Source organism: Durio zibethinus, chromosome 13, assembly GCF_047325235.1.
Source record: "Durio zibethinus cultivar Kanyao isolate XHJ-2024 chromosome 13, ASM4732523v1, whole genome shotgun sequence".
NCBI lineage: Eukaryota > Viridiplantae > Streptophyta > Magnoliopsida > Malvales > Malvaceae > Durio > Durio zibethinus.
This window is the reverse complement of record NC_143174.1, coordinates 2,222,404-2,283,486: the sequence shown is the minus strand read 5'-3', so window position 1 is coordinate 2,283,486 and position 61,083 is coordinate 2,222,404. Positions and strand designations below refer to the sequence as shown.

Below are 61,083 nucleotides of genomic sequence, written 5' to 3'. Positions count from 1 at the left end.
TTTTTTTTATTGGAACCTGCTCATTCTCAAACCCCATAAACGTTATGGTGACCGATGTCAACTAATCTTTATTAATTCTTTTTTTTTATGCAACTTTAATACATGACATCGGTTGAACTCTCATTATCAAATAAGATTCTTTTAACTACATAGTTATACACTAAAGCTATGATTACTATAACATCATCATATAGGTGTTGGATTCCTTCAAGATCTTTCGAGTTAAATGAGATCAGCTCATCTCTTCAGTTTTTTTTTTCTTTTTGTTGAAGTACCTACCACCATAACCATGCTTAGGTTAAACTTCTTCTTAACAGAAATGAAACTGCCCACAATGATGACATTAATCACCCCAGCAATTAGCTTATTATTATCAATTTAAACCTTTTCTTAAATCGACTCATCTCCTTAAGCTTCCCTTCTTTCATGTTCTGCTCTTCTCTCTCCATCCTAGATTGGCCTTCTTTGATTTTACCTATAATTCATTCTAAGTTGGTTTTATTTTCTCTATCCCACAAATCTCTCCAGCTAACCTCTTTTTAGTAGTGCTTCAATTTCATTTTTTAGGTCAACGCAATCTTCAACGTTATGACCTATATCTCTATGAAAAGTATATCTTTTGGTATGGTCCCTAGTCGTGTTTTATCTCAATAGTTTCGGTCATATGAGGTTGGGGTTCCTTTCAATTTACATCAAAATCCTTTCTCAGGATGTATTCATTGCAGTGTAGTTTCTTTTTCCACTAGAGCTTATAGCATTATCTCGTCTCCCTCTTGGTGGAGGATCATAAAAATCCTTGCCTTTCTTACTATCAAGAAGGAAGATGCAACTATCTCATTTCAATCACTAAAGAGAGGGGATAAGCTTCTTTCACTTCGATTAGTTTTCATTGTAGCTTCAGTGTTTATGTATTTCTCGACTACAAGTAAGGCGTCGATTGGGGTTTTAGGTGGTTCTAGCGACAAAGTTAACTTCATGTAATATTCTTTGTCATGGAGTCCATTGGTCAAGGTGGCGACATGGGTTGTCTGTTTCAGGTCTTTAACCTGAAGAGCTTTTGCATTAAAATGCATGGCATAACTCTTCTAAGTTTCATTCCATCTTTGGTGGATTGACATTAAACTTAAAGTTATCTTCTTCGCTTTTCGACTACTCATAAACTAGACAGGAAAAAGTGACTGAACTCTTTGAACATCATGATTAATTTCGATTCCAGGCTGTTATACCAGGATCAAGTTATGCCCTTCAGTATAGTAGCTAGGCTTTTGCACATCAGAGCCTCGTTTGTCCCCTGTATCATTATGTTAGTTTTATAAAGTTTCAAATGATTAAAAGGATCAAAAGTACTATCGTAGGTTTTCAAGGTCGACATTTAAACCCTTTCGGAGGCATGGCTTTATCAATCTCTTCAGTGAAGGGTGAGGTCTCTAGGAACTTAAGTTTATCCTCAAAAGTTGCAGCTTTAATTTTTAGTTCTTTTTCTATAGCTTGCATCAAAGTTTCTAAATCTCTGTTCAGTTGGGGTTTGGGGTTTGTTTGTTTGGATTTTTAGGTCATAGCTTGTGTTGAATTGTGGCTAGGGTAATGGTAGGCTGGGGTTGTGTGCTTCTTTTCTTTGAAAGCCAATGAGGCTTTCACCTCTTTATAGCTCGGTTATATGACAGTAGCTCATCGGCTTGGGGTGATTAAGTTAGGCACATTTAAAACCTAAGTTAGGGTTATGGTTTATAACATCTGCTTGAGAGTTTGTATCTGTTTGATCAGAGCTTGAAATTATTCCATAGTTGGACCCGTCTGTGGTTAGGCCGGTTGAACGGAATGCTGACTATAATGGGTTTCTATTCTAGTCGGGACAGTCGTCTCTCCCTTTTCTAAAGTTTTCTTCCTTGGTGGCATTGCTTTATACTCAGCTAATGAAAAAAAAAAATCCCCTACCTAGCATGCAAAATGTTTGTGTAGAACTCCAACCTTAGGGCATTCCTAGAAGGGCAAAAAAAAAAGGTGGTTAAAGGCAAAGTCAGTGTGTTTTCCCTACATTATTCAAATCGAAAAAGAAGTAAAAATAAGAAGAATGGAATAGAATGGTGCCTGAACTTTCATATTTATAGATAAACAATGAAAGAGCATTAGGAACAATAAAGATAGTACCATGGCATTGAGCATGTTAGACAAACCTAACATGTTAAGTCGACACAAATGATAGAAATGCCTCTAATTGTCTGTTGAAGATTTCATGAAAAAAAAAAAAATCATTATACCCTTTTGATCATCAGATGCCCCAAACACATCCTCCAAAGATTGTTGGTGACTATCAAATGATTCTAGGAAATGTTGAAATATGAGAAAAAAATTGTATGAAATAATATAATCAACCGAAATTACTAGGTAGTTCAAAACGGCAGAACATTAAACGCAAAACAGATACTTAGAGTGCCATGCAATAACAGATAAGATTGTAGTCGGGAGTGACCGAAGAGAGTGGTGAAACAGACTCAGCTTTTTCGAGGGAGTGGCAATGGCAACGGCTACAGCAGCATCAACCCTCTCACGGTCAAAGCTTTGGAGGAACCCAAAATGAGATAACAACAGTAACAGAAAGAAACAGGGTCTTCGTGGTTTTTGCCCAAAAGAAAGCTAAAAAGACTCGAAAGGTAAAACAAATTGTTTCATATCTCGAAATTTGGTTTCTTTTTTATTTTTATTAATTAGTAAGCTGATTGGGTGGTTGTCAATGGTGGGTTGCAGATAATATTGAAGGAGGATGTGGAATACCTGGGAAAGAAAGGGTAGTTTTTGGATGTGAAAGCTGGGTATTTCAGGAGTTATCTTTTGCCTATCGGCAAGGCCCAGTTTATCACTCCTGTTTTACTTAAGTAATTTATAACCTAAATCTCTGTTCTTTCTTGTTTTTTTTTTTTTTTTGATTGCTTTAAGAAGAAACATATTGTGTTACTAGGAGAAAATGTACCTTATTTATGATCTGGAAAAGAATTTATGGGTTTTGTTTTTCTTTTTCTAGGGAAATGAGAATGGAGGAAAGAATTGAAGCAGAGAAGCAACGGGTAATTTAGTGGCACATGTACATTTTTTTTTAACGATTTTGAATTTTCGATGTTTGCAGATACCATTTTTGTCATCTCTTTTTCTGGTTGTTTTTTGGCCTGTAATCCCATTAGGCCACTGCACATTTTAATGATTTGAGGCTGAATGCAAGTTTTCAAATGTCAAAATAGAATCTACCCTGATTGAAGTGACACTTGTTTTAGATGTCTGTGTTTATGTTAGTGTGTTTGCTCTTATGGTACGGAGTAAATCTGATAGTATTTCTTTATGTTGTTGAATGCTCAGTTTAATCGAACGAACAAAATATAATGATTGTTTTGCTATGGTGTTTTATGGCTATTTCTCTGCTTGCTATTTGTAGCTTTAGTAGAACTTATTCTGTTCATGTCTGTGCACTGAATTATTTTTTTTTCTTTTTTACTATAGGTAAAAGAAGAGGCACAACAACTAGCTCTAATATTTGAAACTGTTGGAGCTTTTAAGGTGAAGGGGAAAGGTGGAAAAGGAAAGCTAATTTTTGGAAGGTGAGTAGGATCCAACTTCACAGTTAACAGTTAATATGTTAGTGGTTTTGCTTATCATATTTGCTTTCTGACATTCACTTGTTTCTGTCAGTGTTACTGCTCAAGATCTTGTAGACATTATCAAGGCACAGCTTCAAAGATACCGTCATAAATCTTTGTGGGATTTAGATGTAAAAATTTGTTAACTTCTTTTACTAACAGGCATTGCAACTCTGCAACTTATTCAGTAAATTAATTTCATTGAATAAAAGTTCAAGCCTCGATGTCAACTCTGCCTTAATTTATGTACATGCATCGTTATCATTTTTAATGCAATTTAAGTATATGCCCAACCATCATTCTTAAAGCAAACTGCATTCGCAGTTAGAAGTTAGCAAACAAATGAAGCTGACAGACTGCTATAAAAGTTGGTTTGGTTCAGTTGATAGATTTGACGTCATGAATCATTTGCATTTTGTTAAAGATTTGTGGTCTCCTATAAATTTCAGTGTTAAACCCTCAATAATTATGTTAAAGTTAGTTTCTGCATGTATTTATAGCTAGATGGACAGCCGCCAAGTGGAGATTCCCATATTCATTTATTTAAACGGGTATATTGGAAATCTTAGGCAATTAGACAAGAACATTCCTTATTGGAAATCTCTACTCAGTCCAGATATTTTGGAACTCTAGTAAATAGTAACTTAAGAACTGTGAGATAAAAATTCAGATTACAAGAAGCATTCCTCCTTACAAATTTTCCTTATGTATCAATCTGATTGCTTAGTTTTTAACCTTTTTTGTTGATCTGTAGGGATGTGGACAAAAGAATTGTTTCTCTTCCAGAGACAGGAGAACATATATTGCAGAGCTGAAGCTCCACCCTGAAGTTACTGCCCGAGTGAGACTGAATGTTTATGCTAACCGAGGACAAGTCCCTTTGGTACACCTCCTCTCTGAATGGGAAACTTTTTTAGTCACTTGCATCAGTCTAAGGTATGTGAGCATCTGATCATAAAATTCTTCTGTAAAAGTAGGAGTAACTTTTTCTTGCTGCTTGTCAATAAACGGTCTTGAATTGATCTTATGAAGAGCATCCTTTACATTGGTCTATTAGAACATTTCTGTTTGATACCTTTTCTCTGGCAAGTAGTTTAGGACTGAGAATTTAAAGAAGATAAACTTTTTGTTCTTAAATGTTTACAGAGAAGCCAAAATTACCCAAGAAATAAAAAAGAAACAAAACAATATTATTATATCAGTTGAGAGAACCCAGCCTTAAAATCTTTACAAGTAGTGGAATATAGAAAGAGAACACACATCTCTTCTCAGTACAATGTCTACATAACTAGACGGTTCAGCAATCATTTCATTGTGTTTCGTGACGATAGGTTTTTATGATTCCAAATGGAGTCAAAGTTTCATTATGATTAAATACTTTGTTCTTTGATTGCAGGAGGTGCATGATGCTGGCAAGTTCATAAAGGTGCATGTTGGAGAATAGCAATGTGTAATTGTGTAGGCATGTATTAGCTTTACTAACCATAGCGGAGCAGTTTTATATTTGTTTTTCCGGTTTTTCATTATTCTCTTGTATAATGTATTGAGCCATTGAAAATTGTTTTTATATTGGTTAATTTTATCTGGAAACAGCTTTTCTCTGCAGCTCTCATGTGCTGTATGTTGCCAAACTTTCTCTCATTTTTATTGATGCAGATGCTTCTGCTTGTATGCTTATGCAAATATATCAGAGTAGTGGCCACTAAGGCTCAAGTGGTAAGGGTGAGGCAAGATTCGAGTAAGGACATATCAAATCAAGTGATATAGCGAGGATAAAAGGCATTTGATGAAGGATTCCATTTGTTATAGAACTGTAACACCTAGAAAACAAGAAAAAGAAAAAAATATATATGTTACTTTTAACAATGTTGCTGCCCAGGATCGAACTGGGGACCTTCAGTGTGTAAGACTGACGTGATAACCACTACACCACAGCAACGGGTTAGAACGCAATCTTTTATGATCATACATTATCGAATTTCAATGTAACAAAACTTTGTTTGTACATCTTTTCTTCATATATTTGCATTTGAACATTTTGGAATCTGTCATAGTCTCATATGAGAGATCATCTTCGCATTTATAAAAAAATAAGGGGAAACTGAGATTGATCACGATTAGTTTCTCAATGTTGAAAAGACTAGTTCCTATGCAAAATTTTAACTTGAATTAAGTGATTATTAATTACATGCCATTATCTGCATGGTAAGCATATAGATATATTTACTTTGTCCTCCACACATGCTTTTCATTTGGTAACTAACGTGACCTTGAAGAAACCTAACTAAACCAAAAATCTGTATGAAGAAGCACATTAGGTAGGCAACATCTCACCAAAAGAGATAGACTAACCACACAAAAAATTTATGGTGAAGAAAACCTAATTGAATCTAACACATGAATAAACAATGTATTCTTATTATTAATTATATGTAAAGTAACTAAATGTAACTAATTGATTTGTGGTCTATTTAGGAGTATAATTGGAGAGTTGTCACTATGCCGGGGATTAAGTTTTATGATTGGACTTTGACCGATCGTTTTGGACTCTATCCAAGTTTATGAAAATTTGAATAAGTCCCAAGTGATTGGTTAGATAGAAGTTTGTTTAGGGTTATTAATGTTAATAAGCGAATAGCCGGCAAAAACCAAAATCATACCAATTGGCTTAGTTGTGACAGTCAGCAAACACCTTGGAGCGTCGGTCCCTTTCATGAAAAACAATGACTTGACCACAAGAAAACAGAGAAGCAGAGAAGCTGAAAGCCAAGAGATTCCGATAGCCATCCAGCTGTGAAATTGGAGGCAACGCCACTTCAAGATCTATATCAACTGTCCACATATCACTTGGTTAGATAATATTGGAACCCACTCACCCAAAAAAAAAAAACAAGTACATCATAAATACCTTTATTATATCTTCATACTCCACTGTCATTGGCTACTGTAGGTGTAGCTTTTAGCCTATTACAAGCCAATTCCAAGGTGGGGATTGAACTTCTAATTAATTTCAATCTCATAACCAAAATATTAACAAATTAGTAATTAAGCTACCCATCTTGATTTGGAATTTATATTCATATATTTTCGATTCCATTATTCGACCAAATATTTTAAATTAAACAAATTTTATTTCAAGTAATTAGATTCAAGATTGGTTTCAAAATTTTGAGTGGCTGAAAAATTTTGGATAAGAATTTCCTGCTTAAGATGTAAATATATAAAATGAAGGAAAAAGACTTGGAAAAGGATATAGTATTGATGTTGTGACATTTTCTCTACACAAAGCTAATTTGGGTACCTTTGAGTAGTTGAATAGGCAATGGAGAGAGAGAACCTTTTTAATAAAACCAAGCAAAGTAAAGCATAAATATTTAAATTGGAGTGTTAATAGCACTTTATATTAAGAGCATATAAAATATAATAAGATGAGAATATTGGGAGGTTACATGACAAGGCAACTACATGTGCAAATGTCAATGATGATTTTACACACTATCTCTCTCTTTGTATTTGGACATCTCACGCAAGTGCCCACATGCTTTGGCTTACCAACATTCACCAAAACGTGCACATAACAAACTCCATTTACACACAAGTGAGTGTGAGTGAGTAAATTAAGTCACCCCATTTCCTTCTTTCTTATATTTCAATGATTAGTCATGTTTACCCATCTCATGCCCATTACAATTTTTACATCTATCTAGGACATCGAATTTAAATTAAATCATTTTGAGTTGAAAAAAATTAAATTTTTTATTCTATGTTGCATGAAGTTTATTTTTTTTTTTAATTTAGAGCATTTATGAAGTATTTATGAGTAAATTCTAGGAATTCACGTATTAAAAAAACTGAAAAAAGAGTGACAATAAGACGGACAAAATTTACATGAAATTGTTTAAGTGAAGTTTGTAAAGTTTTTTCTTAAAAATGATTTAATAAAAACTTTAATAAAAAATCAAAACTAATAAATTGATAGAATATAATATGAAGATCAATAATATATAAAAATATTACTAAAAATATTATTTATAATTCAAATTTAATTGATACTTAATTAACGGTAAAAATTTTATTAATATTAAAAATATCTATTTAAAAATATATATCAAAATTTATTAAATTTTTTTTAAATTTTAGCATACTTAATTTATGTAAAGAAAATTTTTAATTTTAATTTTTTGTTTTAATTTTTATTTAATTATTTCTTATAAAAAAAATTACGAATTTTACCTAACGAATTTCATTTAAATCCTTCCCTAATAATGCCAAAACTGAGTTAGTAGTGTTAATTCGTATCTTCTTCATAGGGAATATCAATTGGATGATTGGCAATTTGGTTAAGTGACTTGCAAACTAAGGGATATTACGGTTGGTTAATTAGGTGTAACGGGTAGGCTTAGGCCTGTGAGCTAAAAGCTAGACTGACCATTAAAAAAAATAGCCTATATATAAAATAATCAACGCAAAAAACAAAATGTAGAGATACAGATGGATACATATGGCTTGGGCAGTTACCAACTCAGCTTTGCTATCCATATATTCTTTGTCATTTAATGAAGCAGAACTGTAATGCGAGAGAGTGAAGAAAAGAAAAAACAAAAAACAAATTTAAAAGAGTATTTAAAAAAAAAAAAAAGACAGCTTTAAGAAAAAAAAATTGTAAGTATTTAATTTTTAAAATTTAAATTTATTAAATATTAAATTTTAAAATTATTAAATGAACTAATTTAATTAAATTTTGAATTTAAAATTAAAAAAATATTTTAAACTTTATTAATGTAACAATAAAAACCTGAAGGAAATAGAACCTAATCCACGACTTTTGGTTGTGGTGGTGCTGCTGCCGATGCCATATTTATTGTGTGTATATATCTCATTTTTAGTGTTGCACATCGCTCTCTTCTCACTTGGAAAATAACGAATAAAAGAGAAATAAAATTAATGAAATTTTAAAGGGAGAGAAAAATTAAAAATACCCATAAAAGAAAAAAAAAAAAAAAGAAGATGCCCCTATCACTCACTTTTCGTGAATGAAAGGCAACCATGAAAACTAACCACTTACTCAAAGTATTCAACTTCAACAAGTAGATCATCAAAAATCAGAACTCTAAAAAAAAAAGAACTCAAAAGAATTACTATAATAATTGGTAATTGTAAATGATATCGAATTGAAACGATACTAATTGTAATTCACATTGATCCATGATTTTCTTTTTGGTTTAGTAATGGCAATCTACCAAAGCTGGTGTGGAGAAAACAATAGCTTGTTGGGGTGCTCCGAATTGGAACTTGGAGTCCCTGAGATCATCTTCTGGTGCAGGAAGATTAAGATCCAAAGATAGAATATTTCTAGGCTTGATGTCATCACCATTGCTGGAGTCAATTGTAGTGCTAGAAGTATCAACACTCATGGCAGCTTGATTACTAACAGCAGCTGCGGCTGCGGCTGCCGCTGCTGCTGCTGCTGCTGCTGCTGCTGCTGCTGCTGCCGCCCTGTGCCGTCTCATGTGACCTCCAAGGGCTTGACCAGAAGTGAATTCGGAGCCACAGATTGAACATTCGTGAATCTTACCCTTGTTCCCATGACAAGCCTTGTTGTTACTTACTTGTAAAGCAATTACAGGACTTTCTTTGCTGAATTGTGCTTCTTCAACATCATGATCTTTAACGGCCAAAACAAGTGGTTTTTTCTCTTCTGCCATGGCCGCCTTGGGCTTCTTGTGGCTTGCCCTGTGCCCTCCTAGTGCTTGGAATGAAGGGAAACAACGGTTACAAGTTTTACACTCGTAGACATAAAATCCAGCCTTGTTTGTTGTTGTAGCTATCTCAGAGAACTTTCGAGCACCAAACTTTTCAATCTTGAATTTCTCTTCAACACTCCTTTTTGGACCATCACTTTGTGCTAACATTATTAGGCAATTAGCCATGTCCTCTTCTTCCTCAGTGCTCTCATAAATCTCACCAGACGTCACCGGAGAGGAAACTGAGTTATATTCCTCCGCCACTCCACCACCACCACCACCATCGCTATTGCCACCATAATCACAAGCACTTGACAAGCTAGAAGTTACCGTGACACCAAACGGGGAAGATGACCTTTGCCGCTTCGTACGCTTGCCTTTCATGATCAAGGCTTGATGATCATTACAGCCCACAAATTCCTCTTGAACTTGCATATCAACCCCTCCCCCAAAACCAAAAGCCAGCCAACAATAGAGTAGAAGAGTTACAAAAAAAAAAAAATTGTACTAAAAGAAACAAGCAACTGACCTAACAAAGGAAATGAGTAACAGCTGGAGAGAAAAGAAATGAAGGAAGCAAAGATAGAGAGAGCAAAGGATTTCTTATATATAGTGAATAACGGTGGTTGGTGTTTACATATACAGTGAAAATTTTTGTACTAAGTTTTTTTTTTTTTTTTTAGTCAAAACTCAACAAAAGGCAGCCTCCCGTGAATAGTTACTACTATCAGTTTGCTCTATATATTCCGGTGGACAAATTTTAGATAAAGTTTTATGGGCGAAGTTTATGAAAGTTTTTATTAAAAATGAGTATATAAAAAATTTAAATTAATAGATTGATAGAGTTTGATGTGAAGATTAATAATATGAAAAAAATATATTATTTATAATTTAAATTTATTTAATATTTATTTAACGATAAAAATTTTGTAAATATTTTTATTAAAAATATAAATATATCAAAAAAATTTCAAATTTTTTTAATTTTTACACACATAATCTATATAATAAGATTTTTTAATTTTTATTTTAATTTATTAATTTTTAATAACGAACTTCATGAATTTCACTAATGAAACTTTATGTAAGTTTTTTCCTATACCACCAATCTTTTTTCTTTTCATTTCCTACTTTCAAAGATGTTAATATTAGTAGAAAGAAAACTTTTGCTTTCACTATTTTTAATTAAGTCTACACCATTAAACAAATAATCAAAATCATTTCCCCTAATCCTTCTTTTATTTGCTAATTTAGGGATTCCTCTTTGTCACCATGAAATTGTGGAGATTTACATTTAATTTATGAGGTATTGTCTATTTTGACTTAAAAATCTCATGAATTTATCTCACAAAAAATACCTCACAAATTTAAATTACAATAGAGTCTCATGATATGGGATTGAGGTATCATAAACCTTCTTTGTTAAAGTTTGATGTCCTCATTAAGTCCAACACAAAATATATAGATTCATCAAATCACATCAAACGTTGAAAAAACCTAATACAAAGTATACACATATCACAAGATCATACCAAGCGTTAAGATTTTAGAGGTAGCTCCCACCATGTAGCATTTAGCTCTTACAAGATTCTAAAGATGATTCTCATGGTATAGCACTTAACTCTTATTTGATTGATAATTGCTTTAATATCATTTGTGGAGACTCACACACAACTTATGAGATATTATCCATTTTAACTTGAAAATCTTATGATTTTATACTATAAAAAGTACCTCACAGATTTAAGTTACCATAAAATCTCTCGAGATTAAAATGTCACAAAAATTATATTTATTTTATCCTTACGTTAATTGTTTTTATGCAGAACAATTCATTCCACTTTTTTTCATAAATTTCATTAATTAGAAAGAATTGTTTGGTTTGAGAAATTGATTTTGAATAATTTGGTTTAGAATTTGACAACCATTTAGGACATTAACTTGTATTAAGCATTTATGAACTAAATCTTGCTAGTATCTTAGGGAGGAGAAGATAGGTGTAGGTAAAGATTAGAGTTGAGAATTAGGTGGAAGCCGAAAGGGGCAAAATTAGAGTTGGGACAGTTCAATTGAGTTGGTGTCAACGTTAAGAGTCAGTTTCACACACTCACTTTCTCACACACAATGTGGCGGCCAAAAAAAAAAAATCCCTATTAAAAGTAAAGGGGGAATTGTACATTAAAATCATGCAGTACTACTGTTATTCACTCTATTTCTTCTTAAAGCAAAGTAGCACCACAAAATTAAGTTCTTCAGAGATTCCGATTACTTTCAAGCAAACCCACCCTCCACCCAATTGCTTTTGTTCTTTTTTTTTTAGGATTATTATGATTTTGATCAAATTAAATATATATATGGTTTTTTTTTTTTTTTTCTGTTTGTCTGTCTCTGTCATGGAAAGCATGTGGGAATAGGCTGTAGTTAGGGGCACCCCTCAATGGCCATTTCCCAGTCCAACAAGAAAAAGAAAGGGACACAACTCAACTGCAAAGGTTCCTTGTCAAGTGGGCTTTTGTTGAACAGAGGATGTTTATTTCACAAGTCATAAAGTATGTTAACACAGGGGTTCTGTGACTATTTTTTCGTTTTTCTTTTTCATGCTCTTAATTTCAAGCTATAACCTTTGATTATGGTAATTTTTCCCAATCTTCGTGATTTAACAAAAGGGTTATTGAATTAATAGCTGACAAGTCAATCCAGGCATGCTAAACAATTAAAATACCAACTTCATTAACTAATGAGTTGTTAGAATAATTTTAAAATTCAACGTCTCAAATTCGAACCCCAAACATAATCATAATCTAAAACACAAAAAAAGAAAAAAATCAACTTCATTTAATGAAATTTAAATGGTGGAATGCTTAAGTTTCAATTTATGAGTTTGCCAAACTAGCCACGTTAGTGCAGCAGCATCATTGCAAAATGCCAGCAATGTGAAATTCATGAAGTCATTGAGCACCAATTTTCTGCAAAAGAAAAAAAAATTCATTTAATTCATGACAAATTTTCATTTCAATGCTTCAATTTCAAGGAAGGGCCTCAATTTGTTGCTTTCATAAATATTTTCTTCCAAATACAATCCCATTTAACAGCAAAGAGACAAAAAAAATGATAAAGCAAGGTTGAGTGTACTTAGCTAGCTAGTTGGCTAATCTAAAAAGATTCTCAAATGACAATGATTAACCGTACATTAATTATTTACAAATTCTTTTGATTAATGGCAAATAGGTTAGCTACATGCATTGTTTCCAAAGAACCTCCTTGTCAAAAGATTCATGCATCAGTAACCACACATTGAAACCATAATCAAATACGACTAAGTTTTGAATTTTTTGTTTTAGAATCGATTTTAATATAATATATTAATTTTCTCTTTATTAAATTTTTTTTTTTTAGTTTTGGAGTATCAACTTATTGATTTTTCTTTTTTTACTTATTTTCTCCTTATTTGATTGAATTCATTATTGTTTATTGGCAGCTGATCTACAGAAAAATTTAATGAATCCTTTTAGAAGCAATTGGAATGCTATAATTGTAATTGTCTAGATGATTTTTTTTCCTTTAATTATTGGAAATGAAATCCTAATTAGAAAGCCTCTAAATCACAAAAAAAAAAAAAAAAAATCATGTTTTCAAAACCTCATTTGGAATTACTCGTTCATCACTTTGATACTTCAAAATCTTATTTCGATGCTAAAGATTAGAGTGGTCCTCACATATTATTCCTTGCTAAAATATTAGATATATTCAGCAAAATGGTAGAGCTGCTTAACAAATAAATTATTAAAGCAAACCTCCACCAAATACTCTTTCTGTAATTTCCGACAAACTGTTTAGTTATGTCTCACCATGTTTCTAAAGCAGTAGTTAGAAGGAATTTAATCTTTTTTTTTTTTCGGTTACGGAATAAGAATCCAAAAATTTATCAATAAATCACGTAATTGGTTCTTAAAGAATATGAGGCAACCACTTTGAAAACATTAGTAAAACGACCACCATTTGGTTCCTAATCAAAATCAAGTTGTCTCCAAACCAATTATTTTAGTTGACAATTGCAGTGTGCAACAATCGCTTAGGTTTGTAAGTTCCATGATGCGTCTTCTCTTTCATGACATGATTGCGAAAATTCAAAAGATGTTATGGGTCAAGATCGATTGTTTGTGTTTTTGTTAATTGATTTTTTGGGAAATTTTCAAATTAATTATTTGCTAGATGTCAATGGTTCCATTTTAATTTTGTGAACTTTTAATTTTAGAGGTGTATCTATTTTCATTTTCAACCAAACTTAAAGATTAATTAATTTATTTAATTAGAGTTAATTTTGGTGAGGATGCTTATGGTTAAAGATGCTATCAATATTTCTAAAAAAAAATATGTAGGCAAGTTATTAATGTCATAGTCTTTTGGATTATTTTTACGTCGAAGATAAAAAAAAATATTGTATTACAAGTATTGAAATTTAAATTTTAAATTTATTAAATATTATTTTTTTTAAAATAATTATACGAATCAACTGAATTAAATTTAAATTCTTTGTTTGGATCATGATGCTACAGTAATCATGTTGCTAGGTTTTTGACAAATGCTTAATTGCAATTGCTTAATTTGTCGTGTTTTTCGTTTTTGTATAACAATATAATGATGAAATATATTGAGCATCCCCTTAAATCAGGTTTTCTTCCCTAATGTTTAGGTAGATATGTAAAAAAAGATTGGTAATTGCAAATCTTGAGCATCCTTTTTTTTTTCCTCTGTCGGTGGCAATTCGAATCAATTATTCTGATCAAGTCAATATTTGTATCAATGGTACATATCATATCAAGATAAAACTTGGTGAAATTTTTTATTAAAAATAAATAAATAAAAATTTTAATAAAACAATTTTAATTGATAGATTAATAAAGTTTGATATAAAGATCAATAATATATAAAATTATATGTATTAAACATATTATTTATAATTTAAATTTGATCGATACTTATTTAACGATAAAAATTTTATCAAAATTTTTACTAAAAATATTATTTAATAAATATATAAAAATATATTAAATTTTTTTAAAATTTTACATAATTTATGTGACGACATCTTTCAATTTATTAATTTTAATTTTTACTTTTAATCTTTATTTATTTATTTTTTATAAAAAAATTTTACGAATTTCACCTATAAAACTTCGTATAACTCTTTGCCATCGTATCAACAATTCTTGTCCATTGGAATCTTGTGATGAAAGGGATGAAATTCATGGAATGTCCTCTTCATCCATAGAAAAAGAGTTAAATTTATAGAACTAGATATATATTAAATCTCGGGTTAGAGGAGATTAAGTCATAATAGATATTGAAGGTCAGGTCCTACAGCTAGACCAGATTTTCTAGAATCATAATTAAATTACCTTGAAAATAGCCTTTGCACATGGCCTAATTTTATTTCCACCTACATATATATGATGTGTCATAGCTCTCTAAAACAATTAATTGTCCCTTCACAAGTATGGTACCAAAAAATTTACCCAAAGGTAAAATCTACCTTTTTTTTTTTTTTTTGACAATAAGGATATTTGTCAAACGGTGTCCAAAATCAGAAAAAAAAATATTAAAATGATATAATATATTGTTAATATTTTTAATATTAATCTTTCAGATGATTTTGAATATATCAAACAATATTAGTAATTTTATCTTTTTTAAAAAATTTATATTTAATATATTATCGGTAAATCAGATAATATTATTTCATTAATATAAATATCAACTCTTAAAATAAATATATAAAAATTAATATTTTTTAAAAATTTTATTAACGATGAGATAAAATCATATAATTCACTGACAGTATATATAATTTATATATTGACGATATATTAAATATAAATTCTTTACAAATAAATTATGAATTATCATCATTTAATTTATTGATAATATATAAAATATATATATTGATAATATATCAAATATAAACTCTTATCGAACACTTAAACATTTAACACAATAGTTATAGAATGTATGTCATTTTGTTTAGTTAGAAAGTGGAGTTTAAACCTTAGTTGTCCAGTGAAATAAAAGAAGAAATGTACAGGATATGTATAAAGATGTAGGATCTGAAGAGTGGGGCAACGAGAGCTGATTCTTGGCGTAAGAAATTAATGTTGTTAGTTATGTGAGACACGAAAGGTTAGGTATGCAAAAGGCAGAGCCGCAACTTTTGCTGTTTTATGGCTGCTGTTAACGTTATAAAGCCTCTGAAGAGGGGGCTGTAAGGGAAAGGGAAAGTGAATTTGGAAAGAATAGGACATGATGACTAAACTAATTAATTCTAGGTCACATGTAAGAAAAGCAAGCAAAATTGTAGCCCTAGAAAAAGTCAAAAGCTTATTTCTGGATCTCATTTAACATGTGATAAAGTCAAGTTATATGAAGCCAACTTATAGTTTAATTCTGTCACTATTCAAACAAGGGATAACAAATTACACTTTGAGTTGTAAGAAAAATAATTGACTTTTCATTTTTTTTTATTCATTTCATAATTGTCTTGTATAAAAATTAGGTATAATTTCTATTGTTCTTCACAAATTTATTGGTGTTTTATATAAGATATTTTAGACCATTAATTCACAATATTATTGAATATAGTAGTATGTGTTAAGCATCCAATCTTTTTTTTTTTTAAATAAATCGAGACATTTAATTTGAATATAAAATCATAAAATTTCAAAAGTTAACAAATATGAGATAACAATATAGATCCAATATTAATAATTGAAATAAGTATGAACAAATCCAGATTTAATAGGACTTGATACCATTCGATATTAAGTTGAACATTTAATATAAAATCAATTAATAATGTAGATGAAGGAACTTAATTTAAATATAAAATTACTAAAATTAAATCCAAAACTTAATAATAATGATGACTTTTCGTGCTATTTATTAGAAAAATAAGTAGTTTATTTTGGGATTGTCTTGTAATACATGAGAAACTCATTGATCATATGATTATGAATAAAGTACTAAAGTAAAATTTTAATGAGATTGAGTATTTGATGATGGATTAATAGTGACTCTAAATATATCAGTGTTTTACCAGGAAATGACCATAGTCAGGTTCATCTCATCCATTGAATATGGGCAATTACAATATTCTTTAGCCAAATTCAATACATTTCTGAAGTTGTATGAAAAATTGGAGTGTTTTCCAGTCTTGGGTGATCTGATTTGAGATCAGATGGGGCCTGCTGGCTACTGCTGTCATCAGTTGGAGAGTAACACTCTACAGACACTACTAAACTACACTCAACTAGTGAACTTAATACTCACTCCACTCACCCATTTCTTGTTGGGGGAGAACTGAAAGGGAGAGGGGATGATGAGGAAGAGGCTGTGCCACAAACACGTCATGGGTCATGAGTCAGGAGAGAGCATGTAACATGTTAGTTGCAATTAATTCCTGCAAGTTGCAGCTCCACCTCAAATTAATATGATATGATTGTACTAACAAACAAAAACAAACAGATATAAAAGTGTTTTTGTTTTATGTGTTTCTTGGCTGTCAGTGAACAACAAACAAAGCTGGCTGGCTGGCTGAAGGTTTTCAGTATATTATTATCTTTTCTTGGTTGTCAGTGAACCAACTGCCTGCCTTTGGAATTGGAACTGTTAAGAACAACATAAAGAAAATCCTTTTAGTCAAATGTACCTAAAAGTCAGATTGGCATTTATGTCTAGCCAAATTGGTGGATCACCAAAACCCCTCAAAACTAGCGGAGAAGAAAGAAAAAAAAAGGTTAGTTATGCCAATTTTAATATGTACAGTGGATCTTGTTTTTATAAAATTCTACAACAAATTTGGGATATCTTTAAGTAAAACTCAAAAGCTGAGCAGAGATTAAACCAAGTGTAATAAAGCATTAATCAAAGCTCATTTTAGCTATAGGAAAGAAAAAGATACCTGCAGGTCCATATATGTCTGATGTCATTTGAAATTTTCCATTTTCCATTGCTATCTACTTTGATCTGTTTTATAAACTTCAGCCAAAAGCATTCCAAAATCTACTTAATGTCGGGTTAGGGTATTGTGCAAGGCACCTTTTCTTCTCATCTAACACTATATATTATAATAGTGTAGTTCAAGTCAGACCATTGAAACATCCAATTCTAATGTATCATTTGATGTATGTATTTACTGATAGTTCACACACCATTTATGTTAGAAATCATCTTGGTTTGGGGATAGGGACGTTTGAGGCGTGGGAGGAGTAAGGTTCTAGCCTCTTGCTACGCTTTTTTGGATTGGATCAACCCACTAATTGCATGATCTGTAATTATGTATCTGTAATTCAAGCATCTGGTGAATCTGAGAATATGAAACCATGTCAATCATTTGGGGCCAAAATTGAACACTATATCATCATTTGTCAAGACCTGCTAATTTCATAACTTAGTTATAAATGGCCAATGCTATAGTGTCAGACTCTTTCAACCGAATGAGTTCATAGAAATAGACTGCGTTCTTACCACCCGAGCATTTGGTGGTGCAATAGTAGATGTATGAGTCAGGTTCGAATCTCCTTTTCGAAATTTAAAAAAAAAAAAAAAAAAACAGAGTATAAACCTTAAGCTAGATGTTTTACCAAATATGTTACTACTTCTAATAGAATTTCGGTCAGTCGCTAAAAATATAGTGGAAATCCCATCGGATGGTAGCTCAAGTGGTAAAGAGAGTGTGCTCCTCCTTTTATTGATTGGGTTTGAATCCATTGAGAGATTGTGAGAGTAATTTTTTGTATATTCGTCAGAATTGTCATAAAAAAAATCTACTTAGATTGATCTAAAAAAAATGTACTGAGCAGAATTCAAAAACCCTTTCTTACAAAATCAAAAGAAAAAGTATAATCGAAAACTCTAGCATTGTCTTGTCTTAATCAAAATTAAAAGGCCAATTAATAGGTATTAATAAATGGAACATGAATCCAGATACCTACACCATGTTACAAGCAAAATAAAACTAACGAATGAGATAAAAGAATAAGGTTCGGTTTAACAATTTATTTTTGTGAATGATTTATAAATTCATATAAATCTTTTATAAAATTTACGATCTATCTTAACTTTAAAATAAATAAGCTTCTCTTCATCCTAAACACTTTCTACCAAAAAAAAAGTAAGGTTTTTGCATGCCAAACATACCCTATAAAAATTGTGAGTTAATCTTCGACTCTCTCATGTAGAAATTAAGATATTGGTAGCTTAGTGATAGAATCAATGATGACTTTTAGCAGCAGATATGAACCACTTTGGAAGTTGTAACTAATGGCTCAAGCAAGAAGAAAAATGAGGAAAGCGGTAGCCATCAAAATCAAATATTGTATGCTATACCTTCAGCGACAATGACTTTAGGCCAACTAAATCCCTGAATCTAGGCTCACACTAGTCTTTCACACTCTCACTTGTTTCTACTTGTATCTCACAATTGCCTCGTGATTTAACTCTCAATCAACCATTAAAATTAAGCAAAGCTAACAATCCTTAACTCAAATATTAATTGCTACTGTATACTTACTCCAGCGGCCTTCAAATGATTTGTTGTGTATTTGTTGTTCCAATCAAAATCTCACACGATTGAAGCGTGTTTTTTGTTTTAGAAAATTATCTCATATACTATAGTTTATCAATCGAAGTTTTTAAAATTTTGTTTACAAAATTAGAAGATTAGCATATACCAGATATCTTTTTTTTTTTTTTTTGTATATTTCATATTATTTTTTCATGATTTTTCATTTTTATGTTGTTAGTGATCTTGATAATTGGCAAGCAATCATTTTTCTTAAATAATTTCTGCTTTGTCTTGTTCACCTAATGTTTGAGGCAATGCTCAAGAAATTTATAGGTTGTTGGCTTCTAATAATAAGAATGATAACATAGGCATAGCACTCCCACATACTCAGAATCTAAAACACAAATATATATATATATATATATATATGCATAGCTTTTCTCATGCTGGTTTGGTAAATGACATAGCCCATGGTATATAATTAGTCACAAATCAAACAATTGTAATCAAATAATATTATAGTCATCGATGAGCAGTTGACTCAGTGATATTAAAACCTATTTCAAAAATGAAAATCTCGAATTCAAAATTCAATTATAATTCAAATTTTTTTTAAAAAAAAAAGGAATGTTACAGTTGCATTTTTGTTTTTCACCCCCTTAAAATTTCTGGTTAATTTGAGGTGGCCTACCTATTGATACTCTTTGTTCCTTAATTTCAACCTAATTATTAGAGTACTGGGTTTTCTTCTCAGTTCATGATTTTTAATGAATGATTGAGTGACCAACTTACTCATTTTGCAAGTAAACTGTCATAATAAACCTTTTTATATGGGATAACAACACTTTATTCAAACGGGATCGATAATTTTGATTTAAAAGTTTTGAATTCGAATTTTAAAATTAAAAAAAAAATTAAAGGTTTATAGATGGAACAGAGTTGACAAGTTGATATATATTTGATTTGCTTAACATAGTTGACAAGTTGAATAGAAAAGTTTTTGTTATAGTCATACATACATGTTTAAAAAGGACATAAAAAAAAAAAAGTAATGGCTTTTATATATAGCATAGATAGAATTAAAGTACTAATCGATATAATAAAAGTATAATATTATTAGAAAATTATTATTTTGGGAGCTTAATTAATTTATTGTAAAAAAAATGCAAATGAGCAACGAAACAGATGTTACATTTAACATAATCTTTTCAACTAGTATTTGGTCAACTAAGAATAACAGTTACTTGTTGCACTTTGTGAAGAAGATTACTATTTAAAGGCAGAATGGTCGCCAATGCCGTTTAACGTTTTAGTGACGAAATTAAAGATATTTTCAAATATTTTTGGATGTATACATAATATATGTATTAATTTGTAATTATTGTTACTGAAAAGGGAATAAGTCAAAATTCATGTATATTTTATCCTTTTTACATCTATTTTCTCAAAATTTATTAAACGGTTGACACTTCTGCTTCTTTTCTTTTTCTTTTTTTTTGCAAAAAAAAAAAAAATCAATTCAAACAAGGGAAATTTTAATCGGCTATAATATGTTTTCTTCTATAAAATATTCTTATACTTAATTCATCTCATGTCAAATGTATTATTAAGATAATTTGTCATTTTTAAAAGAAAATAAATGAGGTTATTTAAGCAAGACCATTGTCCTTTTTTTTTTTTTTTGGGCATAGCAAGCCCCCCAAAGGCCGAAGGGATATATACCAAGGCCCAAGGAGGCTACCATGAAAGATTTTACTCATGGGGAGAGTGAGACATTACTGCCTGGGGCAAGGCATCAGAATTTCCTATAACCACCACCATGAAGTTTTTTCATAAGCTCAGAAAACCAAGTTCTACACACTCACAAACCATGGAAGGTTTTTATTTCATAGCGAATAATGACAGACAAAGATCAAGGTCTAAAAACTTGCTGTCTGCACAATCTCATATTACATCCTTGAAAAGTAACATGTTGGATCTTATAAGAGAAGTTGGCAAAAGTAAGCAGCAAATAATAGCACAAGACCAAACTGCTGAAATCAAAAGATTTATATCGGAGTCAAGCCAACAACACCTGCACATACATTACCAAAACAAGTACACATGAGAGGATGTTTTGAATTCAATAATAATGTTTGACATGAAGAAGATATGTTATGCTGGAAAGAATATTCGAGAAGCATGACAAAGAATGTAAGAATTTAGTGCCACAACAAGAGAACATCCAAACACCCAAACACCCAACTGATAGCTGGGGCAAAGACATGAGGGCAAATTACTGAGTATTGGTCTCCAATTAGAGGTTAAGGCACTAAAATGGCAGTTTGGTACACTGCAGAATGACTAAATTATGTTGAAAAGAAAGCAGATAGATACATATACCACATTCGTTGCCAAGCCATAGACATACAAGTATTTCAAACAGTCCAAGAGTCCGAGATGGCTTACTAGTCCTTCTAGCAGTTGTCTTACAACCCTTAAGAGATTGCAATTATATCAAAATCTTAAACGATCTGTCCTTGTGCTAACCATGGCCTTCTAAACCTCCCCTCCCTCAAAAAATATATAAATCAATAAATTGAATTGCAGATCCACCTATCTAAAGGATCTAGGATACAACAGATCTCATGTTGTTAGGTTTTGAGAAAGGTTTGAACCAAAAGCAAAATTGCTCCCTCAAGCAACATCAAGGCTTGAACTGAGCCAATGAAGCTTAAATCACAAAATAAAAATAAAGGCCATGAGAAACTGTTATAACAAGCTGCAGAATCCTTAAAGTTATTAATGACTTTTTGCTTAGCTAAAATAATCAAAGGAAAAATCAAGTAAAAGATAATTATGCTCAAAACATAGATACAAGAAAAAAGAAATTACAGATGAGTCAGGAATTAGTATTAAATTCTTGTCTTCTCTGGGATCATATATGCATATAGATAAAAGTACATGTACACATACCACATGCCAATCTTCCTCCTGCATTGCCAGTGGTGAGACTAAGTTCATGTCCACCTGCAGATGCATAGCCAAATAGAAAAATATAAGAAAAATGAAAGTAAGAATCAAATAAGGAAAACCGAAATATGCCCATGACTAATTATATTAGCTATGATGAAGCATAAACATTAAAATAAAAAGAATTTTATTCCACAGCCAAATTCCACCCTCCTAACAACATAAATAGCCACTACAAGTCTCCCTTCTCAAACTATAATAAAGTAAGAATTCACAACTTAGAGGGAAGTTTCCCTGCAAGGAAAAGGTGAGAATTAATTGCAAGCCTAATAATTACCCTTTCCAAGATCATCCTCAAGCTCATGAACCACAAATGCTCTTCCAATGACTGCATTGGGGCCGCTTAGTGGTATCTGCATATAAGAGTCAAAATTTAGCAACTGAAAAGGAAGCAGGACCAAGAGCTGTCTCACACTAAAAAGGAAAACACTTGCACACAGCTTATCAGAAAGAAGCATAGGTTTTGAACAGCACCTGCTTGTCTACAATTGTTGCCTCTGCCATTCCTGTGTCAGCCAAACATTAAGTAGTGAATACATTTAATATTGGCGCACAGAATAATTAAAAAAAAAAAAAAGTGGAATGCATTACCATCAGCATTAGCCAATATGTTTCCCAGGTCACCCGCATGGCGTACTTCGTCCTCAGGAGCACCATGTGTCATTTTGTTAGGATTGAAATGTGCTCCTATCATTTAAAATTTTAAAAATAAAAATTTATATATACATAAATTGAAACAAGATAAGAACCTAGGGCATGCGATTCAAAATGCAATAAGTTCTACCTGTTGACATGCATCCATTTGTTGTGTCACCATACTCATGCTACACATAAAACAAAAAAGAAAGATTAAAACCATACATTTCAAAGACCTTTTCTGTGCTTAAATCCACTGAAAATGAGCTAAAGCCGAAAACACTCACCAGGTGGAACCCATGAGGCCCTGGAGTAAGACCGGTAACACGAACATTCACAGTTGTAGGACCTATATACGGTAGAAATAAGTAAGCATTCCCAGATGATAGCAACAAATGATTGCCAATAAGATAAGAGAAATAAACCCTCAATTTGTTTATTTAACTCTTGAATTTTCAGTGGCTCGTACAGTTGAGTTTCCTTATTAAACAACAAAGTAAGAACATGTTGAGTTTCACAATGCCTTTATTTCCTAAAATTTGTTGCAGGATAGACATTCGTTTCAACTTTAACTTGAACATAAAAGAATAGAATACAACACCCATGAAACAATCAATATCAATATCAGCTTGAAAAACCAGAAGAAAATCGTGCTAGCACTAAAAATCTGGAATTGGGAACCGTAAGAAAATTTTGAAGCAGAACTAAGCACACCCTAACCATAACTTTGTCCAACCTCAAAGAATCAAACTTGGAGATGAATTCATGTAACCCAAAAAAACAAAATGTACTCTTTTGCTTCTTCTCTCAAACAAACAAAGAAGTCCCAACAAAGAAACAAAATTTCCCCACTAAAAGCAACAAACCCAAAAACCCAAATCACAAAATGCATTAGAAAAGTACATAGAAAGATAAAAAGAGAGAAAAAAAATACCATCATCTTCTTGAGTCAAAGTGACAACGCCTTCAACTTTGGAATCACCTTTAAGCACAGCCACTGCTTTCTTGGCAGCGAAAAGAGAAAATGGCTTCTTGGGGACAGTGGCAGCAATGGAGAGGGATTGACGAGGGAGCTTGAGAGAGACACCACGAAATGAGGAGTGAAGAACTGGTGGGTTAGAAGGGTTAGTTGGGGGTGGAGAAAGGAGAGTGTGGTGTGATGGGATTGTCGTGAGAATTGCGTGGGCTGCCATGGCTGCTATTGCCGCAGCTTGCATCGAGTCAGCGAGGATTCTGAGGGGGATCAGGTGAGCTGAGGTTGTAGTGGCTGCTGTGGCCCGTTGGTTTTAGCTAGAATGTACTGTATTGTCTTATATAAAGGTTCTATCTGGGTCTGCTATGGGAGCTGTGGCTAAAAACTATAGTAAAAAGTGAAATCCTACAATTTTTACTCTTCGGATCAAATAGTGAATGTGGTTTTCATTTTTAGGCACCTGCGAGTAATTTACAAGAAATAATGTTAAAAAAATAAAATATAATGTTCTAAAGGGTAATATATTTTTTATTTTTTATTTGTATTTATAATTTTATTTATACTTCAATAAACTTTTTTATTTATAAAAAGTTTAAATAAGGAAATATGTTAAGCCTTCCCAAACTCTTGCAAATCATCCATTAATGAAAATGATTTTCAGAAAGAATCAAATTTAACTTTTATACCAATATCTATTGGTTTAAATGATAAAAAGCTCAATTTTTTTAACATAAAATTTTGATTTTAAGTTTCGAAAAATAAGCATAAAAGAATTTATTTATTTTATGAGATCTAACTCAACTTGATTCTAGATTAATCAAGATTCAAAATGATTATCGCACATTAAAATAGTCAAGACCAAAAAAATTTAATTTTTATAAATAAAATATTTAATTTTTATCAATTTAATTATTTTTTCTATATATCTCAATTTGCAATGGCTAAATACAAGAACTCGAATCCTTGAATTACGATGCGATCAACAACAGTTTTCCACTTAATATTAAACTAATTTACCATGTCTGTGAAAGATGGGAAATGGGAAAAATATCAAAAAAATTGCTCTTAGGATTGAATTGTTTGGATTATGTAAATGTAATTATGATTACTATCTCATGATATAAGATATATAACTAGTAGTATTTTTTTTATAAATATTCAATTTTTAATATATTATTATGATTATATTTAGCTTAATTTTATAAGAATAGAGTGAATATTTGACTAAAAATTCTAAAATTAAGCTAATCTATGAAGGAAGCAACATTTTCATGCCTCCATTTGTGAGGCAAACAGGGGGATTCCAAGAGTCTTGAGAAATAATTATTTGAGTGACCAAGAAAATGAGGACGGGGCATCGCAGCTCCAGAGTCCATCTGAATTTAATTTCCTCTAATATTCCTACTACGGATTAATCACGGAAAGAAGGTAAATAAGAAGTATGAATACTTTCACTACTCTCTTCTGGTATAATGAAGGAGCAATGCCTGGAATAAGTAGATTTTACAGACCATATTTGGCACCTGAATGTGCTCATTGTCTACTCTGTCAGCTGTTGCCAAGAACCAAACCAGTTTCAGAGTATATGTTATTACATGGCAGATATGAGAATCATGGAGAATTCATTTTCCTTTTTTCAACTATGGATGGTGCATTTTTCCGTCAGCTAGTCCATGGGATAGTTTAATATAAGGCACAGATTCGTGCCTTGTTATTTTGGGCAATGTGTGAAGGTTTGTCATTTTATGATTACAAATTCAGTTGCTTGAACAGTTCCTGGTTTCCAATTTCTTCTTCTTTTTTTTTTTTTTCAAGTTGCAAATAATTATATCTAAATGAAAAATCCCCAATGACAGGCAAAAAAACCATAAATTAAAGTTAGAATAATTTTCCAATTTTGTGCTTCATTTAGATTGTTTATTCAAAAAAAAGTACAATAAATTATACCCTACAGATCATTCACTAAAAAAAATCATGGTCTGAAGTTATTAGTTCAGTTTGCGGCAACCAGTCATTGGTGCACATATTAGTACAAATTTCAGTCTTTCAAGTAGGATCTAAAAGCCACAGATCATTAGTACTTGTCAGAAAAGAAAGAGAATTGTTCATAACATGCTAGCACTTAAGCAACTCAATTCATTGATGACTTTCAGGCATTGTTAGCATGTTTAGATCGAGACAGACTAGAAAGATTAAGGTGTAATAAACTCAAATCCTTGGTTTAGAAGAGCCCCAGTCACCCATAACTTCAGGTTTGGCAAGTTCATGGGCTGCTCACAATCTCTGACCTGTTAGAGCTATAACAGATTATCAGTTGCATTATGAAAAGCAACAGGAAATAAGTTGAATAGCCTGGAAAAGGAACATAATGGGATAAAAATAAGAAAAGGGTCACTTACATTTAGAGTAAATGTTAATGCAAATCTCTCAGAAACAGTGGCCAGATTGGAATTTTGAACTTTGAAGTTGGTTAGGGACTCAAGGGCCTTGTAAAGTGATACTGCAACCCCTTCACCTCTGTTGCACAACAATCTAATATAAAACTCTCTTTCTTCCACTTGAAACATATTCAACTGCAAAGCCACATGCACAGCTGTAAGAACTTGGAGATGTTTAATTTACATTTTGGAAGTACCCCTTTTTTATGTAAGCTTCGTTTAATTTCTATGGAAGAAAGGCTTATATTTATTGATCTTTACCTCCAAAATCTTCTTGCAAATAGGATGGCTCTTCCGTGCAACTCTAATCTTCACAGGGTTATCAATTGATTCTTGGTACCTATCAGACACTGCAAAAGATGCTTCGAGACCAGCAATCTCAGCTTTTAGCCTCTTAGCCTGCATTTGCAGGTCTTGCACATAAAATACAGCATCTCCAATTATGGAAGCTTTATCCATCTGCAGGCATAAGAAGTGTAATTGTAATCCATTTAAGCTTGCAGAATTGGATGCAACTGAAAATTGAGGAAGTGACCTACTCTTGATGCCAAAAAGGGTCAAGAATTATCTGATGAAATCATGACACTGATATAAGATATACCTTAGTTATGTTAGGAACCAGGGAACGCAATGCATAGAGCTTCTCCTTCATCCGACCCCTCCTCCTCCGCTCTGAAACCAAAGTTCTTGACCGATCAACCTTTGCTTTCTTTGTTGCTGTTGCTGTTGTTGCTGTGGTTGTGATTGTGGTTCCGGAAGAATTCTCCTCCTCATCATTATCTTCCTCTCCGATCTTTATTACTTCTCCATCAAAACTTGGCAATGCATTGAAAATATAATTAGGATCCGCTGCCATGGTGCTTGTAGCATCTAAGCCAAAAGCATCATCCCCAGATGTTGAACTAATCTGCTTATCAACAAAACAACCATTGGTAAGATCATAATCGAAACCAGCGACAGCATCTTCATTTTCAACACGAATTAGATCGATGAACTGATCAAAGTTAGGATCATCAATGAAGTCATGTAGCTCAAAGTGGTTAGGGAGCTCCAGAGGGTAATTTCTCGTTGCATCCATTGGTTAGTACGCACTGCCTGGCTATGAGTGGCGTAGCTGTAATGACTTATAAAATAGAATCTGGACGTCCTTCACGTCATTTCTTGGTGTAAAAGGAATCCAATGGAGAATCTGACGCTGCAAGTGATGATATTTCATTATGCTAATTACTAATTAATGAGGTGGTGACATTGTCAACCACGCCATGGCCTTAGAATTTGTCAAGATAAATATATCTATATATATAGTTGATTTTAATTTCTATAGTCGATGTTGACTTGGGGATTATAAGTCCAATAGGATGGGTTTTGGGTAAAAAGAAAGAAAAACAAGGAACACTGATCTGACTTCAAATTTTAATTTCTTCAAAATATTAATCTCCCTTACCTCTTGGAATCACTATAACTTCAAAGAAATGGGTCGGAATATGAAGATAAATGGATCCTCTAGGCTCCATTAGCCAGAGTTGAAGACTTCAGGCTACTGAATTAAAGAAATCAATAAAACAAAGATGTCTGACATGAAAATGCAGTGGACATCTATCAGTTTAGTGAATCAATTAGCAAGTTAAGCTTGAAAAGTTCTGGTTTGGACCTGTCATTAGCTGAGGTGAAAGTTAATCATCAATTTAACCATCAACATTATTTTCATCGATTGAGTCTTTATTAAATAAAAATTGATTAATCATCAACACTTATTTTCATTCAATCGATGATTCAATTGAATTTATATTTTGAGTAGATAGACAATTGATTTTAAGGACATAATTCATTTGTGGGTATAAATGGAATCAAGTCATCGTTTAGAACATAAAAAAATCTTATTTTAAATAATATACTGGATTAAATAAGTAGAATTATTTATCCATCAAGAGAAACAACAAAATTAGTAGCCGTCACATCTGTCTTTTGTAATCCAAAAACGGTGGATAGTGTGGGCAGTTGGTTATCAACTTATCATCATTAACTTAAGATAAAGATTTACATGACATTTCCATCAGTAGTTTAGCACAAAATCTGATGCAACGATTGAAACTATAAATACATTAAAAATGAAACAACTGATCATTTAATTATGTATATAATTGTTATTTATTGGTTACCCTTTTCATGCAATTTTCAACCTGAGGAATTCGATGGGGCTACACGTGGGCGAACGTGCCCCTACTTGAACTTGAGATGCTCCCATCTTGTTGGAACATGAATAAATTAATGAAACAACCTCGGGTTTCCACGGGCTTAACTTATGTCTTGAACAATTTTCGGGCTGGACTATGTTGGTCATCACAACTCGAACCCAACCAAATTTGTGTTCGACGTTTGGGGCCTTGGTCCGATGATGCAGGTCCAGTCATGGCCTACTTGGTCAGGCCTATGAGTTTTCTAAAGTATCCCATAGGATTGAGTTGAGCTTGACATTTTGCCCCACCAAAGTTTACTTTGGGCTAGGTAATGTTGATTTTAAGCTGAACCCAAATGCTAGATGGGTTTAGCCCAAAATGGTAAGCTAACACCTAAAAGGATCTCCACCTGCATCCTTTATTTGGATATATGATCATTTCTTGTATTCCCTTGAGAAGCCATTGCCAATTGGAAAAATGGGTATCCACTTATCTTAATATCCATGGCATTTTACCTGCACCTATTATAAACATGAAAAAACACTAGTGGTATCATGCTAATGGAAAATCAATTCATAGTGATGCTTAAATTTTTTTTTCAAAAAAAGTATATATTTAAGAAATTTGGAGGCCATTGTATAATTTTTCCAAAAATATCACTAATTTACTTCATTATCATAATATTTTTTTTACAAGGAAAGGGATAAAGAAGAAAATTATAGATTTAAGAATTTGAATTTCAAATATTTCAATGTTATTTTTAAAAAGTGATTGAATAAACTAATTAAATTAAATTTCGAATTTATTATCTTTAAATCTTTTTAAATCTCTAATTTATGTGGTTCATGAGACATTTATGAGGAAGAAATAACAACAAAAAAAAAAAACAACAAAAATATAATATAAATGACAAAACCAAACCCCAAAAAGAAGACAAGAGGATAAATTGATTGGAAATTACTTTATAAAGACCTGAAAATTGGACCAATTGAGTGGGAAAGAATTTAACAAATTACTATATATATATCAGCAACATGAACAGTATCTAATCGTTGCATTTTTTTTTTTTGGTTGTTTTTGGAAAGAAGAAATCATCATCATCATCATCATCATCATCATCATCATTCATGATCAATTCTTTCTGGTTAAGATTAAACAAAACATGCTATTGGATCTTTGTTCCACCACTTGTCTTTGTTAGTAAGTATTATTATTAATTGTTTGTTTCTTGTAGTAGTTTCATTAAGAACCACCACCGCCCTTTCATTTCAAACCTTTGAGATTTTTGAGTGGGGGAGTCTTCAACCTTTATATCATGAACATGATCGTTACTACTTCTTCAATGGAGTTTGGTACGTCTATATCTTTGCAATGTTTGTTTCACTTTCAATGATCCACAATAATATACTCTTTATTTTCATTAACTTTTTTTAAAAATAGCAAGAGTCATATGCTCCGCAATGAATTTTTCGCATCAAAAAGCTCGTGAATTTTATTACAAAATCAATGATCCAATATACCTAGACAGGATTAATACGAGAGTCCGACATAGTTTCATAACAATCAAATTCTTTTAAGAATTAATTTCTTAAGAAATATGAGTAATTCGTTGAAATAAAATCGAATTTTAGATATAACTTTTTGTTTCACATTGAAATGATATTTTTGCTTTTTTGGAGTTGAATTGACCCTTAATAATTAAAGATTAAATTGGAATATTATTAGTTCATTGATTGAAACTAAATTAGATCCAACTTGTCCGATTGACATAGTTATATTTTTTTATATAAAAAAAGTTGATCATAAAATTGCAAGCAAATCAAGAGAAGATGTTGACAATGTTCACTCAAAGACTTTCAAAGTTTTGGATAACAATAATTCAAGATACCCGAGTCATTGTAAAGAAATTACCCAACTACATAGAGTCTTTTAGGGAACACATTAACCATTAAAATTTGAGATTTCTATTTAAATGGAAGTCTAGAATTCAATTTATTTTTTTAAGAATAAAAAGTAGGAGATTAATACAATGAAATTTTAATTTTTAATTATATAATTCAAAATTATAGTGTGTTAGCTAGATTGTCTTAATAACAAAAAAAAAAATCTTTAAATTTTGAGATTTTGGATTCAAAATTTAATTTTAAATTAAATTTTTTTAATTATGTGTTGGTTTATTTAATTAAATACAATTTCATTAAAAAAAACTCTAATATTAAAGGTAATAATAATTTAAATCGAATCAAATTTAATTTGATATTTCAGATAATATATAGTATTATAAATTTTTAAAATTTGATGAATAATTTTTTTTAATCGATTCGATTCTATTCAAATTTTATTGAATTGAATTGATTTATTTGTTTTAAAATTTTTATTTTTTATATATTATTTTAATAAAAATTTTAATATATTTAAATAAGTTATATATAAAATAATTATTTTCATTTTATACAAATTTAAAAAATATATAAAATTAATACAAATATATAATTCGATTTAATTTTTTTTATTTTTAACATTTCAATATAAAATTTAATTTAAACTTAATATATATTTAATATTTAAATTTAATTCAAATTAAATAAAAAAAAATCTATACTAAATCAAATATTATAATTTTGAACTGATTTTCGATTTTTTATGTTTTTATCACCCTTGATCTAATATATATACTGGCCATGCCATTCCCCAATCAAATTCATCGGTCAAAGAAAGATTTTACTAGAACCAATACTAGTACTACTACTGCTAGTATATAAATACACAACCTTGTCGGTATCCTGGAATGTCAGAATCTTGGTTGTTACACACGCAACTCAAACGTGTCGCCGCACGAAAACCAGATGGAATTCGGGACGAAATTACGGGACACATCCAGACGCGACACGACACAACAAGAAACAAACAGATCAGAGATTAAAGGCTTTGAATTATTCATGGTTGGTACAGACATTCGGATCCCATTGGAGCTCACCAACCCACAACACTTCAATTATTTTTCAACCCCAATCGGTTTCACCGTCAATCAACGATTTTTTTTCTTCAAGATTAAAAACATTTAAATGTTTCGTCGTCAATCATTTTCACAGTGTTGTCAGCTTTAATCACCCTTCCTATACGCCACATAATTTTGACGTGGATCATCATATTATTTCCACTGCACACATCATTGAGTTACGATTGTTGTTCTCATTCACTTTTTTTTTTATTCATTTGGATTTTGAGATTGTTAATTTAATTATATCAATCACGTGAATGATTGATATAATGTTATATTTTTAATTTTAATAATTTAAAATATCAAAAGAATTAAAAGTATAGATATTAAAAAAAAAAAGTACTAATAAATGTTGCATTGTTTCCAGATGCCTAGAAAAACGTTGAAGATAAGATAAGGGACTTCAGAGTTTATCCATTCATAAATAGCAAACTGACAAAGACAAAGGAATATAATATTAATATTGATCTGTGAAGAAAAGATAATTAAATTTTTGGTTTAGCTCATCAGTCAAGCCAGTGAATTGATAAGCACATTTTTTATGTTTGATCAATTGGATAAGTTTCGTTTTATTTTAATTTTAAATTTAAATTTAAATTTTATTAATAATTATTTATTAAAATTATATCAAATATATTATTTATAATTATTTATTTTAAATTATTAAATATGATATATTTTGTTTTTTATATGATAGATTAATAATTTAACAACTTAATTTTCTGAAAAAAAAAAAAGATTTTTCATGAATATTTTATTGATAAGTTTTTTTTGTTTTTTCAGTTTGCATGCAAAGATAAGCATTGGAGCTTGGCAACCTATAGAAATCACACACATGGACGGTCTGGATAATACAAAAATTTCATAATTGTTCTGATCGCTGTAGTCAAAAACGTCCAGATCAGTCAGGATATGTATGTCAGTGTGGGGCTCCCAATTTGAACATGTGCCCCGCCTGCACCGATTCTTCAACAGCAGAGGACTACCTCTAGCTGTCATGGCTATACTTGTGATTTTTTTTTTTATAAAAAAAATATAAGTATTAAAATTTTAATTTTAATTTATTAAATATTAATTTTTTAAAATAATTACAAAAATTAATTAAATAATTTTTAAGTTTGAATTTTCTTTTATTTTTTTAAAAAATAGATGCTTAAAATATCTATCGGCAAAATTCATATTGATTCAACGCGATTTTTTCTGTAGATCTGGAGCTGATATGAACACAAATTAAGTCATACCGACTTAATTTCTTTTTTACTTAATTTATTTTTACACTAAACTAAGCAAAATTCAACACTGAAACATCAATTTTTTTGAACTTTAGGTGTTATTGGTTCCTTGGTCGACTCGTTTTAAGCAACCCAAAGTCAATAAGTGGAAACTGTGCAAAGAAATTTCTAACAAATTTTCTCTTATATTAAATTAATTATTGAGAAGATAATTGGACTAACTTATTTTCCCTAAATTCTGCGTCACGATTTAAAGTTTTTAAAGTCAAAATTCATTTGTATGTGTAAACAACTATTTTATTATTTTTATATATTTTTGCTTCATTCTTTTCTTTTTTCTTTTCTTTTTTTTTTTCTTTTCTGACATCATTTTTGCCAGTAGTCTACAATCGTATTACCAATAGCTCTAATAGTCACTGGTCATTACCCTGACAATCACAGGTACTCACCCTGAGAACTATTCTAACTTTAGGCAGTTATAGTTTAGTAAAATCTAAAAAAATTTAAGATTTTAATTTTGATCTAACTTTATAAATAGATCATAAATGATCAAAAAAAAAAAAGATGCCATAAAAAAAACCCTGTAAAAAAAAAAACCAAATCAAAAAAATCTTTAGAACCATAAATGATAAAAAAAAAAAGGATGCCATAAAAAAAAAACCCTGCAAAAAAAATTAAAAGCCCAAATCAAAAAAATCTTTCTATCAAATTAAAAAAAAAAAGCAAGAATATCAAAACAACAAAAATCAAGAAAAAAAAAAAAATAGCCTCTAGTAACTAAGAACTACAATACCAAAAACAAAAAAAAATGTTTTGTCCAAAATTTTAAGCTTGATTTACGCAATTCAAGGTCATTTCTCCCAAAATTAAGCTTAAATATGTGTTTAGGAAATTAATGGGAATGTATGAGTGTTTTTCTAAGCTTTTCTAGCAGTAAGCACGATGGCATGCGAACGTCGACAACAAGGAGCACAACAGCTATCACGGTGGATGGCGACCGACCTCGAGAACTATTGAGGAAAAAGGGAAAAAAATTGTCTGACGTTTTGGCATTTTTTTTAGAACAAGAAGAGTAAAAAATGAACTGAAAAAATAGGTTTATATATAAGCAAATTGGGGATCAAAATGATGTCGTTTAATAATCTAAGATCCATGCATCGACCCAGTAACCTGACACCCTTAGCTGTTGACTTGTTCAATTGAATTATTGACCGGTCCAAACCGCAACTAATTGACTCACATAGACTGATGTTGATTAGATCGTTAACTGTCCGATTCAGAAAAAAAATTTTGATATTTTAAATTATTTTTTAATATTATTTTTATTTTTTAAAATTTTATTATTAGTATTTATGCATATTAAAATGCTTAAATTTACTAGAATAAATTTTTATTATTTTTATAATATTAATAAAGAATAAAATAAATAAATAATGAAATACATAGTTAAAATTTTTTATAAATTTGTTAAAATTTGGAATAAACTTTATAAAGTAATGATAAAAAAAATTAATAATTAATGACTATGATACCTAAACTTTGGTATTTTTTTAAAATTAAAAATAAAAATTAGTAAAAACAAATAAAATTAGTAAAAATGTGAGAAAAGAAAATTTTTATCCTATTCAAAGTTATTCCAAATAGTGATACTTACAAAATTTATAAATGAAAAAAATTTTAAATACTACCAATGTATTTGAATATTTATAAAAAATTTCTTTCTTTTTTTTGCTATAAAGTAATAAGTAAAAATTAACTAATTTGTTAAAAATAAAGTGATAAAAAATGAAAAAAAAATCCGATAATGAGATTTTAAAAGTACTCTAAAAAGTGATACTTTGATGAAATCCTTAGATGCGAATATTTTTTTCAATATTATTAGTGTATTAGAATATTTATGAAAAATCGTTAATATAATAAAAAATTTTCTTTTCTCCAAAACAAATATATATATATATCAATAAAAAATCAATAAATTTTCTAAGAGTAAAATAAAATATGTGCAATCAACATATTATAATTTGAATTACATGCACAATATAATTTTTTACGAAAATTAAATTTAAGCCACCGAAGATAAGATTCTAAGATATTTTTATAAGCGATACTTAAGAAATCTTTAAGTGAAAAAAAGTTCTTCTAATGTTACTAATGTACTTAAATATTTTAATAATTATTTCAATAAAATGATTCCAATTTGTTTTTCTCAAATAAAATGGAATAACAATAAATAATAAATTTTAATAAAAAACAAATTCCAATAAATGAAAGAAGTCGAGAAACTATTTTAAAACATTGAAATATGACTGTTTTTTATCAAAATCAATAAATAATATATAGTTAACTAGTACTGTTTTAAACGAGCACTGTGAGGATACTAATAATTCCCTATACATAATTGATTATTGAACTCAAATTATTTTACATGCTCTAAAATTATTTTTTAATAAATTTTAATTAATTTTAAGATTTTACTAAAAATATATGTTTTAATAAGTAACTAATCACATCTAATCAAAAAATATATATGACAACTTTTTTTTTTTTCTTTTCATCTTGAAATTCATCGAATGATCATAAAATTATTACAATAGTATGTACAAGTACAATTTATTAGGGGTTGAATCTTCAAAGGCATAAAAGTACAATTTATTGAAACTATAATTTGACAATATAAAATTTTCTTTGAATTTTTTTATATTAAAAATTATAAATATTTAAATTTACACCACAACACATATTAAAAAAATAAAAAACAATGCTTTTATCTATTTATTAATTTAAATAATTAAATGTTGAGTTTTTTTTTAATTATAGTCTAACTATAATAAAAAAATTTATAAATATAAATTTAAATCTTAAACTTTCATAATATAAAGTTATAATCTAATGGGCGTGAAAATCAACATCCTCTTGTTGTTGAATCATGAAATTGCTCTCATCATTTCTAGAGATAAAGTTAGAAAAATTAAAAAAGAGAATAAATATCAACAAATGATTGATTAAATCAATTAGGTTCATTTTTTTCAAGATTTTAGATTCTAATCCTACTGATGATCACTTATCGGAGTCATATCGAATATATGATTTATAACTATCTGTCTTAAATTGTTAGGTATGATACATTTTATCATGAGCTGATAAATTGAATAATTTATCTATCTCAAATTTTTTTATAAATAAAAAAGAGACAAATAATAAATTAAATGAAAAAAAAATTTATATATAATGTCTTATAAAATTAAATATAATCTTATAAAAGAATTAAAAAAATTTTAGAGTCGTGACCCCTACTTACCCCTTCGCTACCTCCCTATCATTTCCAACATCATACTTGAGTCACTATCCAATAAACAAATCAGCATTTAGGCAATAACTAATAATGGAAGTGGATGTTGCTTAATTATTCTAATAATCAATTATTTTCTCTTGTACTATATATTATATAAAACGCATATCAATGCAACTTGGTTATTTAATTAATCTTCAAATCATGTGCAACTTGTTTGCTTCTTTAATTATTACCCAAATCCTCCCCACCCCAAAAAAAAAAAAAAAAACATATTATTCATGGTCCCAGTATGCATCAATTACTCCTTAATATTATTATTTTAAACTATAATAATCTCATAGTATATTCTAATGTTTCTGTGGTTGACGTTAAACGTATAATATAAGAAAAATATTTTTTCCACTACATCATCCCTTTGTCAAATTTTCTGAACTTAATTAAAAAAAAATTAATGAATACTTTTTTTTAAACATTCATTTAAAAAAATTCAAAACTCAAATTCATGTTTTGTCTTATTTTCTTCCTCGTCATTCCAAGAGCATTAAATGTGAAATGACGTATTATGTTATTAATAGTCATTTGAAGGAAAATTGGAGGAAAAGGGAGAAAAAAAATCTAAGAACCCTTTTAAAGGCAGCAAGAGCTTGGGGAAGAAAAAAGAGAAGTTTTTATTTTTATTTTTATTTTTTGTGTTTTTTAAGGTTATGATTTTGTTGGAGTGATATGTCGTAAGCCAACTTGATTAATTAAAAATCTGATTATTGTAAAATTTGAAAAGATATGTGATTACGTTAACGGTGACCTTACTAATGAACCAAAAGTCATGAAATGGAATAAGGGCCAAAAACAAAAAAGTCATGAAATAGAAATTAAAGGGTATCAAATCATTAATGTGAATTTATCAACATTCGCATAATTTATAAATTTAATATTAAAATTTTAATTTTAATAACTTTAATTATTAAAAAAATTATGAACAAAACGAAATAAAAAAACTATTATAATTTCACATTTAATTATTCTAAATTTTTATTTAATTAAAAATATATTTATTATTTTATTCGTAGTTATTAATTAAATATTTTAATTTGTCGAGTATGCGAATTGTTTATCATTGATTCAAATCTCATTCTACCTACTTTTCTCGTCTTAGAATTTTTTTTTAAATTATATCCAAAAAAAAAAATTTACAAGTACTTTAGTGTACTTTCTATCCATTAAAAATATATATATTTTTTCAAGAAATATAATTTTAATTATATGCGCATGTATTTATGAATATTTTTAATGCACTTGGCTCATGTTATGGCCAGGTACCGAGTGTGGTTTACATTGTGAAAAGTCGTGGATGGTAACGTTGCCTTATGCTATTTGTATTCTTAATTTTTTTTTCTTTTAATTTGCTTATAATTTTATTATTTTTGTCATTTTTTCGAGTTGAATGAAATTCATCTTTATCACCAAAAAAAAAAAAAAAAAACGTGAAAGTGTCGGTGTCGATGTATCTAAAATTAGCAAAAACAATAATTTTTTATTCAATTTTGCTCTTAAAAATTAAAAAAAAGGGTAATAACGGAAAATTCCAATGTAAAGTACGGAATTTCTTGTCCATATCGTGTATGTTAAATTGAAGTGAAATTCTTTTCTCAATCCTTCAAAAGAATGGGAAACATAGTGTTTGGACAAAAGATATCATAATTTAAAAATAAAATATTAAAATATTAATTTTTTTGGAATTATATAATTTTTTAAAATATATTTTTATATTTTTATATTTTATTTGCATCACGAACTTATTTGATATAAATTAAATTTAAAATTTTATTTAAATATAAATTAATAATTAATAATTTATTTAAGTATAACAAAAATATAATGATTTATTTGTATAAAATGATAAAATTTGTAACTTTTTATTATTTTAGTTAAAAATAATTATAAATATTAAAATTTAAATTTTGAATGATTAGATAAATTAATTAAATTATAAAATTGTAAAACAGAGTAAAAAGTTAATTCTTTACCTTAGAAAAACTGAAATCAAAGAAGCATTATCTTTTACCAAAGAATAACTTTGTCTAGATAATGTCCCAAGAAAACAGATTGATTTGAAGGAAAAGACGGATTAATTTGCCCATAAAGCAGACAAAATGATATAGTTTTCAACTTTCACATTATTCAACCTTAATTGTTAACGTCACCAAAGCTCGTGCATTGAATTCCCTCCATGCCATCATTATTATGTAATTTTAAGAAGAAATAATTTAAAGAAGAATTATAACATTTTTTTAATTTTTTTATTATGATTAAAATTTAAATTCAAAATTTTAATTATGAGATTAACTTTAATATTATTGAACTAATAATTCATTGATCTTTTAAGTTTTAATCTCACTAAATACAAGTTTGGTCCAAATTTAAATTGATTTAATTAGTAATTTATTTATTTGGTTATAAATAATCTTTGATTTCTTAGTCTTGATGTAATAAATTTATTCACGTATGTTGAGATTTATTTGATTATAATTATATTTTTTGTTTAAATTCATAATTTCATTAAAATTAATGAAGGCATACGATGTAAATTGATTTCAAAATAATTAATATTAATTTTTTTGAATCAAACTAACTTTATTTTGATAGTAACTTATTAAAAAATTAAAAAAATATTTACAAATTTTTTAGTTTTAAAATTTTAATTCAATATATTATTTTAAAAATAAAGATCAAAATTATGTTTGTTTTGATAAAAAAAAATCAAATAAAGACACGTAAAATAGGATAGAGGAAAAAAAAAAAAAAAAAAAACCAATCCCAATGGTCTTTGGCCTTATCATGATATCTCACCTTGTTTAATTGTTGTATTCCTAGTTTGAAGCCAGTAAAAGACATTGGATAATGTAAAATATGTAACCGTGTTCTTTTCAACTCCTAGTCCTAGCTATCTCTCAATTGCATGTCATCTAATCCCCTCTCTCATCATCCTTTTCCTCCCCCATCATATCCCCCAAAAAAATTTTCCATCACATTATTGGTTGATACTACCAAGAAAAACAAAAACAACTATGGAGTGAAATAAAACAAAAGTTTTTTAACTTTCAAGTTGTAATTATTTAGTATTTATGTGTATGATTGTTTTTGTTTACTCACTTTATTTAAGGTCTTTTTTTTTTAATGAAAGATATAGTTGTTTGAAATAGGTTTAGATTTATTAATATTATATTTTAAGTGATTGTATAAATTAATTAGATTAAATTTATTATTTAAAATGTTTTTCAAGTTAAGTAGTATTAATTATCCCATTTTGCACCTATCCAAATTTTGAAAAATAAAAGACATGATAATTTTCATTTTGAGGTTCACATGAATTATATCTTATTATTGTTGGATTAGGTGTCTTTATTTTGGGCCTATTCTTACTTTTGATAGATAAGTTATAATTTTTTTTTACTAAATGCAAAATATCATGTATTACATATTTTTTTTTATAAGTTTAGCATTTAATAAAATAAAAATTTTATTTTGGTATCTAAATTTTTATTCTTTCAAATACTTTGAGACTTTAATTTAATATCGTTAATTAATTTAATTATATAATATTAATACCTAATAAAATCATGATACATGACATAGATATTTAATTGTCACTACATAATTTATTTTTACATTAGTACTTAAATAAAAATTTTAAAATTTTTAAAATATATATTTTTAATTCAAAACTAAAAAAATAACGAGAAAGAGGAAAAGTGTTTTTACTAACTTAACAATAGTTGAAGTGATAATAATTGGACATTTATGATACGTGAAGTTAGCTAATTAGCTAATGATAACAATACAAAATATTAAAATACTTGACGAAATAAAAATTAAAGTATCAAATCAAAAATAATATTTTTTTATTTATCAAATTGACAGTAAATATATAATACATGGACATTTTACAGATTAATTTTTTTAACATTTAAAATTATCAAAAATTAAATTTTATCAATTAAAAAAATTTTAACATTTTATTAATAAATCATGTAACATTGAGAATAAATTAGAATTATTGATGGCACTTAATCTTGGTATTTTCTAAATCCAATAATTACCAAATCAACCACACATCAATCAAATTCACTATGGATTTCAATTGAGTCCATTGTTAACAAACAATCAAAATATCTAACCCCAATTGCCACTTTAACTTTGTAGTTAATCAAGAAAAAAACCCAATCACATTGTCACTTTTATATAACTCCTCCAATCATAGGTAAAAATACAAGATTCTGATAGATTTGATTTTGATTATAGCACTATTAATGTTAAAATTTCAAATCAAAATTTATTTTTCCACATCTTTGAATTGCATTTATGGCTAAATGTTAAATTAAAAATTAACGATGTTAGCTACTGTGATCACAAGATATGTGAAATTAAAAAAAGAAAAGGGTAACATGATGCCAACTCAAAATAATTTAATGTTGATTTTAACATCTTGGTATACCATTGGTAGATTGTATTCATTTCAAGAAGAAATAAAACCAGACAAAAATGAATGGTCCATCAAATGATCAATATATCAAAGTGGGGAATTATTGTTTTTGATATAGTTTTCAAACATTTGCCACGTACTTTTATTTGTTTATTGTTACGTCATGTTTTGTTCACCTCTTTCTCAATAATTGTTTAGATTTGGTTAAGTTTGAAATTTAAATTTTGATGTTCATAATTTTTTTACTGATTTTTTTGTAAAAGTATATATTAATTACTTGAAAAATTACTTATTGTGTTAGTAATTATTTTAAATATTTAGTAAATTTATAATGGATTGTGAAGATACGTTTTGATAAGTCAGACGAATCAACGTCTTGAGTTGTAGTGTCAAAAATTTAGATTATATTAAAATATTTAATATCATATATGAATTTTAAAAATATTTTATATGATAATTAAATTATAAATTTATTATTTAATGTTGTGTTTAAAAAATTATTTGTTTGATATGTATCATCATTTAAAATTAATAATATTAACAATAAATAGATATCATATTAATTAATAAATTTATAATTTAAATATTATATTATATATTTTTAAAATCACATATTATATATTATATTAAAAAAATTAATATAATTTAGGCTGGGTCATTTTAACCCTTACAAAAATGAAAAGCCATATTAGCTATAAGGCTCAGTTTGTAGATGACACGTGGACTGTTGAGAGATGCTACAATGATTTTGACTTTTGACCATTCCGGGTGCTGAATCAGCAATAGAAATGGATAAAGCACTCGCTGTTAAAACTGGTGGAACACTCGGACAGAAAAGCTAATAACCAACCACTTGAGACCACGTGGCGAAAGGAGAGAGGTGGGTCCTACAGAAGTGACGAAACGGGAGGAACATACGAAGGGTGCACCAGAAATTTTGCAACTATAAATTTGTGGGTTTGAAGAACTTAAAAAACACAGCTACGTGTTGCCTTCCCCTGTTTGCACTCCACTGTTCTCTCTGTTTCGTTTCTCAGCGAAAATCTTGGTTTCTTTATCTTATCCTTTAATTTAATTTAAAATTCTTGTTCTTGAAAAAAAAAGGAAAAAGAAAAAAAAGGTTGTCTTGCAGTGTTTATTGTAGAAAGAAAATGTGTGGGATTTTAGCGGTTTTGGGTTGTTCTGATGATTCTCAAGCAAAAAGGGTTCGAGTGTTGGAGCTTTCCCGCAGGCAAATAATCTTTTTCTTTCCTACTTTTTTCTTTTTTTGGGGTCTTTTTTTTTAGCTAATTTTGATGTTATTTTGTGTCTTTCAAAAGGTTTAGGGCTGTCAAACAGGTTTAATATGATATCAATATGATTTTTGTTTTATAATTTTTCTGAATTTGTCGTGTACGCTTTAATATATGTTGATGCTTATATGTTAAATCTTAGATTTTACTTTGATGTTTATCAAAAATAAAGAAAAAAAAAAGCAGGATGATTAAGTGTTTTTTTATTTTAATCCATTGATAGCAACGTTGAAAGCTCCAGCTAAAAGTACGGACATATTTTTTAAGTCTCATCTTTGGTTAAGATGAAGTTTAATCTTAAAGTTGGTCTTGAATTCTTGATCATCTTTAAGGTGGATATGTTGAAAGGAAAATCTCCAACTTGGAGGGTACTGGAAACTTTTTTTTTTATTTCTAATTTGCAAATGGACTGTGGGGATGAAGGCAGGAGCCCAAGCTATGTCGAAAGAAACAGTGACTTTGCAACTTTGAAACGAAAGAAAAGAAAGAAAAAAAAGCAGTGGGAGAGTCCATGTTTTAAGATGCAAATTCAATCAGATAGTTAAGATAATAGGCTTAATACGAAAAATTTCATTAGGGTTAGTGATTATCCACGTGGGGTGTGGGCCATAATTTAACAATTATCTGGTGAAACCAATAGTAATAATAGAGAAATTATCAGCTGAAATAGCTACTACTTGATGATGTATGAACAGGCTGAAGCACCGTGGTCCTGACTGGAGTGGGCTCTACCAACATGGAGACTGCTATTTGGCACATCAACGCCTTGCCATCATAGATCCTGCTTCCGGTGACCAACCTCTCTTTAATGAAGACAAAAGTGTTGCTGTTACGGTAGGCGTCCAGGCTTCTCTTGTTTTAGTATTTTTTGCCTTTTTAGCCTATATGATGACTTGGCCTAGTCGAGAACTGGCCCTATATGCCTTACGTGAAAAAACCAAAGATTTTGGTACTTGTAACTTTGCAAACTTTTAAGGGCTAATAATGTCTTGGAATTGGAATATGGTATAATTGTAATTTATGTATAGTTGTTGATCATTATTGTTTTTATTCGGTAAGTTCGAATTCAATTATTCAAAATTGGATTGCATGAATAATGTTATTTCATGACAAGTAAAATTGCTAATGGAGGAAAAAAATGTGCTGAAAACCAGGTGAATGGAGAGATTTACAATCATGAAGAACTGAGGAGGAAGTTGGTAAACCACAAGTTCAGGACTGGCAGTGATTGTGATGTTATTGCTCATCTGGTAAGTCTAGCAAATTATTGGATAGAGTTGATTTTTGCGTCTGAATTTTTTAGTTTATTTTGTGAATTCTTGCTCTAATAAATTTAAAATTGTTGCTCAAACTTATACTACATGATAGTATGAGGAGTATGGGGAAGACTTTGTGGACATGTTGGATGGAATCTTCTCATTTGTCCTGCTGGATACCCGTGACAGCAGCTTCATTGTTGCACGTGATGCTATTGGAGTCACCTCCCTCTATATTGGTTGGGGGCTTGATGGTACTAAATCTTGCTTTGTCAGTTATTGTGAATGGATTTCTAGCTGTCTAAATTTGGGTGAAATTGCTGTTTGCTAAATTATTTTCTACTCGTTATATTCAGGTTCGGTTTGGATGGCATCAGAATTGAAAGGATTGAATGATGATTGTGAACATTTTGAAAGCTTTCCTCCTGGTCATTTGTACTCTAGCAAATCAGGAGGATTTAGGAGGTGGTACAACCCACCTTGGTTCTCTGAGGCCATTCCATCAGTTCCATATGACCCCCTTGTTCTCAGACGTGCATTTGAAAATGTAAGATTGATAAATTGCAGTCTGAGAAACATTTGACACTTACTAGAAGACTAAGCAAAGAAACCTTTTGTTTTTCTTTACAGGCTGTGACCAAAAGGCTGATGACTGATGTGCCTTTCGGAGTTCTGCTATCTGGAGGCCTTGATTCATCATTGGTTGCTTCTATCACAGCTCGGTACTTGGCTGGTACCAAGGCTGCCAAACATTGGGGAAGTCAGCTCCATTCTTTCTGTGTTGGTCTAGAGGTAAGTCGTACTAGTATAATATGAAAACCTTAAAGCATAGCTTTAAAATGTTTTAATTGGTCCTCAAAACTTGTTTCTCGATTTGTCTGCAGGGTTCACCAGATTTGAAGGCTGCAAGGGAGGTTGCAGACTATCTCGGCACTGTTCATCATGAGTTTCACTTCACTGTTCAAGTATTGACTGAAAATTTTGTAATACTTTTAATTCACGAATTGAGGTCTAATAATCCTAAAACGAGCTAAATTTCTCTCTAATGTGGCAGGATGGAATTGATGCCATCGAAGATGTCATCTACCACATTGAAACCTATGATGTCACCACAATTAGGGCAAGCACTCCTATGTTTCTGATGTCACGAAAGATCAAGTCACTAGGAGTGAAAATGGTTATTTCTGGTGAAGGCTCTGACGAGATTTTTGGTGGATATTTGTACTTCCACAAGGCACCAAATAAGGAAGAATTCCACCGGGAAACATGCCGCAAGGTAATAGATCATCTTGCTTGGCACTTTATTCACCAAGGGAGTTGGAATGTAAGGATATAACGAAACTGGTCTATTTTTATACTTTTGTGCAGATCAAGGCCCTTCACCAGTATGATTGCCTGAGAGCTAACAAAGCAACATCTGCATGGGGATTGGAGGCTCGAGTCCCCTTCTTAGACAAAGAATTTATCAATGTTGCCATGTCTATAGACCCTGAATCAAAGATGGTATGTAAACGAGTTTTTTTTTCTTAAAAAGACAAGTATATTGTTCCTGGAATTGCTTGATTTGTTCTTCCATGGCTGAGATTTACAGACTTACCAATCGCATTTCCCTTTTACGAATCAGATAAAAAAAGATCAAGGTCGCATTGAGAAGTGGGTTCTTAGAAGGGCCTTTGATGATGAAGAGCGTCCCTATCTGCCAAAGGTCTTTTTAACATTTTTTGTTGTCTTTGGTATTTGTCAACTATAAAGTAAATACCCAACTAACGTGTCCCGTTTGATGCCCTGCAGCATATCCTTTACAGGCAGAAAGAACAATTTAGTGATGGTGTTGGTTATAGTTGGATCGATGGTCTCAAAGCCCATGCTGCCCAGCATGTAAATATCTTTCTACTGTGCTTCCTTTTAAATTGTTTTGCTTTTGTCCTCATTTTTTTTTCTGTTTTCATTGGTCTATTGTTTATAATTAATAATTAAATCTCATTTCCATTGGATTAATTCTCACGTCATGCATTCAGGTGACTGACAAGATGATGCTTAATGCTTCCTTCATCTTCCCTCACAACACACCAACTACAAAAGAAGCATACTACTACAGGATGATTTTTGAGAGGTTCTTCCCACAGGTGATTTTCTAAAATTTGCAGTTCGAGCACATTTAGGATTCTAAGTAGCAATGATTATTAAAGTTATGATCATCCTCCTTTGCTTGGTGTAACAGAACTCGGCTAGATTGAGTGTCCCTGGAGGAGCTAGTGTAGCATGCAGCACTGCTAAAGCTATTGAGTGGGATGCTGCCTGGAAGAACAACCTTGATCCTTCAGGCAGGGCAGCCCTGGGGGTACATCTCTCAGCTTACGATGGAGAGACTCCTCTCAGCAACGTGCCATCCAAGGTTATTGATAGTATACCACGGATGGTGGAAGTTCCAGGAGTTGCCATACACGGTTAATGCTTGCTTGCCTAATGGAAAGCAGAATGTGTGAATTTAATAACTGAGTAGGATTTGTGGAATATCCAAGAAACTTCAGAATGCTCTGCTGTATACTATAGGCGATGTTTACCAATACTAAAATATTTTGTGATCGTTGGAATCATCTTTTGTTGTCACCAACCTGTTGTTGCTTACGCTTTTGAAGTGTGTAATCATATTTTGCAATGGAAGTGAATCATTAATGAGAATCTTCCTGTTCATATACCGTGCAAAAGCTTCAGTTTTTCCCATTTATAAGTTGCAATATAAAATCCAGTGTAATCTGTCTTTGCTTGGTTATCATGAGTTCATGACCCTTTCTTTTTCCCGTTCAGGTGCATCATAGTAACATGCACAGCAAAAGCGCCTGCCCCCCACGATATTGTCATGTCAATCAGCTTGGACATATACAAAATCAGACAAGAACATGTTGTCCCTACTAGTTTAATGGAGCATTAACGAGTCTTGAAATTAATATCAGACTTTAGCTTGAGGAACTATACAAGCATCATTTTTGAGCAACCCTCATTATCCATCTAATGGCTCAAACTGGCCCACCAAAGGAAATACAGAACGGATAGAAGAAAAAATTAAAAAGACCCTACTCCTTTCTTTTCTTCCTCCCATCTTGGCCCATATCATTCAAAGTGATAAATGGGTACTGGCAACAAATCACTCTCAAAGCTACCATCATGAGAATAAGTACGAAATACCTTATTTCTCTCGAGAAACAATATGTATTACTCTACAACAATGGCTACACTAACCTTTGACTAAAAGGACGAGAGAGATGCTATAGGTACACAGAGTAAATTGCATTTTTGCATCCTCTGCTAACCTATAATCAAATTAGTAGTAACTAAGTATAAAATGAAGTAAACCACATACAGCCTAATCGAACAACACAGTATAAAATAGTTCATTCCAAGTATCTGGCAATCCAGGAAGGCACCAATGGCTACAATCAGCTGACCGGTCCGGGTTAGCCCTCTGAGCAGGGCTTAAATCACCACTGTAAATTGAGGGGTGTCCATCTTTCCTAAGCTCAGAAAGCATGGTTATGTCCAACAAATATGCAGGAAAGTGCATCTCCCTAATAACTTCATCCACCACTCTCATCTGGTCAGGGTATGTGCCAGGGTATGTAGTTCCGGTCATTGGCGCTGTTTCCCCGTAACAGTTTTTCGTTGTTGTCACTGTTGCTCCAGCACTCCATTCACTTGGACTGTCAATAGAATAAACCAAAATCATTGAATTTTGGATAGCACCAAACTAATTAGCATTCCGTATTCATTGTGACACTAAATGGAGGATGAAATTAGTATATACATGATCAAAGAGGGCTTTAGGAATGTATGCAGCTATTTTCTTTATACAGATGAGTAATCAAAACATAAAAATATGCTCATTCATGCTTTTTGTGAGACACGTAGGCAATGATCCACCGAAAATTAGCAGTCTGGCAAGGTGTGCTCTCTGACGGCTATTTTACAGACGTTTACAGTGATATTTCTATGCATTGGATCAATTACCACCGACACAGAAAGTGGTTCAAAAGACACTTTCCTTAATGTTTCACGAGGTTACAGTTGTAAAAGAAGGCAGCAAAATCAACTAAATACATTATTAGTTATTGTACCATTGTTGAATACCAGAATACCTCAAGTAGATATTTTTTGCTACCAAATCCCTCTCACCAGCAGCTACAAAGTACTCTTACTATCTAGTCAATAAAAGTAATTTGACAAGCTCATGAAAGCTGTAATTGAGAACAAAATCGAGGGTAGTCTCCATACATCAACCATCTCTCATGTATTACCCATGATCTTCCCTCACTTTGTATAACAGATGACCAACACTGATCTTTGTACTAAACTTTTGGTAAGGGTAGTATTTTTTTTTTTTTAATTCTTTCATAACACAAGAATAACCCACAGTTCCTCACTGATTTTCTTATGCAGTCCCATTTAATTACTTTCCTGGGGTAACAGACCTGCATCATTTCTTCCCAGTTTTGAACTTTTTGGATAATGGTTCACAAATGTTTATAGTGAGGAACTACTGACAAGTCAATGACCGTACAGTTTCTTCCCTGCAGCGAAATTAATAGGCCAGACCGACAGAGAAACTGATAACAAAGTTCTGCAAGTTGTATGGTTTCATTTATTGTATGTTGCTTATATATAATTATAACTATTTCTGCAAGTTGCCACAGGCTTTTACCCTATTTTATCTTTAATCATATCAATTTCAGTTGGGATAACCTAAGCAGACAATGCTGAAATAAGGTGGGGCCTTACTGTCACCCCGTAAGCACAGCTCAGATTGGACCGAATTTTTAGTGCTTGGAGTCGCAATATTTTTCTACTCCAACACAACAATAATTTTTAATCAAAGCCCAGAGCTCCACTCCAAACAATTATTTCAGAGAGGGAGGGATGGAGGGAGAGTCTCTGGTTCTGTTGAGAAACTTACTCGTAATGGGTGGGGGAAATGGACTGGAAAAAGACTCTGGTTCTGGTTTTGTCGACATTGGTGTCAACCCAATTGGCCCATGTTCTCAGCCCTTTCTCCAAAGCAACCAAACGATCCATGTCCTGGTAATATGTACCCCCCGATTCAATCAAATCCCACCTGTCCAGATTTACCTCACACTTTTCAATGTCAATTAAACAAAAACAAATCCCATTTGATATCCAATTGAAAATTTCACACTAACATAAAAGAAATATACTAGAATTTTTTGCCTACCCTTGGAGAGATCCTTTATGACTCCACCAGTGGCCTGTGTTGAATAACAGCACGTCTGCCACTCGCCAGGCGTTTCCATTTCCAGCTATGTCCTCTAACTTTAGAACTCTCCGCCCTTGTACCACATCTATGTCTACCAAATATGGAGCTCTATAAAATGATATTGATAAACCATATTCCTGCATTTATTATTAAACAAAATGCAATCAATAATATTTTTTACTGCTTAAAAAGGAGATGGGGGAAAAAGGAGGGGTGTTAAAAGTTTCAACTTTCAAGTTTCAGATGATTGAAATTGCATTCTGTTGCACATGATGAATCCCACCATGGATAGAAAAAAGCTGACCATACTTAAATCATTTGTGACTTAATTGAAAGAATGCCAATTTATGTTGCTTTCAAATTCAATGCTAGTGCGAATGTATTTTGGGGGAAAAATCACTTTACTAGGTGCTTTTTCAGTGGCGACAATTTGCATGCCTTTGGTAAAATAATGTCTCACCCTCACTTTGGGTCCCTCAAATGTCAAATCCATCTCTTCACCTTGTCATGAACCCTTGTTTTTTAGCTAAAACCCTGCCGTAAGGACATAACCGAGACAGTGCTTGAAACAACTTTTTGACCATGAATTACAAAAGCTTAGAACAAGATTGGGCTGCAGCTATTGTAAGCTACTAATCAAAAGGAAAATTGGGGGCAGAGACAGTAATCCATCGAAACTACAAAACTTTCAAGGTAAGCCAAAATAAGTTGCTTCCAGCCTTCCACCAGCATACAATAACTTTCTTTTTCTATTTGAAGGTACTTTTTAAGAGATAAAGGAATTTGGAATAAAGTACAAACAAGGTTTCGTAAGACTCACAAGGAACTTGAAGGTGGAGAGAAGATCTCCTTTGCTCATCTGAGTCTGTGATTGGGGAGCTGAAGCTGAAATCATACAAATCAAAGACTCCCATTGGTTCCTTCCAAGGGAATCACCAACAAACATCACATTTTTCCCTCTCATTTTCGACAAAAACACAAGTCCATCGAACCTGAGATAAACATACGACAACAAAAATCATCACAATGTAAAAAAAAAAAAACGAAGAACTGGCATTGCATTAAAATGAAAAACTAGCAGCAGAACAATGTTTTCTGATACCTTGGGAGCTGACAATTGAGAGGCTGCCAACGATATTTGAGGTAATCAGAATCGGGTCTTCCATACATTTGGCAGTTGAATTCTGCATCTATGATTGGACAGTTAGAATATTGGTACAATGGGTAACTATCATCACGAACCCAAGTGCCTATAAACAATGCACAAGTACTTGGGTTTGTTTGGAACATTGGCCTTCTATGTTGGTGGTGGCCGTGGTGGTTCTTCATGCTCATTATCAGAGCTGAAGAAGCTGTGTCAGATTGAAACAAGGCTAGAAAAAGAAAGGTTAGACATGACTTGAAAAGATGACATGAAGGAGATTGGTGAGAAGAAAGAAAGGTCATTTTGCAGAGTCCAATTAGAGAAATGACAGTACACGAAAAGCCACAAAAAGAAAGTGGGGTTTTAGTTCCTGCTGAAGTTGTTATAAAAAACTGGAGCTTTTTGTTCTGTTGCGTGGTGCATGTGAAGGTAGCTGAGGAGCCTGAGAGGCTTTCACGTGAGCTTAAATGGAGCCTTCGCAACTTGGCGGTGGATTTCAATTTGTGTTGTTTGATTAAGACCCTTTGAAAAGAGTCTCAGGTTCCCTTAATTCTTATTGGGGAGTCCTGTTTGCCTGCAAGTTTATCTTGTCCCATTTCATGGGGTTTCCTAATTCCTCTCTCTTCTTTTTTCTTTGCGAAATTTTTTGGGTTATCACGTCATTTGGTTGTGATTAAATCATGGGCTTCTTGCTTAAAAATCGCCAAAAAATTGCAAATCTTAAAGAAAATAAAGAAAACGGCATTTACTAAATAAAGAGAAGGACTCCAGAAAGAGGCTTGTGGTCGGGGAATGGGGCCAACACCGCCGAACACCATATATTGGGATGGCCGACATAAGACTCCAACTTGGCGTGTGGCCTTGTTGTATATGTTTGGGGTCACAAAAGTGGATTCCTATTTAAATACGATTATTTATGTATTTATATTATGTAAAATTTTAAAATTTATATTATATTTTAAATAAAAATTATGTATAAAAATTTATATTGATATAAAAATATAAAAAATATATATTTAATTTTATTAAATTTATATAATAATTATTAAAATTTTAAATTATATTATATTTATATGTTATTTATGTTATATTATGATATTATATTTTAAATTATTATATTTATTTTTATGCTTCAAGGAGATGGATCCTTTAAGTAAAGTATTTTATGAACATTTTTAAAATTTAGAAAATAAAAAATTTTATAATTTTTTTGATAAAATTAATAAATTCATCAAAATTTTCAAAAATATCTTATTTATCAACGAAATTTATAAATTTATCGATAATTATATATTATAAATAAACACATAAAAAAAAATCGAATCCGTCACTTTTTCTTGTCGTTTATCTAGTTAATATAAAAGGAGTGGAATATTTGCTACCAATGCTTTGAACAAACGCAAGATTTTCTGCTTTCTATCCATGAAGGCAATTTCTTTATTTTTTTTTTTGGAAAAGCAAAATGTTCCTTGCTTTCCTTCATCCACAGGAATAGAACATCATTCAATTTTTTTTTAGTTTATTAAAACTTATGATGTAAGATTTATGTCTCATCATTGTTATTTTTTATAATAAATAATATATATTAACAGTATATTAAATATAATTTTTAAAAATAAAATAAAAATAATAAAACTATTTAATTTAAGTTTCGATCAAATAAAATTCAATTGGGCTTAGTCCAATATTAATAAAATGTTTTAAAAGGTGCATACATACCTTGAAACTTTTAGGGTTACTAAACTTATGGTGTTCATCCCATATCTCTTAAAATTGTTATGATTTTAACAAGTGATCTGTTTTGTTTTTGAAAAACCCTATACTATCATATAAAAATCCTAACCTTCATAAAAACTCCTCAAGCTTTCAATTTATATTGTTGAATTCAGCTCTGAGCAATCATGGAGGAATCAAGGTTATCAAAGAAATTTCAAGTTAATGTTGCTCATTTTTTTTTAAGAAAGGAAGTTCGATTCTATGATATCTACTCTCCCATATATATAGGTGGCGATTGAGCGTGATTGGATCAATTTGTATTTGAACTCAGATTATTTTAAATTTGAATTATTAGGAGACATCTCAAATTTGAATAATTTTGGATTTGGATTATTTTGATTAATTATAATTTAGTTTTTTGAAGTTAAAATTTGAATTTTTATGGATTTCGGATTGTATATATCTCAAGTTTAACTTATTACTATTTTAAGTTATTTCAAATTTGAATTTCGTCGTTTAGATTTTTTTTTCTACGTTCAAATCGTATCTAATTTAAATTATTTTTAATTCAAATTTTTAGGTTCGAATTCCGATCTTTTCTTTCTTTAATCAATTTAAACCTTTATGTATGTTTAGGTGTAGAGCAAGGTATATCCGTAAATTTGTGCAACACAAGCATGTATGTGGAATTCTAAATTTCACCTATGCAAAATATTTGTAGTTTTACTTAGTTTTTACATATCAATTAGACATATGCAAACATTGTTGAATTAAATATATTTTTTGAGATTATTAAAAAATGAATTTGATAATTGAAATTAAGAATTCAAACAAATTATGCTATTGTAATGAATTAAGTATATTCACGACTTTTGGACCATCAAAATTAAAATATAAAATACTTCTTCATTAACTCAATTTTTTTATATCCCAAAATTATGACTTTTTAAGAGATAGAGGGAATGTGAAATATTCAGTAATAGTTTTTTCCTTACCAAGTAAAGTGGCTTGATTAAATTAAGTAAAAATTTGATGATTCAAATGAATGCTTATACAATTAAGGGCCTTAGCATGCTTTATCTTACCATTTAAATATTGAATAATGACATTTATTTCTTTAGTTTCGCAAATTCATGAACTCTATTCATGGAGTTTATAAGGATAAATGAGGGGAAATGTGATCTAATTGTTTCCTTTACTCTTATGATAATGACCTTGGCATACACAGACAACACAAATAGAAATTGCTGGCAAAAGTCAGCTTTCTATTTTTCCTTGTAAAAGTTATTGACAAGAACTTGACTAAAACTCATAGCTTAGGGCAAGTAATATATTTTTATTATAAATGAGGTGAAAGTGTGAAGATTATAGATATTAAAATTTAAATATTAAATTATTAAATATCATATTTAAAAAAATAATTATATGAAATAACTGAATTAATATTTAAATTTTGTTTTAGAAGTTTTCATGTTTTAATATATGGTAAAATTTTCTTTCCCAAAATTATTTTGAGGATAAGATAGCAAGGTTTCTATAACATTAACATCATCATTAATGAAGGGAGAGGAAATGGGCTGTCATGACATGGACAGAAAGTCATAGGAGAAAATGAAATAGGCATTAGCCATCAAGAACCACCTAAGTAGCTGATTATGGACAAAATCCAAATGGGAAATGTTCAAAGAAATGTAACTTGTTCACAATCCATTGATATTATTTTTGACATGGCCATGGTTGATTTGACCACAAAGTTGGATCAATTGCTATGAAGAGTGGATATGCAAGGAAACTAGAAACACCTACTCAAAGAGGTAAAATACAAATTGAGGCCTCTCCTTCATATAGTTGCCACCCAAAAGTCCAATACCCATCAAACAGACATGAAAGAAGGAGATTCTCACTTTGAAAAGAAGGAAATGGATATGGTTATGGTTATGAATCATACATCCATACGGTTAATAAGGACAAAAGGATACTCAAAAGAGCTCCGCATTGTTATTTATCCTAAAAGGTAATGACATAAAATAGACCTTATCTGAGTTTGAGATGTTTTGTCCCACTTATACTCTGTACAGAAAATTTACACATCCATGAAGCAACATTTGGATGTTCTGCAGCCGGTCTGTGTTGACAGAATCAAAAAGACATTTAGGTTTCAACTGGCTCAACTCTTCCAAAGAGCAGCCTGGAAAATAGTTCACTCATCTAATTGCAGAAACTTTGGATACCCTCACCTTGCACTGACAGAAATCCTCCTGCGCTTATTGCACCTTGTACAACCACTATCACTGCATTTTCTTTCCTTAAAATTGGTACCCTCAACTGAGCACTCTGGATTGGCTTCACTGTTACATTGTTCATGGTCAATTTGAGTTGGTTGGTTTACCTGCAATTGAGAAGAGGTCAGGTATCTGGTGATGAGGATCAAAAGTAGAAATAAAATGAAAGAATACGTTTTATGAAATAATTAAATGCTTCAGAGTCAATGAAAGTACCACGACCACATTATGAACATGGTTTTCATTGCGACTAATACTCCTACCTGCATCAATCCTGCCAAAAATCAAAGCTGTTAATGACATATTTAGCAGCATTGCAGGCAGCAAGTTCGAACAGAGAATAGAACGCCATGCCAATTTGAGAAAAAAAAAGGAGGTTGCTCATATGAATGGACACAAGTAATGCTTTAACCCAGATGTTTCTAAAGTAGGATTGGAGGATTTCACTAGACTAATTTTCATTCACCTTCAAAGACATATCAAAAGTGGCACTGCTCAGAAATAAATAGATGGATAAATGGTGGCTACAATCTTCAGTTCAGCCTCAGTCATGGGTTTCCAGATGGGTAAGGATTTTCCTCATCTTGCAATTACACCCAACAAGCCAATGTTAATGAGGATATACTGAGAGAATGATGGTAAATTATCCACACAAACAGAAATGGCAACATGATGTACTAGTTCATAATTGACAAGATATGGTCTATACACTTTTAATTATCATTAATATGAAGATTCAAGCATAAAAGCAAATGCATAAAATAAATATAATATAGTATAACCTGAATTTCTAAAAATGGATATTAACTTTACAGTATCACATGCATACCAGAAATGGATATTTGCCGGATAAGAGTTGTCATTTATGATCTATTCCTCTCTAAAGGTGTAAAGACTGTGTAATCTTTCTCTTTTTCAAGTAACTCTAATACCCAAGGATGATTATCTAACAATATTTTCTTCCCACATATCACAATTACCTGAATTTAATGACTAAGATTTTTAAATAGATGATATATACATTGGAGACTTTCATCTGTATAACCTGGTTAAAAGTCTAAGCCAATAGTAATCACGAGTTTGCCCATCCTAAGGAAGAGTGAAGCTAGAGCTTTTTTTTTTTCACCATTCTTTTTCTCTTCTAAATAGAGTAAAAAAAGAGGTGAGACATACTCCAGTATTCCTTCATCCATAAATCTATTTTCCTCGACTTGTCCTGCTTGGAATACTTCAGAGACTGAACTGGAACCATCTACATCAACATTGTCACTGCTTTCAAATGCATCACTATGAAGTTCAAACTGGGAGCCTGAAAAATATTAATAAAAACATGAATTTGACTCACTGCAGTCATTAACTCTTGAACTAGGTGGCTAGGGAATTGGAAATACCAATTGATAGGTTTGATTCCACTAGAGGTCTCTTGAACAAAACCTTCTGGCACATGATGGCACCCTGGAAATCTAAAAATGTATAATCTACAAATTGTAATCTCTCAAAGGGCATCATCTTTGAAAATCCAAATGAAGTAGTCCACGTGTGCAGCACATTGGGAACAGCAGGTAATATCAGCCTCTGTACTCCTAATTCCATGAGCTTCTGAGGAAATCATGCAAAACAATGGTGAGAAATTTGACAGATGCAAGCACAATAAATGTTGGATAATATCTAATTCCAAAAATTTCATGCAATACATATTAGATGAAATCTTTTTCTGTAACCCCTGCTTTTAATTCCCCTTAATGGTTTTTTTTCTTTCCTTTTGGAATGCTATCTCCAAAGAATACATGGAAATAATCTATAGACCTTAAGTCTCTTTGTAAAACATGTAGTGCTATAAATTGTGAAGAATCAATTAAATATTAGCACCTAATTATCAAGTTAGACATCGTGGTAATTTGAAATGTTTTACATATTGTGATGCAATATAAAACGTGAAAGACCACAGAGCCTACATATAACATTTTTTAATTTTGATATCATATGCTTCATAAAGTTTGTAAATGCTACACTTTACTATTAAATCTTAGAATTAAATTATTTTGAGAATTGTTAATATATTTATTAGATCATAATGAAATTACAAGTCATTTATCCATTTGAACCTAATCAAAACTCTAAACCTTAACCCTCAATTTTACAATTTGACAATTGTTTCAGTTGGTAAAACAGTGTTTAGAACCCTAACCAATGTGAATTTAACCAATAGTGAACATAAAGCACTAGCAACAAAAGACCATACAAACACAATGTAACTAACCTTTTCAAGCTCAGTCATCAAAATGCGACACATTCCAAGTCGCCGGTATTGAAACCTGGTGCCAATAAAAGGTATTTCGGCCACCTTTTCTCCATGGACCCTTGAATAGGCAAATAGAAATTAAAACTACCATTATCAGCAAAGCAAACATACAAAACAGCCTAACCAAGATCTGCAGTCCTATACAGCTCACTCCAGTTAATTAGAGAATCTTACCTAGCATTAACAACAGTAATGAGTTCCTGTAGTCCTACACAGCTCACTACAGTTAATTAGGGAAGCTTACCTAACATTAGCAACGGTAATGAGTTCATCATGTCTTTCCAGAAGTATTGTGTAGAAGCCTTGGAAGTTTAGGCGGTTAAGTTCTGAGCTGCAAAATCCAAAACCACAGCAATCAAACTTTAAGCCATTTTCTTATATTAAACACACAAAATTCAAATAAATCATCACTAATAAGTAGCAGCAACAGAAGATTATGAAGCTCAAGTATCAACAGTAATTATCATGGCCCAAAGGCCTAGTGGCATAGACCTCAATAGGCTACTAGATTAACTATAAGGAGGAGTAATTCGGGTAATTTAATAGTAATCTTAAAATTTTAGCCAATCCAAACGGGTTCAGAAAGAAAGTTCAGTCCAAGATAAGGTTGGCCAGATTATCAAGATAAATCACACAAAGTAGATAAATCAGACTAAAATGCTTTAGGGACTGCAATAGTGGCATTCATAAAAATGTTTGATACTTGCAAATGAATCCACAGTTTGCAGCTATGATTTGCAGAAGAGTAACCAGCCCAATGCCTGATAAATACTAAAGTTATGAAGATGACATGAGAAAAATAAAAATTACCCACCTTCTACTGAATATAATATCTGCAACAAGATCTCTGCCAGTGTGAGGTTCTTTGACAGGCTCAAAACACTCATGCATGACAGCAAGTGCAATGCTAAGTCTGCTGTAACTCTCAACCATGGCTTCATTATCTGAAGCATCAAGATCATGGGTATCCAGCTGCATGTATTTTATTAGTGTCCATGTTAGATTGTCTGTTCCGACAGGAATTGGTCTCCCTAAAAGCTCATGAAGGCCCAAAAATATCTGCAGCAAAGCCACAACTATAAGCAACATTTTCAAGATGTACTATCATCCGTATGATATTACACTGCTCATGCACTACAAACTTTTAAGTTAGGCTGCTAGTGCAAAGAGGTGGGTATGACATAACATTTATGATCTAATCCTACCAAAATTACTAGTGACTAGATAATGAAGGCAAGAATTAGCTGTTATTCTCAGCTGCATGCAATTCAAATAATCTCTGCAGATAAATTTTCTAAATTGCAGAAGCACCCCCCAACAAATTATCGGTTCATCACTTAGATGACATTGTAAGAACTTTTACTGCAAAAGCCAGTTCCTTGCCATTGCGAGCACTTCACTACTTGAATTCTAAATATGCATATAAAAAGAATTAAAAGAGGTCATACTAGCTAAATCAAGAAAGAGAAATGAAAATTTTACTAGCTTTCCATTGTGAAGCACTTAAATAGTTAAGAGAGGATTGAAGATGCAAAACTACTTATGCCCAAAGTAAAAGGGTAGAAATAAGTCAGCAGTAGCTATAACTTGTTGATGGACAACAAAATTACAAAAATAAAGCTGAATGGAAGTACCTCTTCACACTTTTTGCTGCAAAACCAATTATCTTTTGCACATATTATCAACCTATCTGCCCCTCTACTGTGTATGCACCCAACATGATCTGCATCAAAAACACAAAAAAAAAGGCATAAGAAACTATCCAAATGTGCTTTTGATCAGTCAGCAAATGGTGAAAAGTAACCTACATTTATGCTGACACTGAGCACAAATGAGAACTCTGTCATCCACAATATTTGCACCATCTTCTTTAGGCTTGCTTTGACCACAAATTCCACAACAACATGATGGACAGAACCAGTCACCATCTGGAACACTCTACGACAGACAAAATTCCAACAGAAGAAATCAAAGATCTATAGGTTTTAAGAAAATGGAATAATAGTACTTCTCAATCAGAATGAACTGATAATAAAACAAAATAGATACCTCTAAACCAAGGCAACTTTTATGGAATGAGGATGGGCATTGATCGCATAAAATTAATTCACCCCCATAATGACAAACAGAACAAATGTTGTCGTTCTTGTCTTTTCGGCTATTGCTCCTCAACCGGCTACTCCGCTTTTTTTCAAACTTCTTCATCTTATTATTTTGTATCATTTGCAGCTGGCAGTCTAACAGAGACCTGCCATCTTCCAAGAAGATCTCAGCAGCTGGTCTGTGGTTACTGCTGCCAGCATGTGCTACAAACCCACAAAGGGTGTATACCTTGTCACAACAATTGCACTTAATTCCATCACGAGTTATCCGCCCTTCAACTTTCAACCTGTGTTCCTTCCTCCAGCAATGTACTTTCGACCTTGGCAAAATAACATTGTTATCTATCAACCAAGACAACACAGTTCGTGGATTCTGATGTAATGGACTAGGAGTTACAACCTGCTGCACTCTTTTGGTTGATCGTAATACATGTTTATGTTGAGTACCTTTGAGATTCTCCCTTAATTTGATCAATGCGGCAGGTGACTTTCCACTTTTCAATCTTGCGATGCTAGCGTTTATAATGGGTAAGTCAGCTTGCCTTTTAACCAAGTCAGACGCAATATATGATAAATTATACTTTCTCTTCCCTTTAGGATTTCGAGTTCTTTGACCTACTCTACTTTGCTCAACAAGATTTCTTATCTCCAATTTCGAATAGGACTTTCTGCACCAATTTTCAGATTCAGCATTTGATGGCACCGACCTTCTCTGGATATCCATATTAGAAAGTGCAGAAGAAAGCTTCTCAATTGCTAGCTGACCATCAGCCTCCCCAACAACATTAATTTTCTCCGTAGATCTAGATGGAGAAGCATTATCTTCAGAAACTCCACCTTCTTTTATACAGATTTTGCAGGCTTCTCGAAGTGAGTGGTATGTCCTTCCTCTTGGTGAAGTGTAGCACAAATAGCGCCTTCCATTGCTACTTGCATAGTGAAACGACCAACCCAGCCATGAGAGATGCTTTTTTGCCTTTAGTGTCATATCACTTCTCCTAGAATGGCACTTACGAATCTCATCCAATTCAACCTTAGACCAGTCCAAAACAGCTTGAGGGCAATATTCTGGTTCAACATATTGATCTTTGGCGTTTGGTTCAACATGTACATCTTTGGTGTTTGAACAAATAAGCTTCCTGGAGTGATTCGTCAAATCTAAACACAGCTTATAAAGAGAGTAATAACAATCCCCAGCAGGTGAGATGTAACGGAATCGTACAATATGTTTGTCTCGCTTAGACTCAATTTTCCATCCCTGATATAGAAGATGCTTCCTAACATCAGTTATCAGAGCATTGTCATTTTTCTTACCAGCAAAAGCATATTTGTTAATGGCATTGGGGCATGATTCAGCTTTAGAAACAAGGTCAGGGCCAGCAGTCATCCATGTTGCAGTTGCATCAAGTCTTGAATGTCTGGCCCTCCTTTCGGCCTTATCTGTATCAGTTCTGGAAAATCCTTCATTGCTAGTAACAGAACTGATGCAGGAAATTCCATTTGCAACAGAAGGTGAGACCAACAAAGCATCAGGTAAAACACAGATCGCTTGATCAAGACAGGACCCATTGCATTCGGCCAAAATATTGGTATCATCCTTTGAGATATGCATCAACTGACCCATAGTAGATTTCTCTGGAACTGACTGAATGCTAGCTGAGTTTGGACTCAACGAAGTACCGTTAATTGGATTCTCAACTGGTACAAGAGCAACAGTGTCAGCTAAATCTGCATCAGAACTCATATTAACATCTGCATCTGGTATAGAAGGCTCCAGTTGTGACTTGGATTCTGGTTGGGAGGACCCAGGAAGGCCTAATACCCTGATAAAATGATTCACAATGATTTCATGGTTATCTTTTATTACCTCCAGCACCAATTCTTTCCACAAAGAAAAACAAGAAAAAGTCCACTCTCTAACATTTTGAAAACCCTTCTTCTCCCGTAAATCATACCATAGTTGCTTCACAGAAACAGAAATGTACCACTCTTGCTCATATTGTTCAATCAACTGAAGAAACAACCAGGTTCCACGTTGGTGCCAGTCCTCTTCAAAGTCATCCCAATCTTGAGTAATCCGTAAGTTGCCAATATCAGCAATCATTTCATCACCCAAATCAGGGAAGAAAACTCTCCTCTTCTCTGAACCATCTTCATGGTCAAAAATCACACCTTCCCACCAAGCCTCGTTATAACATACATCCACGCAAAGTCCATAGCAAAGATTCCATTTGCTAAACTCTAGTTTAGGTGGCAATTGCCTTATAGACCCCCGATAGTTACAATGATTCTCACAGGGACAACCAATACCATCTATAACAGGTGAAACACCCACAATGTCAACGAGATTATCAGAACTATCATCAACAAGAAGATGATCATACTTGACGTGACACCCTTGCGTATCCCATGCAATAACAGTTCCTTGATGCCATGAACCCTGAAACCCCTCTTCCACACTCCTTACCTACAAAATTTCAACTTTCATATGCAAAGAACTAAAACTTCAAATCCATCAAATATTCATATTTAAAAAAAGTAAGTGATCAACCAATGACTCGAAATTTTGAAAAAACTTCTAATTTAACATTGCATGGCTACTAAATAGACCCCAAACCAGGCATGTATGCACATTACTAAAGGGATAAAGCAATGTAGCTCTAATTACACTGATTAACAGGATGGGAAACTTTCAGCATAAGCAAAACCAAAATAAATAAATAATACCAAGTTCTAAAAAAAAAAAAAAAGAAAAAAAGAAAAAATACCCATATTAAGAAAATAAGACCCAAGGAAATTTCAACCCAGAACCTGAAATCCAAAAAAACCAACAAGAGAGAAACCCACCAAAAAAAGCATAATTAAAGAAAAACTCATAAAAAACCAATCGGCAATAACCACATTACCTCAACTTTTTCATTAACATCAAGTTTCTTCTTTTCACACATTTTCTTACGTTTCCTTTTCCTCAAAACAGTGCCTTTGTCTTCTACAACACCAACCACCGCCATTGGAGAGCCCCCAAAAGTGAAAATTTGATACCCGTTTAACTTAAGTACGTTATCAAGCGGTGCCAAGAGAGCAATATAGAGAGAGGAAAAAAATTGAAAATCGCAATAAAAATAACAGCTTTCTTCGACTCCTTCTCACAATAGTTATTTTTTTCTTTCTCTTCTATCGATACTTTCTCACCAAGAAACAGCTCTTTATACTGTATTACTCCCTTCTTGTTTCTTAGAAACTAAACCTTCTTTTGCATGCAATATTACCCGTCCATCAAGTAGGACCCATCCAGCAACGGCTGTGATTTGTTATTCCCTGTTTTACATTGTACAAAAACGAAGATTTTGTCTGTCGTCTCATCTTATGAAAATTAATTTTAATTTATAATTTAAAATTACTTTAATTTTTTACCCTGTATGTTAAAAGGTTGGAGCTTTCTAAAGCTATGTGATTATTATTTTGTACGGTCTGAATATAAAGCAGTTTTTTTACCCTTTCTGTTGAGTAATTTCTTAAATAGAAAAAGATTGATCTATGGTAAACTATGAAA

General features: G+C 31.3%; 5 protein-coding genes, 1 non-coding gene and 2 pseudogenes across 9 annotated transcripts; 2 read left to right on the top strand and 6 right to left on the bottom strand.

The window, feature by feature from the left end:
• The first annotated feature begins 2,515 nt into the window (after positions 1-2,515).
• On the top strand, positions 2,516-5,257 carry LOC111304353 (large ribosomal subunit protein bL9c-like; annotated as a pseudogene). The gene is made up of 7 exons (XR_016327004.1): positions 2,516-2,651; positions 2,746-2,873; positions 3,020-3,062; positions 3,490-3,587; positions 3,679-3,757; positions 4,381-4,562; positions 5,023-5,257. The product of XR_016327004.1 is annotated as a large ribosomal subunit protein bL9c-like (transcript).
• A 235-nt stretch (positions 5,258-5,492) lies between these two features.
• TRNAV-UAC (transfer RNA valine (anticodon UAC)) lies at positions 5,493-5,565 on the bottom strand. The gene has a single exon. It is a non-coding gene; the product is annotated as a tRNA-Val (tRNA).
• Positions 5,566-8,584: 3,019 nt separating this feature from the next.
• On the bottom strand, positions 8,585-9,973 carry LOC111304352 (zinc finger protein ZAT5 pseudogene; annotated as a pseudogene). Its single transcript, XR_016327003.1, has one exon. The product of XR_016327003.1 is annotated as a zinc finger protein ZAT5 pseudogene (transcript).
• A 10,807-nt stretch (positions 9,974-20,780) lies between these two features.
• Positions 20,781-23,873, bottom strand: LOC111304351 (superoxide dismutase [Cu-Zn], chloroplastic). The gene is made up of 8 exons (XM_022900895.2): positions 23,512-23,873; positions 22,865-22,926; positions 22,726-22,765; positions 22,533-22,628; positions 22,416-22,447; positions 22,219-22,294; positions 21,885-21,938; positions 20,781-21,003 (listed from the first exon to the last, which is right to left on the bottom strand). The coding sequence occupies exons 1-8, from the start codon at positions 23,792-23,794 to the stop codon at positions 20,978-20,980; spliced, it is 669 nt and encodes a 222-aa protein (XP_022756630.1). The 5' UTR covers positions 23,795-23,873; the 3' UTR covers positions 20,781-20,977.
• Positions 23,874-25,673: 1,800 nt separating this feature from the next.
• On the bottom strand, positions 25,674-27,549 carry LOC111304350 (transcription factor FER-LIKE IRON DEFICIENCY-INDUCED TRANSCRIPTION FACTOR-like). Its single transcript, XM_089742452.1, has 4 exons — positions 26,590-27,549; positions 26,250-26,447; positions 25,950-26,123; positions 25,674-25,838 (listed from the first exon to the last, which is right to left on the bottom strand). Exons 1-4 carry the CDS (start codon positions 27,064-27,066, stop codon positions 25,743-25,745), a joined length of 945 nt encoding a protein of 314 aa, XP_089598578.1. The 5' UTR covers positions 27,067-27,549; the 3' UTR covers positions 25,674-25,742.
• Positions 27,550-41,147: 13,598 nt separating this feature from the next.
• On the top strand, positions 41,148-45,412 carry LOC111303745 (asparagine synthetase [glutamine-hydrolyzing]-like). The gene is made up of 13 exons (XM_022900164.2): positions 41,148-41,401; positions 42,158-42,296; positions 42,617-42,712; positions 42,831-42,972; positions 43,075-43,265; positions 43,349-43,510; positions 43,603-43,683; positions 43,773-43,994; positions 44,087-44,221; positions 44,343-44,423; positions 44,510-44,596; positions 44,737-44,844; positions 44,940-45,412. The coding sequence occupies exons 1-13, from the start codon at positions 41,322-41,324 to the stop codon at positions 45,168-45,170; spliced, it is 1,755 nt and encodes a 584-aa protein (XP_022755899.1). The 5' UTR covers positions 41,148-41,321; the 3' UTR covers positions 45,171-45,412.
• Positions 45,413-45,634: 222 nt separating this feature from the next.
• On the bottom strand, positions 45,635-49,654 carry LOC111303746 (protein PMR5-like). The gene is made up of 5 exons (XM_022900165.2): positions 49,087-49,654; positions 48,805-48,976; positions 47,943-48,121; positions 47,667-47,825; positions 45,635-46,416 (listed from the first exon to the last, which is right to left on the bottom strand). The coding sequence occupies exons 1-5, from the start codon at positions 49,428-49,430 to the stop codon at positions 46,083-46,085; spliced, it is 1,188 nt and encodes a 395-aa protein (XP_022755900.1). The 5' UTR covers positions 49,431-49,654; the 3' UTR covers positions 45,635-46,082.
• A 3,094-nt stretch (positions 49,655-52,748) lies between these two features.
• LOC111303744 (uncharacterized) lies at positions 52,749-60,709 on the bottom strand. Of its 2 annotated transcripts, XR_016327002.1 has the most exons (13): positions 60,437-60,709; positions 57,478-59,997; positions 57,237-57,366; positions 57,063-57,151; positions 56,243-56,487; positions 55,673-55,759; positions 55,387-55,486; positions 54,518-54,725; positions 54,300-54,435; positions 53,593-53,709; positions 53,343-53,400; positions 53,082-53,233; positions 52,749-52,969 (listed from the first exon to the last, which is right to left on the bottom strand). XR_016327002.1 is itself a non-coding variant. In XM_089742648.1 (12 exons), the coding sequence occupies exons 1-12, from the start codon at positions 60,539-60,541 to the stop codon at positions 52,879-52,881; spliced, it is 3,921 nt and encodes a 1,306-aa protein (XP_089598774.1). In that variant the 5' UTR covers positions 60,542-60,709; the 3' UTR covers positions 52,749-52,878. The 2 variants fall into 2 exon arrangements, 1 of the variants encoding a protein (XP_089598774.1); XM_089742648.1 differs by lacking the exon at positions 53,593-53,709.
• Positions 60,710-61,083: the final 374 nt, after the last annotated feature.

What these genes read in the sequence shown, in the direction of transcription:
- LOC111304351 (XM_022900895.2), bottom strand. Translation starts at nt 23,794, where the DNA reads ATGCAAGCTGCGGCAATAGCAGCCATGGCAGCCCACGCAATTCTCACG. An exon ending in TTTGACTCAAGAAGATGATG is followed by an intron (nt 22,927 to 23,511) that starts GTATTTTTTTTC and finishes TACCGTATATAG; the next exon opens with GTCCTACAACTGTGAATGTT. An exon ending in AGGAGGAAGATTGGCATGTG is followed by an intron (nt 21,004 to 21,884) that starts GTATGTGTACAT and finishes ATGTATGTGCAG; the next exon opens with GTGTTGTTGGCTTGACTCCG.
- LOC111304350 (XM_089742452.1), bottom strand. Translation starts at nt 27,066, where the DNA reads ATGGATGCAACGAGAAATTACCCTCTGGAGCTCCCTAACCACTTTGAG. An exon ending in TTTGCAAGAAGATTTTGGAG is followed by an intron (nt 26,124 to 26,249) that starts GTAAAGATCAAT and finishes GTGGCTTTGCAG; the next exon opens with TTGAATATGTTTCAAGTGGA. An exon ending in CATTAACATTTACTCTAAAT is followed by an intron (nt 25,839 to 25,949) that starts GTAAGTGACCCT and finishes TAGCTCTAACAG; the next exon opens with GTCAGAGATTGTGAGCAGCC.
- LOC111303745 (XM_022900164.2), top strand. Translation starts at nt 41,322, where the DNA reads ATGTGTGGGATTTTAGCGGTTTTGGGTTGTTCTGATGATTCTCAAGCA. An exon ending in GTGTTGGAGCTTTCCCGCAG is followed by an intron (nt 41,402 to 42,157) that starts GCAAATAATCTT and finishes ATGTATGAACAG; the next exon opens with GCTGAAGCACCGTGGTCCTG. An exon ending in TTGAGAGGTTCTTCCCACAG is followed by an intron (nt 44,845 to 44,939) that starts GTGATTTTCTAA and finishes TTGGTGTAACAG; the next exon opens with AACTCGGCTAGATTGAGTGT.
- LOC111303746 (XM_022900165.2), bottom strand. Translation starts at nt 49,430, where the DNA reads ATGACCTTTCTTTCTTCTCACCAATCTCCTTCATGTCATCTTTTCAAG. An exon ending in CTCAATTGTCAGCTCCCAAG is followed by an intron (nt 48,977 to 49,086) that starts GTATCAGAAAAC and finishes TGTTTATCTCAG; the next exon opens with GTTCGATGGACTTGTGTTTT. An exon ending in CATAAAGGATCTCTCCAAGG is followed by an intron (nt 47,826 to 47,942) that starts GTAGGCAAAAAA and finishes AAATCTGGACAG; the next exon opens with GTGGGATTTGATTGAATCGG.
- LOC111303744 (XM_089742648.1), bottom strand. Translation starts at nt 60,541, where the DNA reads ATGGCGGTGGTTGGTGTTGTAGAAGACAAAGGCACTGTTTTGAGGAAA. An exon ending in ATGTTAATGAAAAAGTTGAG is followed by an intron (nt 59,998 to 60,436) that starts GTAATGTGGTTA and finishes GAAATTTTGTAG; the next exon opens with GTAAGGAGTGTGGAAGAGGG. An exon ending in TGCTCAGTGTCAGCATAAAT is followed by an intron (nt 57,152 to 57,236) that starts GTAGGTTACTTT and finishes TTTTTGATGCAG; the next exon opens with ATCATGTTGGGTGCATACAC.